Source organism: Podarcis cretensis (genome assembly GCF_951804945.1).
Source record: "Podarcis cretensis genome assembly, chromosome: 6".
Classification (NCBI taxonomy): Eukaryota; Metazoa; Chordata; class Lepidosauria; order Squamata; family Lacertidae; genus Podarcis; species Podarcis cretensis.
The window spans coordinates 16,579,002-16,651,090 of NC_137175.1; the positions used below are offsets into that span (position 1 = coordinate 16,579,002).

General features: G+C 44.5%; 1 protein-coding gene across 1 annotated transcript; it reads left to right on the forward strand.

Annotated features, from left to right (window-relative positions):
* The first annotated feature begins 5,400 nt into the window (after nucleotides 1-5,400).
* Nucleotides 5,401-29,618, forward strand: CBLN4 (cerebellin 4 precursor). The gene is made up of 3 exons (XM_079980040.1): nucleotides 5,401-6,382; nucleotides 16,438-16,554; nucleotides 28,018-29,618. The coding sequence occupies exons 1-3, from the start codon at nucleotides 6,092-6,094 to the stop codon at nucleotides 28,213-28,215; spliced, it is 606 nt and encodes a 201-aa protein (XP_079836166.1). The 5' UTR covers nucleotides 5,401-6,091; the 3' UTR covers nucleotides 28,216-29,618.
* The last annotated feature ends 42,471 nt before the right edge of the window (nucleotides 29,619-72,089 follow it).

Sequence of the window (72,089 nt, forward strand, 5' to 3'; positions counted from 1 at the left end):
GTGACTCTTATGTGGTAGGAGGCCCTTTCTGAAGTCTCTTGTTTGGGATGAATGCTGGTGAAACCAGTTTGCCCCACTTTACACACATGGCATCTTGGCACATCTCATTATCAGCTCATATTTACAAAGTAAACTACATACATAAATGTGTTCAGGATGGAGATCTAACGAGCAATATTTGCTTAGACAACATTACCATCTGTCCAGTGATATTAGCCACTAATCACTTTGGCTTGGGGAAGTAATATTCTCCTTGAAGTGCAAGCCAAACTGGGGAAAGTGCTGAATTTCACCTTTGGCAGATATACTTAACTAAAGTTGATTGTCAATCAGGGAAGATTCAGGGCGGGACATTATAAGCCAAATAGAAGAACCAGAGTCATTCTGTGCTGCTTTTTTTCTTCCTGGCAATGCTATTCCTGCTCTTTAACAGGGTTGAATTTGCTTCTTTCTCTCTCTCATAGGGAAAGGGTGTTGGGGAATCACATGGGCAGGAATGCTTAATGGGAGGGGAGCAATCTGGATGTCATGGAATCCGGCTCCACCCATCCACCTTCTTTTGCAGCCCTCAGCCTCGCTCCCTCTACAATGTGGGCTTTTCCAGGGGCTAAGAATTTTTTTTTTTTGGAGGCGGGGTGGGGTGGGGGAAGAGACCTGATTGGCTTTTGAGGTGTTCCCTTTTCACTTTCTCCACACTGTAGGATTCTTTGATTCATATGCACATCAACACCCACCGCAAAACAATTTAGGGCCCAAATCATCATCTTCATCACCATTACGGTACATCTGAAGGCAGCCCTGTTTAGGAAAGTTTTTAATGTGTGACATTTTAATGTATTTTTAATCTTTGTTGGAAGCCGCCCAGAGTGGCTGGGGAAACCCAGCCAGATGGGTGGGGTACAAATAAATAATACTACTAATAATTACATAACCTTCTGTTTCTTACAAAAATAATATACATCAACAATATTATCACTATGTTCCAGGCAATGATGGAGTTTGGAAATCTTTGGTAATATGGCACCCTGAGCAAGGTCAAAAGTTGGTGACCCCAAATGGATCTTCTCTGTTATAGGTTGTCTCAATTTTGCACCCCCTCGGCTTGGTGTGGTTGGGGGGGGGACCCACCTGCATCACCCTAAATCCACATTGTTCCAAGAGAGAAAGTGGAGGTTTAGTCAAGGGTATCTAGAACATTTTTTTGATGCATCAAGATTCGAACACACAGTTCCTACTTGTGCCACCTATTCTCACGCATGTTTATGGGAAATAAGTCCTGAGTCTAGTGGAGTTGAGTCACAAGTAAACACACACAGGAATTTATGAACTGCAACACCTATCATCTCTGACTATAGGCTATGCTGGCAAGAGATGATGGGAACTGTAGTTCAAACCACGTGGAAGGCCACAGGTTCTTCACCCTTGCCCTTCATCTTCCCATGCACAATGTGGAAAGCCAACTTCTTGAAAAACCAGGTAATTTCATCTAACTGATAGTGAATAGTCATGTAGCTAAGAAAGTTAAAAATTCAGCAAGGCTAGAAACTTGCAACTCAAGACGAGAGAAATGTGATGAGATGAAAGGAGCTGGCAGCTTGGGAACGAGAAAGGAACCAAGGTTTGTCTTACCCAAAAGTAAGCAGAATTGTTAAGGCCCTTAGGAACAAATTAGGATCATAGAACACAGAGGGTAAGTTTGGGATTGATTCCTCTTAAAAAAAGAAGCAAGCATCTTACTCAAGAGCCATCCTCTGAAGCCAATGGGATTACTTTAAAGGAAAGGTGGTGTTGGGGCTGCAACCTTTGAGGTTAATGTTTCAAAGCACTTCCCCAAGTGATTTAGAAATATCCCTGAACACTATTGATGCAAAGCTGTATTTTATTGTAAAGTTGTAAAAGGGAACAGTTGCTGGGAAAGAATTTATGGTAAATTGAAATGTGTCCTTCTACCCTTTGCTTGTTCTTTTGTTAGCTGTATACTGAAAGTTTTGAAACAGTCTGCTTGATGCAGAGAATGCATTGATCGTGTATTTATGGCACAAAATTATTTTTGCTAGACCCCAACTCAATCTAGTCCCTGATTTAGGCTGACCCAGGAAACATTTGATCCAGCTTCAATCCAGTCTAGAATCTATTTGTGGGATCAGGTTAATATTTAATTACAGGTGTTTAAACCCTAAATAAACATATGGTCGGGCGGGGGAAGAAGGATATGAAATAACTCCTTATCCCAACCACAACCCCATCATGAATGAGAGCAAGAGGATTCAATCCTGTGCTTTGAAAGCACATTTCCTGTAGTGAAGGCACTGCATGCTACATTCCCCAAGACTGAATTCTCCCCAGATCTCTCTGGGCAGAGGAACTCAACATAGGGCAATATGGATACCACCAAATTGGCCCAATTAGGCGGTGGGGCAGAGTCAGCCCAGAGATTGTACATTACATGCTTCTGAACAAGAAATAGAAACAAAGATATGTTTCTGGGAATCCATGCATTCTGATTAGAGAATGTGCATATTGCCCAGAGCATGTACAAAATGCTGTCAGAATAGGCACATTACTCAAGGACTGCTGGAGATTATGCATAATGGTCAGAGAATGTAGAAAATTCAGCTGAGATATGCACATTTCACAAAGTGTGTTGGAGCTTATGTATATTGACCAGGAAATATATATAATTCCCTCTTCATGTAAGAATTATGTGCACATTATCCAAGAGGCCTGTTGAATGTGCATAATTAGCAGTTAAGCACATAAACTGCTTAACTTTCATTGCATCTCTCTCTATCTCTCTCTCATCTATCATCCATCTATCATCTATAAACACACACACACACAAACACACACAAACGTATAGTGTATGATAACAAAAAGTTCTCTGGACTGCATACAATAAGTGAGTGTAAAAACAATTCAAATGTAAAATACAACATTAAGCCAAAACTGCAGCAAGAAAATAAAACCCACAAGAACCCAAAAGTTAAAATATAGATTTGAAAACCTATAGAACCAGACTACATGAATTATTTCATGTAGTCTGTGAAACAAAAAGGCTTCACCTGATACCAGGTGAACCTCTCTGGGAAGCTTATTCCATAACCAGAGTACCACTATTAAAAAGTCCTCTCCTCGGTGGTTACCCACCTCACTTCATTCAGCAGTAAACCTTAGAGCAGGATGCCCAAAGAAGATGTTAAGGTTCAGGTAAGCAAATGTGGGAGAAGGCATTCTTTCAGGTAGCCCAATCCCAATTCATTTGGGACTTTAGCAGTTAAAACTAACTAGCACTTTAAATCAAACCTGGAAACAGGCTAGGGGCCAGTGCAGCTGACAAAACACTCTATTCCACAGCTACAGTTTCTGAATCATTTTTAAAGGCCATGTATATTACAATAAGGGACGCGGGTGGCACTGTGGGTTAAAACCACAGAGCCAAGGACTTGCCGATCAGAAGGTCAGCGGTTTGAATCCCCACGCCATGGTGAGCTCCCGTTGCTTAGTCCCTGCTCCTGCCAACCTAGCAGTTCGAAAGCACGTCAAATGCAAGTAGATAAATAGGTACCACTCCTGTGGGAAGGTAAACGGCGTTTCCGTGTGCTGCTCTGGTTCGCCAGAAGCGACTTAGTCATGCTGGCCACATGACCCGGAAGCTGTACGCCGGCTCCCATGGGCAATAAAGCGAGATGAGAGCCGCAATCCCAGAGTCGGTCATGACTGGACCTAATTGTCAGGGGTCCCTTTACCTTTACTATATTACAATAGTCTAAATAAGTTGTTACTGAATTATGGGTAATTGTGGTCACAGCTAGCATATTAGCCTAAGCTGATAAAAGGTGCTTCAGGCCTGCAGAGGTCACTTGAACCTTTAATGGTAGTTGTAGATCAATAAGCACCTCAAGACTGTGAGCATGATCATTTAGGGGAAGTGAACCCTAGCATTTAGGGGAAGTGCTGAACATCTGTTTCCTAGCACAATTCCAAAGAACTGTCCTGTACACCCAGGCCTAGACAGCCTCTGCCTAGTACACTTGTAGGGTTATCTTCTCCAATTTGAATCTGGCTAACTACTAAGTTCCTCTTTGGAAGTCTTGCTCAGAGTACCCTCATTTTCGGAGGCACAATAGGGTCTTTTCAGATTTGGCACCTCATCTTTGGAATTCCTTCCCTTATTCATTCACCAGATGTGTTTGCTGATCGTTGCTTAGCAGACATGTAAAGATATTGGATCTATGAATTCTGTCATTCTGTGTTTTGTTTGTTTTATCTACCTGCCTGCTGCATTTGTATCCTGCTTTTCCCCTAAGTTGCTCAAAGTGTTGTACAAGGTTCTCCTCTCACCTCCATTTTTATCTTCACAACAGTCCCTTGAGGCTGAGAGATAGCCCAAGATGATTCTGTGAGTTTATGGCTGAGTGGAGTCTACTACCCTCATCTCTGCCACCTTAGTCCAATACTCTAACCATTGCATTGCACTGTTTTCAATTTCACTGTGGATCTTAGTGTGTTATTATTTTTACATAAGTATTTAACCACCTTGGGAATCTTTGAACGAGAGGTAGGCCATAAACATGTTAATAATAAATGAACACTCCCTGTTGCCTCTTTCAAAGACTTAAACAGATGTTAACCTTATTTATGTCAGTGGCTGGAAGGATGTGATACAGAAAGACTGAATAATGGTTCAGATATGGGGAGGAGGGGGGAGCTAAACTAAAAGAGCCAGCCTTGTAATAAAACTGTAAGCGCAAAGATTGCCATTGTCAGATTTCGTCAGTAGCTCTTACCGTTCTCTTACACAGCACACATTAAGGAAATAAATTCCTGCATCACCTGGTAACATTTCCAAACAAGAGCCACTAGGCAGTGCACTAAGAGTACAACCTCGCCAAGCCTGTTCCAAAAGTGGGAGAACACTGGAACTCCGTATTACTTTTGTATGACACAGGGCATTTGGGGGATGTTTTACCAAGAAGCTGAAGATTTTTAAATGTAATGTTCCTCATCTATTTTTAAATGAGATAGACGGTGTGCGTGCTTCTCTTACGCATGTTACGTATTGCAGAGCACCACAGTTTGTGTCTCATTGAGTGCAAGCTATTCTGCAGTCCTGAAAGGGTTAATTTGCCTGCCTGGCTGTTGTAGTCCTATAAAGACCTCCCTGATCATTGGGTCAATATTTTAAATGCTTGCCACAATATATATATATATATATACCTAAGGCACGTAGCCAACCTTTCATTGGGGGTTAAATCGTCCTGTTCTGCACTCTCCAAAATATTCTATTTGTTTTGTTTGGGGTGGGGGTGGGAGTTCTGTCTGGGACGACAGCCTAGGAGGGCAATCCTGGGGAAAGGCTGGTAGACGCACAAAGCTTAAAATGCAGCGGGGTGTGCGGAGGAGAGGGAGAGGGGAAGAGAGAGGGCTGGGCGTGCTTCTGTGTGCCATGACGCTGGGGGGGGGGATTGTGGTAAAGAGCGAGGGAACTCCGCTTTTTGCAAAGCATCCTGGCAAATGAGCTCAGCCAGCAGTGCCTGAGCTAGCGTAGCGGGCAAGCTCCTGCCATCGGGAGCTGGGCACGTCTGCTCAGATTCCTGCAGGACAAGAAAAGGAGACAAGCTCGCCATGCAACGAATCATGGCTACGTCAAATATTTTTATTTCTTCCTGATCTCTCCCTCTCTCTCTTTCTCTTTTCCTCTCTTTCATCAATAATTCACCTTAGGGCTCCCCCCCTCTCTGCTCCTTGTGGATAGTGGAGGGGGGGTTGGACCGGGAAGAACAGGGTTTTTGGGGAGTGCTGATTTTGTCCGGGAGGTTATTTCCAAGAGCTCTTTAAAGGACCAAAAAAAAAAAAAGGAAGAGGGAAGACTGACTTTTTTTTGCTGGAATTGCTGGAAGAGTGAAAAAGAGGGAGATTTCGCTGCTGGTGCGTCGGGTAGCGGGTGTGCTTTCTTCTCCCCCTTCCCCCCCAACTGCTGGTAGGGCTGCTACCGCTAGCTTGGTGTGTAAGCGTGGAGAGAGGAGGAACGAGAGGCGTCGCTGGGGCGCTCCGAGCAAGGCTTCGCTGTCCGCCTCTCTTGGTGCTGAACATGGGCGCTTCAAGCAGGGCGCTGTCCGTGGTGCCTACCGTCCTCCTGGCGTTGGCGCTTCCCACTTTCCCCGTCTGGGCGCAAAACGACACGGAGCCCATCGTCCTGGAAGGGAAATGCTTGGTCGTGTGCGATTCCAACCCGGCTACCGATTCTAAGGGATCGTCTTCTTCTCCTCTGGGGATCTCCGTACGGGCTGCTAATTCCAAGGTTGCTTTCTCGGCAGTCAGGAGTACCAACCACGAACCTTCCGAGATGAGCAACAAAACCAGGATAATCTACTTCGATCAGGTAATATAGGAAGTGAATGAATGCATATTCTTTCTTAAAAGGCAGGACATTCTCATCATTTCCCCCTGCCACGAGGTTAAGAAAAAGAGCGAGAGAAGAATCGGTCAAAGGATGAGTAGTTTTGATCAAGGGAAGAGCAATTTTTAAAATATATAGAGAGAAGAGTTATCATTTGGGAAAGGGATTCGATTAGAAGTGGAGTGGCGAGGCAACCGGTCATGAAGCTGAGACGAGATCAGTTCAGGGGAGGAGGTGGGGATCAACAGGTGGGAGTCGATCTGTGAACTCTTTAATGGTCCTTTACAAGCAGTGGGCTGAAACTTACCAAGTGGCATTGGAAACTCTCGGTCAATAGGCTCATTTCCTTCCAACCGACATTTCCTTGCCTTTCCAGTGAAGTTTGATGGCCATTCCACTTTACCAAGCAAGAGTGCATTTGCACATTGTAAGTCTTTGGATTGAATTAATCATAAGGCTGTAACCAGGAAGACGCAGACTGCTTTGCTCTAAGAATACAGCAGTTTGTTTTACTACTTATTGATTTAGATTCCTACCATTCCACTCTCTTATAACTCATGCAGGGTTACATAAGTTTCCAGAGTTCAGTATTCAGAAATGACAATCACCTACTACCTAAAAGTTTGCATCCTTATGAAAAAAAGGTATGATGTTTAAACAAGGTCTGTGTATCTGACATTAATGAAGGAAGACCAGACTGCTCAGGAATGCATCCAGTTTTAGATTATTTGCAGTCACTGGTGATGGTAGTCACCAATGCAGAGACCTTATTGTTTCTGCACTCTTGTAGCCCAGTCCTGAGAATATTCACCCAGAAGTAAGCCCCGCTGTGGGCATGTTAATTGTGCATAGGATTATAGCCTTCCAGCTCAGATGATTTGATACCTGAAGGAAAAGTGTGGGGATTTTTAAGATTCTAAGGAAGGGCATTATGTGCAGTTGAGGTGAATATGTCCAAATATCCTATCTAACTCTGTGGGATATTTCTGTTTGCTTTCCAGCCACCTTTTCACAGCAGTCCAAACCTTTTATCACTTTATAAAGTGTCAAAATCCGTAAGTGGAATTTAGGCACCCCTCGTAACCCAAAATCTATTTATTCTGGTGCAATCACATTGGCATGTATATAGCAATCAAACACGGTCAGGTAACAGAGGAATATGGAGGCAGTCCTTTGAAAGATCCACTGCACCTTTAGTGTATCACTGCAGAATGTTGCAATATTGGAAAGACACCCTGTTTCACTTTTCCCTGACCTACCTCTCAGAGACAAACACCAAACATACCCTCTGTCCAGGCATATGATCAATGGTTAAACAAAACAAAAAGAGTTATTCATCCCCGCTCCAAAGTAAGGTCTTGCATTGTCAATGTTAAGTCATTTATAAATAAGAATGAATCCTTTAACAAAGAAAGATTTTTTAAAACAACAACAACTCACTTTAGATTTTCAGCTGTCTATGAGATAATGCTACTACCTTTTTTTAAAGTCCATTTGTTTTAATGCAAGAGTTTAACATGTGTGTCAGTTTCTCCCATTAAAATCTATATGATATACAAGAGTGCAGTTTGGGCTGGATCAGATCCATATGTATTTTTAAAAGAAAGAAAGAAATGGTGGTGGAAGGCATTGTAATTATGTTGTGTCAGCTCCAGTTTGAAATGTCTCTGCCTTCTTGGGAATTGTTTAATACTCTACCCTCAGCTATTTCCTCTATCACCCCCTTCTGATTATGTATGATAGCAGGTGGAATAGCCTATCTTTGCAAATATTAGCGCAGTGGGTTAATTAAGCCCCAGGAAGTTACTCTTTAGTCTTTCACAGCATATTCTTCAGAGAGAATGATGGATCTTCACTCTCTCCCATGACTACAAAGAGTCCTGGGAATATTGTACCTTGCTCAAGTTGCACTGCCATTAACCTTTTCAAGATGCCAGGAGACAGGTGGATATGTAAGAGACATGGAAATGGCCAGGGCATCAGACAGCTGCCTGTATCTTTTGAAAGGGAGTGCAAGGCAAGATACAGGGCTTTTCTCCCCCTTAGGTACAGGTTATGAGCCTTGAATTTTAAAAGTGTCCGTGCCCACCCATCACTTGTGCAGAACCTAAAAGTGCCATGCAATTAATTTCTCCTCTTCCTACTATGTTCTTTGCTTCCTGCTTTCTTGTGAGAAACTACCCACTCACCTCTCATGCCTTCACACTCGTTCCAATCAAGACTGAGCAAGGAGCCAACATATGTTGTGTGATATATGTGAAGACATTGTTTTTCCTCAATTGCCACGACAACTGGAATCCATCCCCACACTAACAGATCTGAAAGCGCATTTATGTTCAGAAGAAATTCCAACCGATTTCAGCCGGCAGTGGCAAAGCTAACTAAAACTGACTTTCCATTGAACTCATGCAAATGTACTTAGGACTGAGGTGTAATGGGAGGTGGTGGAAGGGAATGACAGATCACTTTCACCAGTATAGTGTGTGGCTGACAGCAATGCATGTAAAGGGGTACGTGAGCTGCCTCCTAAGAATGACCAAGGTGCAACTCCCGTAAATATTTCCCCTGGACTTCTGCAGAGTCAGAAATGTGATGAAGCTGCTTTTGGCTGTTTCACGTCAACAGGCCATCTAGCTCAGTATGGTCTGCCCAGACTGCCAGCAGCTCTCATGGCACAATGGCCATGACTCAGTGGCAGAGCATCCTCTTTGCATGCAGGTCACGGGTTCGATCTCTAGCATCTCCAGGTAGCTCTGGAAGTGTCCCCTGTCTGAAGCCCTGGAGAGCCACTGCTAGTCAGGTCAGACAATACTTTTAAAAATCTAATATTAATTCTTGCATTTCCCAAAAATATTACAAAAGTACAAGTATATAAAATGTGTAACATGAATTCCCATCTCCTCCTAAATATGCCATGTAGACAGTTTAGAGTAGACAGTGCTGAGGTGGACCATTGGTCTGACTCTGTATATGTCAGCTTCCTATGTCCCTTCCAGTCGTCCACAAAAGATGCTGTAGATGGGGTCTCAGACTTTAGGTTTAAAACATATATTGCTACCATTTTCCCCTCCTCCTCTTCTACCTCTTCCTTTTCATCTTCTCAAGAGTATTATCAATATATTATGATGTCATCAGTGTATAACGAGAACTTCACAGGGTAGCATACACATACTGGAACTTCTCCAAGGAGCTTACAATATAAGAAGAGGAATAACTGTAATACTTCACATTGGTTGCAGTCTTCAGGGCCAGTCCTACCATTAGGTAAAATGAGGTGGCCACCTCAAGGAGCATGTGCTGGGCATGCAGCAAAAGGGGTGTGATGCAGAAACATACCATACCTCATAGCAAATATTTTATCTCTGGCCCCACCTCAGTTCTTTCAGTTTTGGAATATCTTATCCATAAATTTATGGAAAGAGGAGGCAGGCAGCATAATACAGTGGATTATGTTTACGCCATCTACTGATTTAAATGATCATGTTCTTTTATAGCTAATTATCTTTGAGTTAGTGGTATTATGCATCTTAACTTGGAGTGGAGGGCACCATTTTCTTCATTGCCTCAGGTTGCAAAATGCCTTGGGTCAGTCCTGATAATCTGTACAACAACCCTGTAGGGTAGGTAGATCAGCACAATCACCCCCATATTGCAGGTGGGAGGCTGAGTAGAAAAGTGTGCCCCCTGGCCACTGGATGAGCTTTTGGCAGAGGTGAGATTCCAACCAAGGAATGCATGAATCACTGCTCAGTTTCTTACCTTCTCACTATATTGCTATATTACACTGACAATGTGATCCGATTCATGTGTACTTAGAAGTAGTGCCTTTGAGTTCAATGCAGTTTTCTTCCAGACAGGTGGGCATAAGATTGCTGCCTCAGTTGGCGAGGGGGGGGGGGGAAGCAGCAGGGAGGGAAGAGAAGTATGGCTAACAAGTGATGAAAGTGAGCAAATACAACTAGAGAGCCAGTATAGTGTAGTGGTTAGAGAGTCAGACTAGGACCTGTGAGACCAGGGTTCAAGTCTCCACACAGACTTTGGGCCAGTCACTGTCTCCCAGACTATTCACCTCACAGGGTTGTTGTTGAGGATTAAATGCGGAAAGGGAAAACCATTATTATGCTAGAAGCCACCCAGAGTGGCTGGGGCAATCAGTCAGATGGGTGGGGTATAAGATAATAATAATAATAATAATAATAATAATAATAATAATAATAATTGCTGCTGCTACTACATTGTACTCCATGGAGAAAAAGATGGGGTATAAATGCAATAAAATGAATAAGGAAGGTAAAAGAAAGTACTTCTCTAGCCAGCTCATAGTTTGCTCCCATGAGAAGCAGTGGTGGCCATCAACTTGAGTGGCTTTAAAAGAGGATTAGACTCTTATAGCCCACCAATGGCTACTGAGCCTAATGCCCATGTTCTGCCTCTACATTTAGAGGCAGCAATGCTCCTGAATACCAGTAGCTAGAAACTGCAGTTGGGCAGAATGTTGTTGTGGCTCTGGTTGGCCACTGTGAGAATAGGATGCTGGACTTGATGAGCCCTTGGCCTGATCCAGGAGGCTCTTATTAGGTTCTTATAGGTACCTAGCCATCGTTTGAGCAGAGGCTGAGCAGTAAGGAGTTAAGACAGGGCTGAGGGACTGGGGGCTCTCCAGACATGGACTACAGCTCCCGTCATCCCCATCCTTTAGCCCTGCTCACTTGGAATGATGGGATTCAGAGTCTGGAGAACTGCACACATGAGTGCCATCCCTGAGTTAAGCTCTAGTCTTCATGGGAAGGTGGATTTTAAGGAGGGTCTTGAAGAAAAAGGGGGAGGTGACATTACTTTGAAATTCAATGAAATCATTCCAAGCAGTTTTACCACTGAATCATGGTCACTTCCTCTGTGGATAATAAGTAGCCTGCCTCCCAATTATGTGAGATCTAATTAAAAAACAACAATTGAGTCAATTTTCATCACTTCTTTAATTTTAAATTGAGACCAACATTTCATCAAGAAAGATTCCTAGTAGGTGGTGGGAGATACCCTAGAGCAAAATCCAGGGTTGTTGCTGTTGTTGCTATTTTAAGAAAATATGCTTTTATTAGAGATCAATGAAGGAGGCAGATAGAGATAGGCCTATCCTAAGTTCAGGAATTAAGTACTCAAGGGGTGGGCATGTCAGGTGCCATGTCAGTATAATTTCATTGGAGCGGGGAATGGGGAACCTGTGGCCCTCTAGATATGGTTGGACTGCCTGCTCCTCCTCAGTTCCAGCCAGCATGGCCATTGATGAGAACTATTTAGCAACATCAGGAGGACCACATGTTCCCCACCCCTGTTACAAGTGCAATAATGTACACTATTACTGAAACATTTTGGGATCTGATGCAAAAAGGACTCCTGAGACCACTCGGGTTGATAAGCTTGTGTTGATTTTACAGCGCATGTTTATTATAATGCTCCCAGATCCACTTTGAACTCAGTTGTCTTCAACTGCAGATCTGCAGACAGTCTTAACAGATTTTGGACTCACAGCTGTCCATGGAGGCACAGGTTAATTCTGTGTCCAGGGCAGCTGTCTACCAGCTCCATCTGGTATGCAGACTGTGACCTTATCTGCCCACAGACTGTCTTGCCAGAGTGGTGCATGCGCTAGTTATCTCCCGCTTGGACTACTGCAATGCGCTCTACGTAGGGCTACCTTTGAAGGTGACTCGGAAACTGCAATTAATCCAGAATGTGGCAGCTTGACTGGTGACTGGGAGAGGCCACCGAGACCATATAACACCGGTCCTGAAAGATCTTCATTGGCTCCCAGTATGTTTCTGAGCACAATTCAAAGTGTTGGTGCTGACCTTAAAGCCCTACATGGCCTCGGTCCTGTATACCTGAAGGAACGTCTCCACCCCCATCGTCCAGCCCGGACACTGAGGTCCAGCGTCGAGGGCCTTCTGGCGGTTCCCTCACTGCAAAAAGTGAGGTTACAGGGAACCAGGCAGAGGGCCTTCTCGATAGTGGCGCCTGCCCTGTAAAATGCCCTCCCAGCAGATGTCAAGGCAATAAACAACTATTTTACTTTTAAAAGACAACTGAAGGTGGCCCTGTTTAGGGAAGTTTTTAATGTTCGATGCTGTATTATTTTTAATATTTGGTTGGAAGCTGCCCAGAGTGGCTGGAGAAACCCAGTCAGATGGGCAGGGTATAAATAAATTATTATTATTATTATTATTATTATTATTATTATTATTATTACAAAACAGGATGACTTTTCTGCATGGAACAGTTTCTTTTTGAACAGCCACTGTTGTCTGGGGGGAATGTTGTCTTGGGGAAACAACCCCATCATGTGCTGGGTGCCAAATATTAATAGTTTTCATTTTATTTTTAAATCTGAAATAATATCTGAATGCAGGGATCAGTTTTGGAAGCACCGGACCATTTCACCCTGTCCAACAGCCTAGCTGTGCTAGAATTATAGGGGGCTAGAGGAGCTTAATGGCTTTATCATCTGAGCTGCCACCCCCAGGGTCTGGGGACCATAATATGGTTAAAACTGAGACAAGATAAGAGTGAAGCTTGTGGGTTTCATTAACATGCCCACCTCTTCTCTCGTAATTTGAGCACTAATATTATGAAAGAATTTACCCTCGGATCCTTTTCCTGGAGCCAGACTGAAGACCCTAGGGCTAGTCAGTGATTTCTCCAGTTTAGTTCCACAATCCTGAACACATTGACCCATGATTCAGCAAAGTAACTTTCCTAAGAAGGATGCTTTGATCGATGCCTACAGAAAGGAAAAGGACCCTGAGTGTTTATAGATCTTTGCCTGTCACCTCCATAGTCAGCTGTGGAAGCCATGCATACACACTGGGGAGGTTTTGTACTGCAATTCAGATCAAGATTTATCCCTCCCTCCCTCCCTCCCTTTTCTTAATTGCCAACCAAGAAGCGCTAAAATCAACTACGGTATGTGCATAATAATAAAACACAACAAAATCCACAATAAAAATGAAACAGAATGCTGCAAAGCAACCAACAAAGCCCCTCCCACAACCTCTTCCAAGCCCAGCTTATGCCTAAGAAAACAAATAGTTTTCTTTAGTGGTGGTTGAAATGCTTTGAGAGGGAGGGGGCATCCTAACCTCCATAGGAAGAACACCTTAAATGGTCCAGTTGTGCTCCTTTGTAGTTTAAAGCTGGGTAAAACGAGGGCTTCATTTGATGATATAAGGGCAGGGGGAGATATGTACTAGAGCAAGTGATCTCAAAGTTATGCAAGGATTTAAAGTTTAGAATCTTGAACAATATATATATATATACACACATGCCCCCATTTTGAACAATATATATACACACATACCCCATTTTGATCAATAGGTTTGCTTTTCCAGTTATAAACTGCAGCCCAAAGCCACTTATTGGGAAGTACACTTCCTTGAGAACAATGAGGCTAATTTTTAAAGGCTGTGTTTAGGACTGAGAAATAAATTCCATTAAAATCAATAGGGCTCAGACATGCCTGACTTTCTGTGGATTGGACCCATTTGTAACACAACCCAGCCATTCCCAAAGCTACCCAGAGAAAGGCCAGGATTTATGTCTGCAAGAGACATAAGGGGATCTTATCTTTCTGTAGTTGACTATACCTGCAGTCTCCTTAATGATCATTGTTCCCTATGCTCCAAAACCCGTTGCTTGCTCTGATATACCTGTGAAGTTCCTGCAGAAATGGGCTTTCCCATTCAGTTCCATGCATCATCATCATTATTATTATTATTATTATTATTATTATTATTATTATCCCTTTGGAAGCACAACTGCCCTTTCCATTCAAGCTCTTCTAAGTTGAAGCACTTCAAATAAATCCCTGAATCCCTTTGTTTATGGGAAGCCAGCTAATTGGGGCTATTCTATGAAAATAAGTGCTCCCATGGCTCAAGTGTACTATTACACAGAGTGTGGCTTGGACTTATGCATGCAGCTCACACCAGGCATATATATGATGTCACAAGTGCATCATTTGATATATGCGAACACTCTGTGTTGCAATACAGGAAAGGAATGCATGTGCAGATTTCAATAAGGGCATGGAAAGACTGTGTGAAGCAGTCAGATGTGTGTAATGCCTGGTAGACATGTGATGGATGGCACATTATGAACATACATAGCAGTGTGTGTGCATGCACACCCATACCCCCTGCAAAACAGATTTTAAAAATATGAGCCTCTCCCCTCACTATGATGAGGTGGCTTAAAACTCTGCAATACTTAAAACTCAGCAAGAGCTTTAGTGGAACTAAGGAGCTGTTCAGTTTTCAGGATACAGCCTGTGCATTATGGACCTTATCCTGGCAAACTCAAAAGCAGGCCCATCTGACCTGAACTAACAGGCCTTTCAAGGGACGCGGGTGGCGCTGTGGGTTAAACCACAGAGCCTAGGACTTGCCGATCAGAAGGTCTGCGGTTCGAATCCCCGTGACAGGGTGAGCTCCTGTTGCTCGGTCCCTGCTCCTAGAATCATAGAATCATAGAATCATAGAGTTGGAAGAGACCACAAGGGCCATCGAGTCCAACCCCCTGCCAAGCAGGAAACATCAAGTCCAACCCCCTGCCAAGAGGAAACTCCTGCCAACCTAGCAGTTCAAAAGCACATCAAAGTGCAAGTAGATAAATAGGTACTGCTCCGGCGGGAAGGTAAACGCCGTTTCCTTGTGCTGCTCTGGTTCGCCATAAGCAGCTTAGTCATGCTGGCCACATGACCCAGAAGCTGTACGCCAGCTCCCTTGGCCAATAAAGCGAGATGAGCACCGCAACTCCAGAGTCAGCCATGACTGGACCTAATGGTCAGGGGTCCTTTACCTAACAGGCCTTCTAGGAGTCCCTATTTTCTAGGGATGCCCCTGATTTAGAGATGCCGTCCCGGTTTCAGATTTGATCCCAGAATGTCCCACTTTTCCTTAGGATGTCCCTATTTTCATTGGAGAAATGCAGGGTATGGAGTTATCTTACCCCCCCGAAATATCTGAAGGCAATCCTGTATAGGGAATTTTAAAAAATGTTTAATATTTTTATATATGTTGGAACCTGCCCAGAGTGGCTGAGGCAACCCAGTAAGATGTGTGGGGTATCTATAGTAAAATTATCATTATGGAATGGCATGTCTCTATTTTCCTTGGAGAAATGTTGGAGGGTATGAACTAAGCATGCACAGAATTATAACCTTAAAGAAAGGATGTCTAGGCCAGTTTAATCTTGCTGGGGAAAATATTTCTTATGTCTGGAAATCTTAATTTTATGTACAATAAATTAGTATAAATAAATATTGGGGTTAAAATAGTGGTAATAGTGCCACTGTATTCTGCTCTGGTCAGACCTCACCTGGAGTACTGTGTCCAGTTCTGGGCACCACAGTTCAAGAAGGACACTGACAAACTGGAACGTGTCCAGAGGAGGGCAACCAAAATGGTCAAAGGCCTGGAAATGATGCCTTATGAGGAACGGCTAAGGGAGCTGGGCATGTTCAGCCTGGAGAAGAGGAGGTTAAGGGGTGATATGATAGCCATGTTCAAATATATAAAAGGATGTCACATAGAGGAGGGAGAAAGGTTGTCTTCTGCTGCTCCAGAGAAGCGGACATGGAGCAATGGCTCCGAACTACAAGAAAGAAGATTCCACCTAAACATTAGGAAGAACTTCCTCACAGTAAGAGCTGTTCAACAGTGGAATTTGCTGCCAAGGAGTGTGGTGGAATTTCCTTCTTTGGAGGTCTTTAAGCAGAGGCTTGACAACTATATGTCAGGAGTGCTCTGATGGTGTTTCCTGCTTGGCAGGGGGTTGGACTCGATGGCCCTTGTGGTCTCTTTCAACTCTATGATTCTATGATTCTATGATTCTATTCTACGATTCTATGAAAAATTAACACCTTGGCTTTAGATGTGTAGGCATGGTGAGAAATTTTGTGTCTGTTGCAAATTAATTATATTTCCCCCCAAGAACACAGAATGCTTCCATTAATTCTTATTTCCTCTCTCTTTAATTTGTAGATCCTAGTAAATGTGGGGAATTTCTTTACGCTGGAGTCTGTCTTTGTAGCACCAAGAAAAGGAATTTACAGTTTTAATTTTCATGTAATTAAAGTCTACCAGAGCCAAACAATCCAGGTATGTTGATTCAAAAAATCTGTTGGAACACATTTGTTAGCATTTCATTCCTTCCTTCTCCCCTTCCCCATTTCCCTAAAAATATATATATATAGATAAATGGATAATAGTGAAAATCCATTTTCTATTGTAAATAGAAATAGTTTAAATGCATCCATGTTGATGAGTTAGGAAACAGCAAATAGCTCAACTTGGCCAAGAACAAATGGATTTCAGTGACATTTTAAGATAACAATGTTGCTCACCAGTTCAAGATACAGCCTTGAGAGTTCAAAATAAAGAGAGTGCTTGCATTCTAATTATGTGCTACAACTTTTCTGTGAATCTCACATTGGGGACTGTTGGAAGTAATTTCATGATAATAAATGCTATGAGCACAATGAAAGGAAGCAGGCATTTGATGTAACAGCATAAGAACAGCTTTCTGGATCAAGCCAAACACACATCTAGTCCCTTGTCCAATTCAATGGCCATTCAGATGCATCTGAGAAGCCCATGAACAAGATCTGAGTGCAACAGACCTCTCCTATTGAAATCAGTAGGACTAAAAAGTGACTGGGTTTGACCCAGCCCTGCCCCTTTGTGAACAGAAGGGCTCTTTCCATTCACAGAAGGAACTGGAATATGGTGGAGTCGACATAATGGAAGAAGGATGTGGGGAAACAATTCCCCTTTGGCCCTAAAGCTTGGAGTGCTATTACAAAGGACTCCTTTCTGAGGGACACAGAGTATTGCAGGTGGCGCTGTGGTCTAAACCACTGAGCCTCTTGGGCTCCTGCCAACCTAGCGGTTCGAAAGCATACCAGTGCAAATAGATAAATAGGTACTGCTGCGGCAGGAAGGTAAACAGCACTTCTGTGTGCTCTGGCTTCTGTCATGGGGTTCTGTTGCGCCAGAAGCAGTTTAGTCATGCTGACCACGTGACCAGGAAAGCTATTTGTGGACAAACGCCAGCTCCCTCGGCCTAAAAGCGAGATGTGCGCTGCAACCCCACAGTTGCCTTTGACTGGGCTTAACTGTCCAGGGGGTCATTTACATTTTATCTTATATTGCAGAGGGGGGATGGGATTCATGAAAGCCACTTCCCTTTCCCCTCTCTCCAGTGTGAGCAGAACTGTGTTGCTTTGCCTATATACGTCTTTGCAGAAGGGCTCGTCAGCAGTAAATCAGGTCAGGCTGGCGATCACACTTCTCCTCTCAGGGTGCAGAGATGATGCAGGAATGTAGAGAGGGATGTATGGACTTGATGATGAAGAAGAAGAGTTTGGATTTGATATCCCGCTTTATCACTACCTTAAGGAGTCTCAAAGCGGCTAACAATCTCCTTTCCCTTCCTCCCCCACAACAAACACCCTGTGAGGTGAGTGGGGCTGAGAGACTTCAGAGAAGTGTGACTGGCCCAAGGTCACCCAGCAGCTGCATGTGGAGAAGCGGGGAATCGAACCCAGTTCACCAGATTATGAGTCCACCACTCTTAACCACTACACCACACTGGCTCTGATGAGGCATTAGGAGGAGGAAACCTGGGAGAATGAAGAGAGTGAGAAAGAGATGGATTGTGGAAATGCATTCCATCCCATTTGCAGAGAGAGCAGTTTGGGGGAACAGAGATAATTTATTATTATTTTGCATTTATAGCCCACCTTTTCCTCCAAGGAGCTCAGGGTGCAATCCTCCTCTTCATTTAATCCTCACAACAACGCTGTGTGGTAGGGCTAGGAGGCAGTGACTGACCCAGTGTCACCCCCTGAGATTTATGGCCAAGTGGGGATTTGAACCCTGGTCCCCCAAGGTCCTACCAGGACGCAGGTGGCGCTGTGGTCTAAACCACTGAGCTTAGGGCTTGCCGATCAGAAGGCTGGCGGTTCGAATCCCCGCGATGGGGTGAGCTCCCGTTGCTCGGTCCCTGCTCCTGCCAGCCTAGCAGTTCAAAAGCATGTCAAAGTGCAAGTAGATAAATAGGTACCACTCTGACGAGAAGGTAAACGGCATTTCTGTGTGCTGCTCTGGTTCGCCAGAAGCGGCTTTGTCATGCTGGCCATATGACCTGGAAAAACTGTCTGCGGACAAACGTCGGCTCCCTCGGCCAGTAAAGTGAGATGAGCGCCACAACCCCTGAGTCGTTCGTGACTGGGCTTAACTGTCAGGGGTCCTTTACCTTTACCCCAAGGTCCTAGTCCAACATCCTAACAAGTGCCTTCTAAAGTAGCATCCAAAGAAAGGTGAGAGGAGAAGAGCATTTTGGAATGGGGGTCCCTCACATTTCGAGCAAGTGAGAATACAACCAGAAACAGATTTGATGTCAAGGCCTGAGAGGAAGAATCCTCTTGGCAAGCCTATGGCTGGAGATTGGTGGAACATCAGGAAAGTAGGGGAAGGAAGGTCTCCTCACTTTAGCAGTCTGATGTTGGGGTGATGCTGGCCTCAGTCACATAGCCAGCCTTAGAAACCAGTCCCACCTTCTCTTGGTTTCCTGTGGGACACCCCTTTCCCCTAGGGCCTAGTATCATGTGGGAATAATCAATCACTCCAAGGGGCTGTTTAGGATTTTTTTTTGCTACCCCCACATTAACTAATTTGTATTTGTTGATTTAGAAAGATGTATAGGCCACCTGATCCCAAACTCTCAAAGCGATGTTCATAATACAATGATGGATTAAACCCCCCCCCATCTAAAATCCACAAAGCTGTTTAAAAAACCCCAGCATATGCTAGATAATTTTCAGTAAAACACAGAAAGAATCAGTTAAACCTTTAAAATGAACACGGATTACTTAATGACACATCTGAATAGGATATAAAATAAAGTTTGCAGCAATGTGCCTGGAATGTACCTTTTTTTTTTACCTACTCCAAACTGGAAAATATTAAGAAGCTGGATTATTAGTCTGACTGATCGATGCGTGCGCCTGATTGGTTGCTCGGGCTGTATCCAGTTGGCTTGGAGGCATTTCCACTTTGCCAAGCCAGTTGGGATGGCTTTGTGAATTAAGTATTTGTTGGGTCATGCTGGCATGGGGTGTAGGCACAGATTCAGATATGGTCAGCTGCACCACCAGGGGTTGGGGCTGATGGGCATGGCTTGTGAGGCATCTGCTTTGTGCCACTACCCTCTGGCCTTCCTATTTGCAAGCTCAGTTCAAAGGAGACTGCAGATTGTGCTGATGGTCCTGAGACATCTCAGCAGATTGAGATGCTGCAGCCATGGAGCTTTTCTCGGTTTGGATACAACCTGCTTGCAGAATAGAAAGGGAGACCTCACACCCACACACTGCCAACAACATGTGGCCAAAGGTGCTACGAATCAGCTGCAAAATTTAAAAAGATCAGATCAGACAGCAACTACACCACTGTAAATTGTAAGTGGAGAAAGCCCCATCCCCATGTTCTTAAAATGTCATTTTATTTCAATAGGATTTTAAACTCCATTTGAGGCAAACGTCCCAAAACATGGGTGGTGTCATGTACCTTTGAGCATTCACAGAGAGCACAGGATGAGACCAGGCACCTGCATGTGCATTTGCTTTGTTTTGACCCATGGCTATCAAGGATGATTATGAAGCTTTGCTGGTACTCTGAGTGATGGTGATATGCTAAAAGAAAATCCCAGCTGCCTGGGTTGCTGAAATTTCATTGTGTGAAATTTCATTTGGTGCAAGATTAAAAGTCCCTTTGCACTTCTCCTTTGGTGCCTTTCCAGACTATGTAATGTGCACACTGAAACCATGCTCAAAAGCATCATAAATACCAGCTATGGGAAGACCTTGTGCCCTTGCTGTATTCAGGCAATTGCCTCATTTGGAGAAAAGAGCAAGATTGCTTAAGATAAGAATGTGGAGATGTCTCTGCGAAAATGAATGGTCACGTGCAGCATATTTTCTTCTGCTCTTGCCAAGCCTATCTCTGGCTCACTGAATATATTGCCACTGCAGTATGTGATCTATTTCCACGTCATCTAGTCTCCTGCTGCTCCAGTAATGTTTAAATATGGAGGGAACACGTCAGTTGCTAGAATGGTATGGCAGTGACTCATGAAATCATAGAATTGTACAGTTGGAAGGGAACCTGGGGGCCTTCTGGTCCAACCCCCTGCCATGCAGGAATCTCAGCTAAAGCATCCGTGACAGATGGCCCTCCAACCTCTGCTTGAAAACCTCCAAGAAAGGAGAGTCCACCACCTTCCAATAGAGTCCATTTCACTGTTGAACAGCTCTCACCACCAGGAAGTTCTTCCTGGTGTTTAGTGGGAATCTCCTTTCTTGTAACTTGAAGCTATTGTTTCAGGTCTTACCCTCTGGAGCAGGAGTAAAATGCCTCCTTGCTGCTGTTTACAGCCCTGATTAGCTTGAGCGTTGTCCTAGTTTATTTGATTGTTATTCCTTGTCTTTCCTACACATCACATAGGCCAGGGTGAGCTCCAGAAGTCGCTGAACTACAACTCCCATCAGCCCCAGGGAAGAAGGCTGATGGTTTGCAATGATGGGAGGCCACAACCTTCTGGAGGGCACAACATCGGTTTATCCCCAGGTTCTGTGACCACAACACTTTAGCAAAGACCTTCCTGTCACACCTTCAGCTAGTTAACACACATTAAGCACATTGTGCCATTAAGCAATGGTTTCCACTCAAGCCTGCAGTTCTCACATGCACCCTGGCCTACTGCAATGCGCTCTACGTGGGGCTACCTTTGAAGGTGACCCGGAAACTGCAATTAATCCAGAATGCAGCAGCTAGACTGGTGACTGGGAGTGGCTGCCAAGACCACATAACACCAATCCTGAGAGATCTGCATTGGCTCCCAGTACGTTTCCGAGCACAATTCAAAGTGTTGGTGCTGACCTTTAAAGCCCTAAACAGCCTCAGTCCTGTATACCTGAAGGAGCATCTCCACCCCCATCGTTCAGCCTGGACACTGAGGTCCAGCTCCGAGGGCCTTCTGGCGGTTCCCTCATTGCGAGAAGTGAGGTTACAGGGAACCAGGCAGAGGGCCTTCTCGGTAGTGGCGCCCGCCCTGTGGAACACCCTCCCTTCAGATGTGAAGGAAATAAGCAGCTATCTTATCTTTATTTTATTTTATTTTTTAAAATGATATTTATTAAACTTTCCAATAAAAATATACAAATACAAAACAACTACAATAAAAACAAACACAAACAAACAAAAAGAAAACAACAGGTATAATTTTAAAACTTATTTTCATAACCTAATTTCCCCGACTTCCTCATACCTCACCGTCTTGTATTCTAGTTTCATTATCCCATCAGCAACTCCATTCCCTTATTTCCCCAAATTTTTTATAAATTCCATTCCATTTCTTACTCTAATGTCTCTGAAAACCACAATATTTTTAAATCCATGTCAATCTAACATTCTTTAATCTTATAATATTTGTTAAGATAGTCCTTGAATTTCTTCCAATCTTCTTCCACTGTCTCTTTCTCCTGGTCTCGGATTCTGCCCGTCATCTCTACCAGTCCCATGTAGTCTGCCATCTTCATCTGCCATTCTTCCACCGTGGGTAGATCTGATGTCTTCCAATACTTTGCAATAAGGATCCTTGCTGCTGTTGTTGCATATAAAAACAAAGTTCTATCTTTCTTTAACACCACATGGCTGACCATACCCAGGAGAAAGGCCTCTGGTTTCTTCAGGAAAGTGTATTTAAACATCTTTTTCATTTCATTATATATCATTTCTCAGAAAGCCTTTATCCTTGGGCACGTCCACCAGAGGTGAAAGAATGAACCTTCATTTTCCTTACACTTCCAACATTTGTTATCTGGCAAGTGGTAAATTTTTGCAAGCTTGACTGGGGTCATGTACCACCTATAGATCATTTTCATAATATTTTCTCTCAAGGCATTACATGCCGTAAATTTCATTCCGGTGGTCCACAACCTTTCCCAGTCAGCAAACAAAATGTTGTGACCAATGTCTTGCGCCCACTTGATCATAGCTGATTTAACTGTTTCATCCTGCGTATTCCATTTCAGCAGCAAGTTATACATTTTTGATAAATTCTTAGTATTGGGTTCTAACAATTCTGTTTCCAATTTAGATTTCTCCACCTGGAAGCCAATTTTCTTATCCATCTTATAGACCTCCATTATTTGGTAATAGTGAAGCCAATCTCTCACTTTATCCTTTAATTTCTCAAAGCTCTGCAACTTAAAATTACTACCCTCCTGTTCTAAAAGTTCCCAATATTTCGGCCAAATACGTTCCATATTAAGTTTTTTCACAGCTCAGCTATCTTATCTTTAAGAGACATCTGAAGGCAGCCCTGTTTAGAGAAGTTTTTAATATTTAATTATATTTAATATTGTTTTTAACACTTGATTGGAAGCCACCCAGAGTGGCTGGGGTAACTCAGCCCGATGGGCGGAGTATAAATAATAAATTATTATTATTTTAGGAACATATACAGAGCACTACTTGTCCCTGTCCTCTCAGCCACACCTTTTCGGTGCTGAGGGCTTAAGTCATAACCTCCCAGGTCTGAAGGCCTGAGTAGATGATGCAGGTGTGCCCCAGAGAAGTCATGCTCTCTGCCATCAAAGAACCACAGTCCTGGGTAGCAAACTTCAAGGATCCTCACACCCTTTTTAATGCATCTCAGTGCTCACTGACAACGATGCTTGGCGTACTCTTCCTTCACTGTCCCAGTGTTGTGACCCTAGGCTACTTAGAGGTCGACACAGTCTATACTACTTGCCAATTGCTTCCAGATGCCACCTCTGCCAACTTTTAGATGCCCAGCTAAGACTTTTCTGTCTACCCAGGTGGTCAGTTAATCAATGTTGTCTCCTACAGTGTGCTTATATTTTGGTGTGGTGGGTCTTTACTTTACTTGGTCTTTACTAATTTGGGCCTTTTATGTATTTTGAATGGTTAGCATTTAAATTTGCTCTGGTTTTAATTTATTTTTATATGCTGCGTTTATTTCCAACCACTTTAACTCTTTTCCAGCTGGAAAAAGTTTCAAAAAGTGGCAACCAAAATGACCAATGGGTTGTAGCAACTGTCTTATGAGAAAATGTTGTTACATCTGAGTTCTTTAAGAAATCTTGGCTGAGTGCAACCTAGCCCTATGGCTGGGGGGTTGTTTTTTTTTGTGTGTGTGTTTTTTAATTCAATTAGTTGTAAACCTTCTTTTGACACCTTATATTATCAGCTCCTGTCAGTTCAGGTTAGTGCTGAGCTAAAAGCTTTCACAAACATTTTCACCTGTACAGGTGAGTTCATCTGGCCAACATCTGCAGTGAAGGCTGAATTTGTGCATCTTCACTGAAATTGAATGCTTCTTTTAACTATTGCTAATTTTACCCTGCTAACAAGTTATGCTAACTTTATCTTGCCGGAAATCTTGCTGGTTTCCTGCTTCTGTTGTATTTAAATTCTTTTAATCTTCTTCTTCTTATTTCTATATATTTTTGGCTTTTGCTCCCTAATTTTCTTCTGGGTTTGTGTTACTGTCGGTTTACATTCAATTTGCCTGAATTTTCTCATTTTCATCAGCCTTCCATTTTGTAATGTGAGCTTTCTCACCTTTTAGAATTTACAGCTAATTTTTGTGCCTTTTCAATGTAATTCACAAAAGTATCCTTTTTAGGATTGTTTTCGAAGCTGTGCTATACATTTTATTTGAACTTCTGTTATACTGCATTAAAATAGTACCCATGCTCCCTTGAGAGATTTTACCCTTCTCACATTACCTTTCAGTTTCCTCCTAGCTAACCTTCTTACTTTTGACAATAAAAGCTCCCTTTTGGAACAAAATATGACTCTGTTGGATTTTCTGGGCAATTTTCCAGTCATATAATATGGTGAACTTGGTAGTGCTGTATTCACTGTTTCCAGGAAGTTCAACAGTGTTTATAGCTTCTTGTACTGCTCTGGGAATAATTTAGGATTAAATCAAGTGTCATTTCCTTTGTCGCTGGCTCCATGACTCAGTGTTGGTAAAGGCACACTCATTCATTATAGCTAAAACTCTTGGGCACTGTCCAATTTAGAGCTAAGCATGTTTAAACCTATTTATTTGCCAGCTTGCTGTGACACAAATTTACAATTAGCCAGTCAATCTGAGAGTAATTGAAATAATCACTTGTTGGTACATTTTCTACTTTGCCCTTCCCCACAGTTGAAGAACAGAGGAAGCATCCTTATATCAGGCCAAGCCATTGGTCCACTCATATAAGGGATAGCCAGTAACTCTGTATGTTATTGGACTCCATCTCTTATAAGTCCCAACCAGCAAAGCCAATGATCAAGAATGATGGGAGTTGTAGTCCAGCAATATCTGGAGGACACCATATTAGCTACCCTGATCTAAATCACTATTATTGACTAGGGATAGCTTTCTAAGGCAGAGTTAACCAATACTGTGTGCCTCAGATGTCAATGGACTGTGACTCCTAACACATTGGCTGGGTTTGATGAGAGTTGTAGTTTAATTATATCTGAATGGCACCACATTGGCCATCCCTGCCCTAAAATCTTGATCAGAGGTCTTTCCCATTGCCTGATCCTGCTAAGAAGATACAATATGCTTACTTACTTACTTCGCCAAACCTTTATTAGGCATTACAAGAATAAAGGTAAAGGTAAAGGTACCCCTGCCCGTACGGGCCAGTCTTGACAGACTCTGGGGTTGTGCGCCCATCTCACTTAAGAGGCCAGGGGCCAGCGCTGTCCGGAGACACTTCCGGGTCACGTGGCCAGCGTGACATCGCTGCTCTGGCCAGAGCCAGAGCCGCACACGGAAACGCCGTTTACCTTCCCGCTGGTAAGCGGTCCCTATTTATCTACTTGCACCCGGAGGTGCTTTCGAACTGCTAGGTTGACAGGCACTGGGACCGAGCAGCGGGAGCGCACCCCGCCGCAGGGATTCGAACCGCCGACCTTTCGATCGGCAAGTCCTAGGCGCTGAGGCTTTAACCCACAGCGCCACCTGCGTCCCATTACAAGAATAGGCCATCATAAAACATACATATATGACATTTTAAAATATATACAAATAAACAGCCATGTAAAATATGTACTAATGAAGATTTTCATTGTAATTTCTTCCTGCTAAATAGTTACTTCCGGGTTACTGTCAGACAGATAGAATCTTATATTTTCATTGTGCCGTGATGTTAGACTACCACCAAAAGGGGATAGCATGTGTTTGCATAGCTGGTTGTACAATGGACAGTAGAAAAGAATATGTTCTACAATGTCTGGCATGTTCAAAGAACACCCACAATGTCTATCTTTTCTGGGGATGTTTGAATATCTGCCCTTGACAAGAGCTGAGGGGGAAACGTTCAGTCGTTGGACTGGAATTGTTAATTTTGAGATGTTAGTGACCCTGTTATCTGTCATATTTAAGCCATAGAACTTGGGGGAACACATTTTATTTACAGCTGAATCGGTGTTTTGTTTTTCAATGTCCCTTAATCTGGTATGAATATTGCGATAAATATATGGCTCACTTGAATTATACAAGAGTTCCAAGTCAATGCCAATAGATCTGATTTTGCTATGTAAGAGTTAGAACCATCTGGATTTATAAGAGTCCTTAAGTAAGAACAAGATATGCTAGGAGCCGAACTTGAGATCTTCTTCATGTAAATCAGGTGATGCACTGCTGAGCTATTGTGCCAACCTTCTGCTTTTCATTTCATTCTATATCCCAAGATGCTTATTGGAGTTTTGGTTAGAGTGACTTGATTGTATGCTCCAGCACAAACTTACCTTGGCTGCTGGGATCATTCCTACCCTCATGATTCTGTAGATAAGCTTGTTTCACTAAAGATTTCTAATTGGGAAGTTTTTAATGTTTGACATTTTTGCTGTGCTTTTATTATGCTGCAAGCTGCCCAGAGTGGCTGGGGCAACCCAGTCAGATGGGTGGGGTGTAAATTAATAATAATAATTATAATCATAATCATAATTATAAATGTTTTGAACACTTTGCTCTCACCTCCAGAATAACATTGTGGGTACATGTACCTTACTTTATTTCAATGACCCACCAGGTTTCTCATTTACTATATTCTCTTTTAGGGCCCATTCACACAATACATTTAAAGCATTTTCATATCGCTTTTGGCTTCCCTTCCAAAATAAAAAGAACTGTAGTTTGTTAAGGGTGCTGAGAATTGTTAGGAGACCCCAATTCCCCTCCCAGAGCTACAATCAGCACAGCGGTTTAATAATCAACCCCTTTTCCTTGGGAGTTCTGAGAATGGCAATTCTGTGAGAGCAACAGGTGTCTCCAAACAGCTACAGTTTTTTTTTGGAAAGCTATGAATGTTTATGGGGACGCGGGTGGCGCTGTGGGTTAAACCACAGAGCCCAGGACTTGCCAATCAGAAGGTTGGCGGTTCTAATCCCCATGATGGGGTGAGCTCCCATTGCTTGGTCCCTGCTCCTGCCAACCTAGCAGTGCAAGTAGATAAATAGGTACCGCTTTGGCGGGAAGGTAAACGGCATTTCCGTGCACTGCTCTGGTTCACCAGAAGCGGCTTAGTCATGCTGGCTACTGACCCAGAAGCTGTCTGCTGGCTCCCTCAGCCAATAAAGTGAGATGAGCACTGCAACCCCAGAGTTGGCCACGACTGGACCTAATGGTCAGGGGTCCCTTTACCTTTACCTTTATGAATGTTTATAATGGTACAATATACGGTACTTTAAATTTATAGTGCAGATGAGGCCTTAGTATCAGAGACTCTACTTTTGCCATTTGGGTTTTTAGGATTTTAGCACCAGCTTATAAACACCTATATCTTTTAACATATTTTGGGTGTTTGGGGGTATGTGTGCATTTTTTCCTTGCGACTTTTTCACTGGCACCCAGTCATTTTGGTGTGCTTCCGGGGTGTGCTTAGATATCTGTACACATTTGCCTGCTTATAACAGTGAGCCATCACTGGGCTGACATTGTTCTCTCTCTGGTTAATCCACGAAGGTGGGTGACTTTGGTGAACATTTTGGCCTCCACAATACGAGGTCTACCTGGCCAGCGGCTTTTGCACACCATTTTGAAAAGATGCAAAACCGTTTACAAAGGGATTGGTGTCAGGAGGGAAATCAAAGGTGGGGAAAGTGCTATAGTATGGTCTGATTTGCAGGCTTCTGATGCGCATCTGGTAGACCAGTGTGAGAAGAAGATGCTGGACTAGATGAGCCTTTGACCTAATTCAGCAGTACACTTCCTGCATTTTTATTCCTACAGAGAGCCTGCTATAGACCCATAGTCACCAACACATTTTGCCCTGTCCCTCCCCTTCCACATATGGAATACCTTAAGTATTTGTAACTGCTATTTCCTGAAAGGATGTTTCAAGAACAGCAAACAGTCTGTGGACTCCAGGCATTTGTGGCTTCTAATGATCCTTTGCATAGGATTTGCTAATGACAGATGGGTTTCCTTGTTACCTTGAACTTTTTTTCAGCGATTTTTCTCTTTTATAGGTTAACCTGATGCTCAATGGAAAACCAGTCATTTCTGCTTTTGCTGGGGACAAGGATGTCACTCGTGAAGCTGCCACAAATGGAGTCCTACTTTATCTAGACAAGGAAGACAAGGTTTACCTGAAACTGGAGAAAGGTAATCTGGTTGGTGGATGGCAGTATTCTACATTTTCTGGCTTCCTGGTCTTTCCCCTGTAAGGTCGATTTCTCCATGACATTCACCCAGGTGTGGACCAGTCATTGCTTCTGTTCTCCGAAGATCATCTTCTCATCCTTTGGATTGATGTTTTCTTTCTTGGTTTCTCATGGATGAATATGGATTCTATTTATGGCATTTGACCCTTTCTGAACTCCTTTGAGATTTCACCGAATTTTGTGTGTTTAAAATACGGTGCATTTGGATTACGACCTAAAGCAGACAGTAAATATCTATGCTTGATGTTACCGAAAAAAGCTGCCTGCAAGATTTATTCAGAGTTCCTTTACTGGACATATGGGATTTGTGGGAGAAGTGGATCATTATTGTTGTCTCTCCCCCTTCCCCCAATTATATTTTTAAAAGACTGGCAACCAGGTCTATAATTTAAGAATCTTTGAGTTCAGTCTTCAATCAAGATTAATACATAGCTGCCAAAGAACCGTTCATTGATATATTAGTTATATCATGTCTTTGTTCCCCTCGCTCTAAAAATTAACATAAATCCATCCTGTTCAGTTGGGAAGGAATAGATAATGGTTATTGATAAGTGATTGACTTCATTACTCCTCTTTGTACAGTGTGTTGGATGATTCACTTAGATGTTTTCCTTCAGATAATGTATCTCAAAGAGGACCACCCGACTGAAAGTCTGTAGGTCACAGTTGGATGTTATTTGCACATGGATGGAGTCTATATTCTGCAGAAAGTATTTTCTAGTAACGGGAAGAGATTATCATGCTAACAAAAAATGCTTACCAGGGTTAAATGGGATCATTTTGGCAAAGCTCTGCAAAACAGCCTTGCTCTATAGGAAAATTACACTTGTTTTTCACCTTTAATTAACATGATTGATAATAACCACTTTATTAAAAAACCGAAGGGATTTGTTCCTTAGACACAGCTAATTCATTAGTTGGAGATGGAAATGCTCCCCTCTTGTTTTTAATTATGTCTGTTTCTCAAGCCTTCTGTTGTATTTTGAGGTATCATCTGGTTTTGCCTTAACTCCGCAAATGTATATATGATGATAGATATTGTGGGCATTGTCCAGGCAAAGTTAAGCATTTTTACAGCTCAATCCCAGGCACATGTACCTGGAAGTTAGTCCCACTGAGTACAATGGGACTTACTCCCAGGTTAGTGTATATAGAATTGCAGTCCTATTGATCTCAATGGGGAAGGTTAAAGTGTGCAGTTAATTCTTCCACTAACATCAATAGGTCTTAACTGTGCTTAGCTTTGACTGCACTGAGCCTCATTTGTTTAGCAAATATTCAATCCAAATAGCCGGTACCTGAACTTGGTGCAATATCTTTTCTGTCTTTTTGTAAAGGCCATATGAATTCATAAATTTATTTATTATGTTGCTGTTACATAATAAAAGTTAATATATGTTAGTGTATTTTTTTTAATCCTTGGGCTTCTTGAAAAATATTGTTTTAAAATGGTATCAATTAGCATTATTTTGTGCAAGATAAAAGAACAACTCTAGGAAACAGCTGAGATTTTCCACTCCACTCTGTCAAATTCCAGAAAGCAAATCAGCATGCAATCAAAGCAACTAAAATTTTATAGCTCACAAAGACCCACTGGCTGGTGAACTGTTTGACAGTTTTCTAATTGTACTTGCCTGTGCAGCAGTTCTGTTCATTAAAACACCATGAATCCACCAGGGGTAGGGAAATGAGGCAGAAGGATAGTAACTCAAAAAACGTGGACCACCTCCTTGGCAACAAATGACACAACAAGGGTCAGTTCCAAGTAGAGATTCTGGAGAGAAGAGCCAGAACTTCATATGTCTATGGGATGACCTACCACTTCTCCTTCCCCAAGGTAAGTGTTGTTGTATTTTGCTTTGGGGTAGAGGAAGCGGAGATGGAGGCAGTGGTGGTGGCCCCATGGCTTTGGTGCATGTTCTTCTAATATGCTTGAGAAAGCCTTTGATGTATCTGACTGGTATATACTTCAAAAATCCCAAGTGCTTTCAGAGTTAATGAGAAAGGGCAAGAACCCAAACTTCCTCACAATCTCTTAGCTTAACTGACCTCACAGTATTCTTGTGACGGAGATGGGGATCATACATACTGCTCTAAGGTCTGTAGTGGAAGGGTGAACGTGTAACAGATGGACAAGAGAAACCATGCATTCGAATTTTGCTTTCATACTTCCTGCCATTCTAAGTCTCCACCCAGCATGAGCCAAGCATAAACCAACCAGCATAAACCCATAAGCCTACCATAGCTGTCAACGTTTTCCTTTTTTTAAGGGAAATTCCCTTATTCCGAATAGGATTCCTCGCAAGAAAGGGGAAAAGTTGACAGCTATGATTAGCCTACTCAGAAGATGACAATGAGGATTTGAATTTAGATCCCACACTTCCACACTTCTACTTCTTGCAGGGAGTAGCAAGGTTGGATTTTCTGCCTCCTCAGCAGCTCCACCCAAATGCCTCCTCTACAGCAGCCTTGGTGAATATGAGGTGTTGCTGTTCTCCTCCCACCTCTAAGGAGAAAATTGTGGGGGCCACCGTCTGGGGTCTCCTGGGTTCTACACCTGCCTGGCCCCTTTCCCTGCCCCGATGGCCTTTGATTGCCACTTCAAGCATCAGGTAAGGTTGCTTTGATTCCTTTCCTCATTTCTGATGCAGATCTTCACTCATCTCTTCTTCCCTGGCCAGAGTGGGGTGCGGGCACCATTTTGTGGCTTGCCTCAGGTGGCAAAATGTTTTGGGCTGGCCCTGTTGTGTGGTGTTCACATGTCCTATGGTCAGCAGAAGATTTGCATAAGCTTGACCGTATGGACTTAAGTGGTACTGTAGCTCAGATCTTCTAAGCGTAGTGACCAGAGTGATAGACACAGAGCTGACAGGGACTATACTCCAGACGGATGACAAAGTTAGATTTGCAACAACAACAGCAAAAAAATCTTGTAGCACCTTAGAGTAAAAAATAAAAAAAGCATGTTATGTGTGACATATATAGTTTTGTGGAATAGGGTCCAACTCATTACATGTGCTAGCCCCATCTCAAAGCCAGATGCAAAGTTCAAATGTATACAAGATAAATCAGTTACCATTCATAGCAGGAAGAAATGGTGAGCCTGGGTTTTCTGTGTCTAGCTAATTATAAGCTGCTGGACATTATTGTAGCTCTGAGCTGTAGCAGCCTGAGTTCTCTACAAATGCTATGAAGCACACGAGGAACTGGTATTAGTGCAGGCGGAAGAAGGCAGCAGTGCATACACCGGCTTAGATTAATTTAAGAAGACACCTGATGGTTATAAAAATATTGACTCTTTCTGTGCACACCCAAATGCACCAGGGTTTAATTGTAGCTTGGAACTGTGGTACTATACAGATGGTGTTTCTGTAGGGGTTTGATGACAGTAATGTCTTCACATGATTAAACTGAAATGACTTGGGGTGATGACAAAATATAATGTTTATAGTGGATTAAGGGTGATTTGGTCTCACCAGATTCAATTCAAATGTACCTTTTTCTGTGCTGTTCGGCAACTTTTTCCAAATGATTAATCTGAGTGAGGGCGAGGTGCCTATGGACAGTGAATGATTTGCTGGAGCTTTTTTTTTAAAACAACAACAACTGTGTGTCATTTTAAAAAAAGTTTAGCAGACAAATGGATGAGCTGACAAATATATATGATATGCTTTAAAATAATAGAAAAAAGAAAGAAAGAAGGTTTTCAATGTGTTCCATCTAAGTTTATGGAGGTTGTTAATAGCATTTTGGTAAAAATTATCCTTCTTTTAGGGCAACGTGTCTAAAAACATATAATTATGTATTAAAAAGAATTCTATACAAAACAAAAAGCTGTTTTTTTAAAAAAGGAAAAACAGTTATCAATAGATCTACAGTGTGGTGTAGGGGTTAGAGTGTTGGACTAGGACCTGGGAGAGCAGGGTTCAAATCCCCATTTGGCCATGCAACTCACTGGGTGACCTTGGGTCTGTCACTGACTCTCAGCCTCACAAGGTTGTTGTCCTGGGGATTAAATGAGGAACTCCGTGGAGAAAAAGGTCTGGGGTGGATTTAGGGTTGTGAGAGCAGTGTACATGCACTGTGCATTTAACTTTTTGGAAAAATGAGGCCACAGAGTGAGTTGGCAACTTTGGGAGTTTGTAATCCACCTCAAGATACCTTGTTAATGGTGCAATATTACTCTGGAATGTGAGATCATGACCCAAATCATCACAATTTCACCTCATTATTCTGGGGACATGCAGAGCTGATGCACAATCCCACAAAATACTTTTTCCCCCCAGAAGCCCTGTCCATTTCATAGATTTGCCCATATGTCCAGTGATTTCAGCAGAGGAATATTGTCTAAAAATGAAAATTTAAGTTTATATGAAATGTGAAGCATTATACTCTGAATGGGAGCAATTTTATATGAATTTACAGGTTCGGGGGAAATAAAAAGTGCACCATTACTTTCAAGCAAAGTTCTGCTGCTAGAAAGGTAACACACTGGCTGAATTTTCAATGATTTACATTTTGCAAAAGAAATAAAACACTGACACATTTGTAATTACATCTCATCAAACTTCATCACCAAGTTCTAAAAGGATATATGTTAATTAAAGTAGGATTGCAACACATAATTGAATGAGGTATGAGGCATGGTAATTTTTGACTTCTTGAAGAACAGCTTTATATAACACCGAGTAAAAAAGAAAGAAAGAATACAAATGGAAATTGTAATAGAAATCTATGGAAAATAGGTAATTTTATGCTCCCCTAATTTGAGTCATTCATTTACATGTGCCCCCGAACATATGATGCCTTTTGAAGCTCAAGGAATGCATAATGATAGGTATCACATTAATTTCAAATATGGTAAGATCAGATATTTTAAGTATAAGCTCAGCATGGTGGGGATGATGTGACAATGATATCAAATACCAAGAGTTTTCTACAGAATCACATCATGAAGAGGAAGTGAACTTAACTGAAAGTGAGAACAAGTTAGAGCAATGTAAATTAACAGGGCAGCGGTAGCCAATGAAGTAGACTCCAGAGGTTATTGGACTCCAAATCCCATCATCCCCAACCAGCATTGCCAATGATTAGGGATGGTAAGATTTGAAGTCCATCTGCATCTGGAGAACACCCATGTTGGCTACTTCTGCAGCAAGAAAACTTTTCTCAAGGAGTGTAAAAAATAATTTTTTTAAAAAGCCGTTCTAAAAGGGAAGGGCTTTCAGTGCTGCAAAACATATTGATTGCGGCACATGGAGGTGCATATGTTGCACATATGCTGTGGGAACTGCATTGGCTGCTGATCAGCTACTGGGCTGTGTTCAGAACCTTATCGCTAACGTAGTAAGCCATGAACAATTTGGGACCAGGTTAGCTGAAAGACCACTTGCCCCTTGTAGAGACCTATAAGATCATGTAGACTACCTGGGGAAATTCTGCTCATGGCATCGCATCCTATTCTGCTGCTGCCTCTGTTCTTTGGATTGCCCTTTCCTCTACCTGAAGCAGCAATGATTAGTTGCTTGAAATGTTTTGCAAAGGCCTCCCCACCGCAGGCTTTCCCTTATCCATAATTTTAGACCCTGATTTATGTGATTGAACCCCCTGAATCTGTTTTATTTGCTTTTTTGTTTTTATACTGTTTGATTGAGTTTAGGCTGCCTTTGTGTTTTACTGGATATTGCTTTTATATTGTACATAGTGTATTCTACTTAGAAGATTTTAAAATATTGCTAGGGACTGCTTGTGTTGAAGAAGAAGAAGAGTTTGAATTTTATATCCCGCCTTTCACTCCCATTCAGGAGTCTCAAAGCGGCTAACATTCTCCTTTCCCTTCCTCCCCCACAACAAACACTCTGTGAGGTGAGTGGGGCTGAGAGACTTCAGAGAAGTGTGACTAGCCCAAGGTCACCCAGCAGCTGCATGTGGAGGAGCGGAGATGCGAAGCCGGTTCCCCAGATTACGAGACTATCGCTCTTAACCACTACACCACACTGGCTCTCTTGTGTTGTTTGTCAACTGCACCAAACTCCCCACCCCCTTGCCCATCCTCCCTCCTCTCGCGGTTCCTTCAACCCTTATTCCCAGAGCTTTCTGAACTTTTCATGCTTGTGACACACTTTTTAGACATGCATCATTTCGTGACACAGTAATTCAGTTTTACGAGCAAACCAGAGGCTAAACTAACCCTTTCCAGCCCCAGGAGGAGTGTGGGGAGCATTTGTGCAACACACCTACACACTGCAGCCAACACACTAATGTGTCACGACACAGTTTGGAAAGCTCTGCTCTGTCACCTCACAGCTCCTTCAACACCCCCATCCATTCACAACTCATTCAGTGCTCTCAGTTTCTTCTGCCAGCTCACATTGCTCACCAGCCCTGCCAAACTCCACACATCCTTGCCAACCCCTCAACCACTCACAGCTCCTTCAACCTCCCATCCTTGCTTATGCTCCATCCTCCCCACACCAATGAAAATCCCCACCTGCTACAGTTTGCCCCAAACTCCCTTTTCCACAAGCAGCTTAAAGGTAAAGTTAAAGGGACCCCTGACCAGTCCAGTCGTGACCGACTCTGGGGTTGCGGCACTCATCTCGCTTTACTGGCCGAGGGAGCCGGCATACAGCTTCCGAGTCATGTGCCCAGCATGACTAAGCTGCTTCTGGTGAACAGGAGCAGCGCACAGAAACACCGTTTACCTTCCCGCCAGAGCGGTACCTATTTATCTACTTGCACTTTGACGTGCTTTCGAACTGCTAGGTTAGCAGGAGCAGTGACCGAGCAACGGGAGCTCACCCCGTTGTGGGGATTCGAACCGCTGACCTTCTGATCAGCAAGTCCTAGGCTCTGTGGTTTAACCCACAGCGCCACCCGTGTCCTAAACTCCCTTTTCCACAAGCAGCTTACCTCCATCCAAATATTTCCCTGCTGCTGCCAATCACAGAGGAGAAGGAGAAATTCCTTCTCCCCTTTGCCCCTTACTGCTGCCAACAGAAGGGGTATGAATGCTGAAAAGCATGTTTCCTTCTGGTGGCACAGTGGCAGTGTACAAATGGGAGAATGACTTCAACCTGTGGCCACAACAACAGTGATGGGTGAGAGTATGAAAGTCTGCCTGTGCCACCTGCCTGCTCTCTCACTCCAGCAGACTACCCACCTGTTTGCTTGTTCCCTCAGTTGGGGCACCTGCTTGCTCATACGCTGGGCTTCCTGTACCCTGTTGTGAGCAGGCAGGTGGGTGGCAACAACCACGTCAGGGCGAATATGGAAAACCCTCCTGAGCCGCTGACCTTCTCGGTTTGTTCAGTCACTATCCGCTGTTGACATGATGCTGTTTACATAGCCAACCACTCGTGGCCACACAAACTGTGGTGAGATAACTTTTTCTTATTCTATAGTTGTTGTTGTTGTTTAGTCGTTTAGTCGTGTCCAACTCTTCATGACCCCATGTACCAGAGCACACCAGGCACACCTGTCTTCCACTGCCTCCCACAGTTTGGTCAAACTCATGCTGGTAGCTTCGAGAACACTGTCCAACCATCTCGTCCTCTGTCGTCCCCTTCTCCTTGTGTCCTCAGTCTTTCCCAGCATCAGCGTCTTTTCCAGGGAGTCTTCTCTTCTCATGAGGTGGCCAAAGTATTGGAGCCTCAGCTTCAGGATCTGTCCTTCCAGTGAGCACTCAGGGCTGATTTCCTTAAGAATGGATAGGTTTGATCTTCTTGCAGTCCATGGGACTCTCAAGAGTCTCCTCCAACACCATAATTCAAAATATTCTATAGTAAGATACGCAATTTTAGATATGGCCTTGTTTTGAGACAAGCTTTCTTTAAACCGGGGCTCTCCAGATGTTGTTGGACTACAACTCCCATCATCCCAACTGGAGCTTAACTGTAGCTCATGGGGGTGGTATTCCATCTGGAGGGCACCAGATTGGGGGATGCTGTTCTAGACTATTTCTTCTGACAAGACCTTACAGTGTGTTTCACAAACAAAAGCTTTCTCTGGTATGCAGCTTGACTAGCGATATCCCTCAAAATAAAAATCCCTACACCGTGTGTCTGGGATAACACACGTTCCCATCTTTTAGCAACAACTCTTTATCACACTCAAAATATTTGGCTTGGAAGATAAGTTTGCAACAAAAGCTGCAAACGTAAGTAAATATGATTCCTGGTAGAGATGAGACAGACTCTGTTGTTCAGCTGAAGCCGCAATAGCCTATTTCTGCAATGTTGTCCAGGCACAAAGAGCTCCTCTGAGGATACATATTGTCTCAGACAGTGAGCTAAGATGTTATTTATCTATTATCCCTTAAGCACTAAGGGAAAGGGATACAAAACTGGATGATAAAATCAGATGCTGTTATATAAGTGATGATGAGAAGAAAGGGGCAACTCGCCTGACCAGCCTGTTTAACAAAGGCTGTGATCTATGGCATTTGATGAAAGCAATCTCTATCTCCGCAATTTGGGGGAGGAAAAAGCCGGCTGCATTGTTTCCCTTTTGATTTCGTGCTCTTCCCTCTTGTGGATCCGCTGAGCTGTAAAAAAATATGGGCCCATAAATCAAACTAAGTCTTCAGAAAATGTTTTATTTCGAAAGTGCATGAAGTGAAAAGCCTGCGCTTTTTATTTGACGAGAAGAGCAATGACTTTTCTTGCAAGGGTGGGAGGAAGGGAAGCTTTGGTTGCCCCACCAAACGTATGAATGGTGGACCCATTCATACATAACATTACTGATTTGTAAATAGCATGTCTCTGTGTGGATCAGAAGCCTTTCTCCAGTTCCTTCCACACTGCTTTAGTGGCTACTTCACACATATGTGTACATCACTGACAGTACATGCCTCGGAATTCCAGTTGCTGGGGAATATAGGAATGTATTCTGCATTTATGTTGTTGTTATTATTTCAATTTTTATACTTCCCTTTATTAAAAGATCCCATTCAGAACATATTTTTCATATTCATCTGGCTGGCCACTGAACAGAATATTGGGATTTTGGTCTGATCCAGCAGAGCTCTTCTTATGCTCTCCTGAAACACAGTTACCCTGCACTTACTTACTTACCCTGCTTGGCAGGGGGTTGGACTCGATGGCCCTTGTGGTCTCTTCCAACTCTATGATTCTATGATTCTATGATTCTACTTGATGGCTGGCAGCTGAATGAGTAAATGGTTTCAGAGCCGGCCCACTGATAAGGCAAGATGAAGCATTTGTCTCAGGTGGCAGTAGCACAAGGGGAAGTGCCCCACCTGCCCCAGTGCTTCCACTGCTGCCAGAATGCCACCTCCTGTCCCTGGTGGTAGGGAGGCATTATGGAGGGCAGTGTTACTGCTCATCAGGGGCGCTGACTAGCCCTCCACGTTGAAGGGGTGTAGTCATGTGATGTGTCACGGGGTGCCTCACATGATGCCGTCAGTCTGCGCCATGTGGGGGAAGGATGCATGGGGGGCAATCTCCACACTTGCTCATCCCAGTTGGCTGCCGGGCTGTGGCTGGGATGAGTGAAGGAAAAATTGCCCATGCTTATCCTAGCTGGCCTGTTGTCTTTGTCCATGGAGTTTTCTTGGCAGGGATACTGGAGTGGCTTGCCGGTTCCTGCTCCAGGTGAATCACGTTTGGTCAAAACTCTCTACTATGACCTGTCCAGCTTGGGTGGCCCTGCACGACATAGCTCATAGCTTCTCGGAGTTATTCAAGCCCCTTCTCCACGGCAAGGCAGTAATCCATGAAGGGGATTTTTTCTTGGGAGAAAGGCAAAGACAAACTGTGGTGGGATAATGAGCAGCTTGTGCGTTAAAGCTGGATCCCTCAGAGCTCACTCTGTGTAGTGAAACCCTGCCTTGAGAAGAGCCCTTGAGCATGGCTCCCTCAGTCGCTGGTAGAATCTGACAGTGGGCGTTTGCGGAAACGTTTCCAACATAAGAGCTGTTTCACAGACATGCGCCTCCTGGATTCCCTGCGTGACAGCTTCCGGCGGGGGGTGGGAGTCCTTATGGGCTGTTCTGATACCTCCTCGCTGTTCTCACTGGAAGTATCCCAGAGCCTCCCCTCCGACTCCCTTTCCTTTGGAGCTCCCGCACTCCCCCTACTGGTTCCCTCTTCTCCTGAAGAAGAGGCTCTCCTATTCTGCTGAAGCCTTCTCACCACCTGTCCTTCCGATGGCAGTTCCCTGACATCCACCTCCCCCCCAGGGCCCCCTTCACCCCCTCCCGCCTCTTCTCTTACTGGCGGCGAGGACGGAAATCCCTGGAAGGAACTCCCCTCATCCTCCGAGGATTCAAACACTTCTAACCACGGCCTACCGCCTCTTTCCCCCTCTTCCTCTCCTTCGTCGGAATCTGTTTCCACCTCCACTTCCGACTCTGGGAACCCTTCAAATTCCCCTTCCTCATCTGTAGTCCCGAAGTGCTCCCTCCTAAACCTTGCCACTGGTTGTGGTTTACTTGGGAAACGCCGATGAAACGTTTCTATTAAAATCTCGTCCTTGACTTCCTCTGCCGGTACCCATGCGTTTTCTGACTCTTCCTCCCCCTCCCATTCTACCAAGTATTCCACCTGATTCCCCTTCCACCTGGAATCAATGATCCCTGCCACATCCATGTTGCGTTCTCTCTCTTCTATGACGGGTGTCCGGGTGACCTCCCTCTCACGTTCCCCCCACTCACACCCCTCTCTGTAGGGCGACAGTAATGACCTGTGAAATACTGGGTGCAATTTCATGTGACTGGGCAATCGGAGTTTGAATGCTACTGGGTTGACCTGCTGTATGACCTCAAAGGGTCCCAATCGTTTGGGTCTCAATTTCTTACACCCTCCCTTGAACGGCAGTCCTTGGGTGGATAGCCACACCCGGTTACCCACCCTTATGGTTTCGCCTTCCCTCCTATTTCTGTCAGCTTGCTTCTTATATTCTTCTTTGGCTTTCTCTAAGTTGAGTTGGAGCTGACGGTGGATCGCTTCCATCTCTTCAACAAAATTTTCCGCTGCAGGTACACTCCACCTTCCCCCGCCCTCTCCTGGAAACGCCCGAGGATGACACCCATAATTGGCTAGAAAGGGACTCATCCCTGTGGACGCGTTCTCCGCGTTGTTGTAGGCAAATTCTGCCAGAGGTAACCAGTCCACCCAATCAGTTTCTCTGTCCTTTACATAACACCTCAGATATTGTTGCAAAACCCCGTTTGCCCTTTCTGCTTGCCCATTTGTTTCTGGGTGCCTGGCGGTGGAAAAACTTACCTCCACATGCAACATGCTCATTAGTTTCCTCCAGAACCTAGAAGTAAATTGTTTTCCTCTGTCGCTCAAAACCCTCAAGGGGGCGCCATGCAACCTAAAAATGTGCTCCACAAACAACCTTGCGGTTTCTTCCGCTGTCACTGCATGTGAACAAGCTATAAAGTGGCACATCTTAGTTAGTAGATCTACCACCACCATGACCGCGGTTTTCCCTTTGGATCTCGGTAGATCGGTCATGAAGTCTATGGATACCATCTCCCATGGCCTTTCTGGGGTGGGTAAGGGTTCCAATAACCCCGCTGGCGCCAACCTCTCTCCCTTTGCTCTTTGGCACCTGTCGCATCCCCTGACATACTCCCGCACGTCCTCCCGCACCTTGGGCCACCAAAACTCCCTGGTAACCAACCACATGGTTTTGTGCTGCCCGAAGTGCCCGGCCGTGGGGCTGTCATGCAACTGCTTAAGCACTCGCCCTCTTAGTTCCCCACCTGGTACGTAGAGCGCCCCTTTGTAATATAGTTTTCCGTTCTTTTCCTCAAACCCCCCTGCGTTTTCACCTGTCTCCCTGAGTTCCCTAAGTTTCTCTTGGGCATATTCATCGTTTTCAATACCCTCTACCAGTTCTCTTTGCCCCACCAATGCCCCCCCACAAACCCAGTGGTCCTCTGAGATGATATGTCTTTCTTCCGCCCCTCCTTCCCCCTCCAAGTACTCAGGTTTTCTGGAGAGAGCGTCCGCCCTGACATTCTCAGCCCCTGGCACGTAGCAAATCTCAAAATTGAACTTGGAGAACTCTTGCGCCCATCTTACTTGTCTCTGGTTCAACACTCGGGCTGTTCTCCAGTATTCTAGATTTTTGTGGTCTGTCCGTACTTGAACCTTGTGTTGCGCTCCAATCAACAGGTGTCTCCATCTCTTGAACGCTTCGTGGACAGCGAGTAATTCTCTGTCGTACACTGTATAATTCCTCTCAGACTTGTTCAATTTCCTCGAGAAGAAGGCACACGGCTTCCATTCCGACGTATTCGCTCCTGGCTGCAGAAGCACGGCCCCCACCGCTCTGTCAGACGCGTCGGTTTCCACCCTCATCGGCTGCTGCAGATCCACGTGTAAAAGTTGTTCTTCCGAAGCAAACGCCCTCTTTAAACTTTCGAAAGCTCGCTGCGCTTCTTCCGTCCAGACAAATTTCTTCTTACTGCTGAGACAATCCGTGATGGGGGCTGTTAAATGGGCGAAGTTCTTGATGAACTTCCGATAGAAGTTTCCGAACCCCAAAAACCTCTGCACATCTTTCTTAGTTTTCGGTGACCTCCATTCCAGCACTGCTTGCACCTTGCTAGGATCCATGGCCAGCCCCTTGTCCGACAACCGGTACCCAAGGAATTCCACCTCCCTGGCGTGAAACTGACACTTCTCCAGTTTCACCCACAGCTGGTTTTCTTGCAGTTTGCTCAGTACTTCTCTTACATCTCGCACATGCTGCTCTTCATCCTCTGAGTACACCAGCACATCGTCCAAGAACGCAGCGCAGTTCTTGTACAGCAATGGTCCTAGTACGTGATTAATAAATGATTGAAATACTGCGGAACCCGCCTGGAGGCCGAAAGGCATAACGCAGTACTCAAATGCCCCCAAGGGGGTGAACATAGTGGTTTTCCACTCATCTCCCTTTCTCATACGTATCAGGTTATACGCCCCCCTCAGGTCCAGCTTGGTAAAAATCTTCCCTTTTCTCACCCGGGTCAGAATGTCATCGATTCTGGGCATAGGGAAGGTCACGGGTTCGGACACTGCGTTTAGGGCCCTGAAATCCACAATTAATCTCGGTTTGTCCGAGTTTTTTTTGTCTACAAAGAACACTGGGCTACCCCCCACCGCTCGTGACTCCCTGATGAACCCACGCTTGAGGTTTTTGTCAATAAACTCCCTTAGCTCCTGCATCTCTCTGTCAGACATTGCATACACCTTGCCCACTGGCAATTGCGCTCCTGGAAGTAAGTTGATTTGGCAGTCAAAGGCTCTGTGCGGGGGTAGTTTATCTGCTTCCCTTTCGCTGAAGACGTCGGCAAAATCTGCATATTGTCGTGGTACCCTACCTTGTTCCATTGCTTCTATCTTTGCTAACGTGGCCTGAGTGCCTGCTTGGCCCCCTTTTTCTGTGCAGTGTCCCATACAATGTGCTGACCCAAAGGAAACCACTCTCTGATGCCATCCCACAAGCGGATCATGCAGCGCTAGCCAGCTCATCCCCAAAATGATGGGCGCTCCTCCCAACGTGGCTATATTAAACGCTATCCGTTCCGTGTGTCTTGCCACCCTCATTGTCATGGGGACCGTCTGCTGGTCTACTTCTCCCCCCAACAGCGCCCTCCCATCAATCGTGGTCACCTGCAGGGGATTTTTTAAAGGAATGGTTTGTATCTGATGGGCGGCTGCAAACTCCTTACTCATAAAGTTGCAGGAGCTGCCTGAGTCTAATAGCGCCTTCACTTTTAGTGGGTGTCCGTTTGCCAGCTCCAGCAATACCTCTATTACAAGAGCTGGTCTTGGGGGTTCTGGCGTGGGCACATTTACTGTTCCTTGGCCTGGCTGCTGTGCCCCGTCGGTGGCAGCCAGGCGTTGGCTTTTACTTGCTCCTTAGCTCCTTCTCCCTCCTCCCCAACAGCTCCCGCCATTCCTTGCCATTCCTTTCTTTGCGGACAAACTCTGGCAAAATGACCTGGCTGTTGGCAGAGAAAACATTTCTTGGCGCCTTTCCCCTCCTTCTTCCGCCCTTCACTGGGGTTTGAAATTGCGCGCGCGCGCGCTGTTCCGATTTCCATCGGCTCTGCTGGCAGAGAAGGCTGCTCTGGCATCTCTGGAATGCGGAAATCCCTCCAACGCTCCCCTTTCCCTTCCCGCTTCTCCAAGGCTCTGGCCTCCTGGCGTGACCCTATGGCCAGCGCTGATTTAGTCAGAAGGTCCATAGACTCCGCCCTGGGCCCCCGGGAAAGTTCGTCTTTCACTGCCGAAGATAGTCCTTCTTCGAACAGCATTTGTATCGGTTCCGCTGACAAATCCCATCCTAATTTATGGATCAACATGGTGAACTCAGTCCAGTACTCACGGACAGATCGGTTCCCTTGTTTACACGCCATTAACTGCCTGCGCGCCACTCCCTGCTCAATCTCGCTGGAAAACATCAGATCCATGGCGCGAAAAAACTTCCTTGTGTCCCTTAGGGCTTCATTATTGGCTGCCATTAGTGGCCTCACCCAATCCCGGGCTGTGCCTTCGAGATGCCCAATCACAAAACCAACCCTCGAATCCTCATCAGGAAAATCATCAAACTGCAGATTGAGGGCATATTGCATCTCTGTCCTGAAGGCTTGATAATTCCTGGGATCACCCCCAAACTTCTGCACCAGTCCTGGCACTTTCCTCGAGAGCTGGGCGGCTTTCCCCTTTTCTGCATCATGAGCCCTCCTCTCCTCCAGCCTCGCCGTTTGCAGAGCTAACTGTACCTCCAACATCCTGTACCTTTCTTCCAGGCTAGGACCGGCTGCAGCTGCTCCCCCATCTCCGCCTCCGGCTGGGTTGCTCATGATGCCTCTCTTTGCACAAGCTGCTTTCAGGGACTGTCAGATTGCTGTGGTGGGATAATGAGCAGCTTGTGCGTTAAAGCTGGATCCCTCAGAGCTCACTCTGTGTAGTGAAACCCTGCCTTGAGAAGAGCCCTTGAGCATGGCTCCCTCAGTCGCTGGTAGAATCTGACAGTGGGCGTTTGCGGAAACGTTTCCAACATAAGAGCTGTTTCACAGACATGCGCCTCCTGGATTCCCTGCGTGACAGCTTCCGGCGGGGGGTGGGAGTCCTTATGGGCTGTTCTGATACCTCCTCGCTGTTCTCACTGGAAGTATCCCAGAGCCTCCCCTCCGACTCCCTTTCCTTTGGAGCTCCCGCACTCCCCCTACTGGTTCCCTCTTCTCCTGAAGAAGAGGCTCTCCTATTCTGCTGAAGCCTTCTCACCACCTGTCCTTCCGATGGCAGTTCCCTGACACAAACCTAGACAGCATCTTAAAAAGCAGAGACATCACCTTGCTAATAAAGGTCCGTATAGTTAAAGCTATGGTTTTCCCAGTAGTGATGTATGGAAGTGAGAGCTGGACCACAAAGAAGGCTGATGACCGAAGAATTGATGCTTTTGAATTATGGTGCTGGAGGAGACTCTTGAGAATCCCATGGACTGCAAGAAGATCAAACCTATCCATTCTGAAGGAAATCAGCCCTGAGTGCTCACTGGAAGGACATATTGTGAAGCTGAGGCTCCAATACTTTGGCCACCTCATGAGAAGAGAAGACTCCCTGGAAAAGACCCTGATGTTGGGAAAGATGGAGGGCACAAGGAGAAGGGGATGACAGAGGACGAGATGGTTGGACAGTGTTCTCGAAGCTATGAACATGAGTTTGACCAAACTGCGAGAGGCAGTGGAAGACAGGAGTGCCTGGCATGCTCTGGTCCATGGGGTCACGAAGAGTTGGACACGACTAAACGACTAAACAACAACAACAACCTAGCTGGCTCCTGGGTTGCTGGGTGGAGGCTGGGGCACATGGAGCGTGCCTGTTAGCAGTGGGTGGTGGGTGGCAGCCCCCTCAATATTTGGGGGGCACTGCCCGCTGCCCAAAAATATTGGGAGAGCTGAAGCCCTCTCCACTCCTTATATCCAGCACTGCTGCTACTCGTCTTCCTTGCCCTGGGACATAGAATACGAGCAGCAATGGCTTGTGGAGCACCCCAGCTGTCGCTGAGTTAGGCATTTTGGTGGCGGCAGAAGTGAGGGGGCAAGGTGCCATACATTCCCATTTCACCTCAGTTGGTGAAATGGGATGGGTTACCCCTGAATGGACTCAATTGCATTTGATGTGACGTGAGGTCATAGAAAAGCTCCTCCTGCAGTGCATACTTGTGAAATTTGCAATACATCACTCTTAAACTGTAGATATCATGCAATGGACAAGCAAGTGTGAACCAGTTCTAAAGTTTATAGAATCAAGATTAAGCTGCAGACCTCCCCTACTCGAATCCCAGTGTACTTACAGGGCACTTGTAGTGGTTACATTTTAAAATGGCACGATAATAATCTATAGATAATAATCTATAGGAACAAGCACATTTGGCCACTTGGAGAACCACAATTGGCTGGGTAAAAGCAATAATTATGATATTGACAACGACAGCAACATTTAACAGATGTATGCCAGTGCCTTTTTCTTCTTCAGAGGGTACGGGCACCTCTTTTTAATTGCTGTTAAAAAGTGTGGCACTTACTGTAACAACATCATGGTGAGTACTGGCCTAGTACTAAAGGGGGGAAATTCTGGCTGTGAAAGAATGATGCCAGTGACCCAATCCACATAGTTCCTTCTAAAAGACATGACTGCAGAGGTAGGGAATCTATTCATGCTGAAGCTGAGTTGTATGATGAAGGGATCACATTGTCTTGGAGAGTGGTGGACTTAGTTAGAGGGTTTGAGGCAGAACTGGATGGTCACCTATTAGGAAGGCTTACAGCTTATAGAGCAAGGTTGAATCCAGTCCTGCTTGGCCTCTCCAAGCAGGACTGGAGAAGACCACCTACCCGAAATCCCAGAGAACTAGATGGAGTAATGTTCTGATTCAGTACAATCTGTTTCTTACGTTCCTCCTTGTAAGCATGCAGTAAAAAGGAGATGCCCTGGGGAAAGACAGTAGTCTGGTTGTAGAATGCAGATTTTGCATGCTTAAAGTCCTAGGTTCACTTCCAAGCATCACCAAGGAGAGGTTCTTCCATGAATCCCTGGAGAGTTGTTGCAGCGAAGACAATACAGAGCTTGATGGATCCTTGGTACAACTGAGTACAAAGCAGCTTCCTATATTACTTATTCTGCTGCACTGGACTACAGCCCATTCCAACTCTACAATTCTACATATACAAAGAGTTCGGGGTCTAATTCTGAAGGTTTTGAAAATATTGACTTGGCAAACATTGTTTGGATTCTACCCATTTATATGATAATATTCTAGCATTATGCTTAAAATAATGGTTATGGCTTTGTTTTAGACACGTGTGTGTGTGTAAATGGTCATCTATTTATAATAAGGCTATAGGACTTTAAAGCCAAGGTGCTACATACATTATACATCTGTATTATGTATATATAATGAGCAATTTCTTAAAATAAATTGTGGAGAGCAGTATTTTCTGTAAACAGCGAGGCAGAATTTTTTCATCATAGGAATGAGCAATTAAACAGCAAGTGGGCTGTAAGAAAGAAAGAAAAAAGAATCGCATGAATGAAAAAATGCACCTGTATTTTCCTGCAGAGTTAAACACGAAGCAGTTGAATTGATCCTGGCAGGCTTCCCGCACCACTCTGAATGTCAGTGTCAAAGATTCAACTACTCATCACAAACTATTTTTTCCCTTCTCCTATGGTGCAATCACAATCTTAACTTTCCCATTTTGAATGCCCTGTTAAATCAATTTATGCTGATTTTAAAAAAGAGAAGGACTAACCAGTGGCGTAGCGTGGGTTGTCAGCACCCGGGGCAAGGCAAGTAATTTGCGCCCCCTAACCCGTGGATTTGCGCCCCCTAACCCGTGGATTTGCCCTAACCCCAGATGTTGCGCCCGGTGCGGCCGGCCCCCCCTGCACCCCCCACGCTACGCCACTGGGACTAACTATGGTAGTTAGAAGTTTGATCTGACCTGAATGGTAGGGCCTTCACAGCTTCAGCTCCTAGGGTTGTATACAACAAACTTAGGGTTGCCATATTTCAAAAAGTAAAATTCCTGTCACCCAGAATTATTTTGGGAACAAACCCACATTGTTGAGCTTTTTTGGGGAAACTACCCCCACAGAATAGTAATTTTAAGCTTTTGGAGCTGTTTCTGCTGCTTTTTTCCATCGCGTTGCCATACACCCGAGTTCTCCCTGACATTTTGCCAATTTGGCAAAATTCCCCCGACGACCATTTTTACATCCAAAAGCCAAGACATGTCAGGAATTTTTCAGACGTATGGCAAACCTAAACAAAATCATTGTGCAAGTGGAATGTTCCCTCGCACTCCTCCTCCCACGCCAATCTGCTTTGGGTTTCCCTCTAACCATCTATAGAAACTCTGAGGGGATGCATGGGGCGCTTGGTGGGGGGAAGGAAGCAAAGTTCTGCTGTGCAATGAGTTTGTTGGATCGAGCCCATAAGGTTGCATTCCATGTAGTGCTAAGGAGATAGTTCTGTCAGTGCAAACCTTTCTGCTTGCCTGATGGAATGGTTTCTCCTTTCCCTCCCCATGTGCTGTTCTGGGGGTACTCCTGATCCTCTGGAGTAGAATTGGGGAGAATGCAAGGGACACATGGTGGGAGGAGAGGTGGGGAAGGCTAGCTGTGCCAGCAGGAAGAGTTGTGCAAGTTTCTGCTAGTGCAACAATTTAGTTGAATACAGCCCAGTGGGTGCAATCCAGAAGCTGAGAGTCAACTCCCCTCCACTGAGGCAGGGCCTTTCTAGAGGTGAGCAGAAATTTATTAGAATACGTTTCCCCAGAAGATATTATTGAATCCTCCCTATCCCTGCACTCCTGGGGCAAGGGAAGTCACTTTGTAAAATTCCTCTGAATATTTTCCACCATTTAATTTTTTTTTTTCATTTTTTAAAAAATGCTTTCATATGTAATTTACAGAGAAAAATAGGTAAGCAGGCTGGAGAATTTTAGAGGCCGTCAAGCAAGCAGCCCAAGGGTTTGGGACAGCTGTTAATCTCCAAAGAGCCTCCTCTGTTGTATTTAGCCTGACATTGCAGGTGTGCAGGTGTGTGTCTGTCTGTCTGTGTGTGTGTGTGTGTGTGTGTGAGAGAGAGAGAGAGACAGACAGACAGACAGACAGACAGAAAGGGGGGGGGGGGAGGAAAGTGCCACTCAATGAGGCATCAGGCTAGGAGGGGAAGGGAAGGCTGCAAGCATTCCTAGGCAAACTGTTCCATTGCTGCAGCTCTTGGCAGGTGTTTATGTTGACTGTGAATGCTAGCAGTTGCTGCAATGTTGTTTCAATCAACCTGGGCTAAAAGATTGTTCATCTTCCAAGTATTCCCTGATGAATCTTAGGTAAGGAGTTAGAAACACCAACATATCCTCTTCTGTCGTCTCGTTCTAAGTTTACCTCAGCTATAAGCATCAAAACATTGAGGTTTCTGTATAGACTTAAGCAGACTTGTTTGCTAAGGTTTCCTGAATTCATTTTCAGAGTAAATTAAAGTAATGGTTTAAAAACAAACAAAAAAATCACACAGGAAGGTAGGGAACCATCCTTCTTGTGGGTCAGCCTTGTGTTTCAAATGCACTGCTTAACTGCCTGTTTTGTTTGCGAAAGAAATATACTTTTGTTTGTGAAAAAATTTTAGCTTTCTGCCTTCAGGTCAGAACAAAATCCCCTCCCATCTTAGGGACAGGAGCTCAAAGTAGGAGTTGAAAACAGTGTGTGTATGGAGAAGTGATACCAGCTTTCCTGGGGCAGTTGGCACATTTAGATTTTAAGGAAGTGCCATGGGCACCCGTCACAAAATGGCTGCCATGGCATAATGCAAAATGGCTTCTGTGAGGGTGTGGCATAACATGAAATGTCTGCCATAGCTAAAAGAACTGGAAAAAGGTATAGAACCACAAATCATTGTGGACATGCTCCTTTTCAGCTCCCTTCCACTCAAGGTAAATAAAAAACCATCAGTTCACTCACAGAAAGAATCTCTTTCCAACTCTTCTGCCTTCAGAATGGAAGGGAGGGTGGCTATACCATCCTTGCATCCACTGTAACGTGGGCATGTCTGAGAGGGGTTTGTTCAATGAAGCAGAGGCCTAGCCAGAGGATCTGAGCAGGAAGAGCAATGGTCTCTTGTGCATTGTGGGAATATTTACTGAGACTTTTTTTAGGGTGTCACAGGAGGTACTGGCAGTCACACTGGTACCTGTGGGTGATACGTTGGCAAGCCCTGACCTAGAACATAAGGAACCCCATACTGGTGTGACAGCATATCAAGCAGCACTTGGGCTAGTTTGATTTTGGGACCCATGCCCAATACCTATGCCAAACATATACCCTGTAATCAATCAATAAAGTTGTGACCTTATTTTGCTCCAGAAATGTCTCATGTTTGTTTTGTTCCATGTCTTTCCCCAACATCACTACACATATGCCCACAAGTCCTCTCCTGGGCCTCTATTTTTAAAAATAGAGGATGGTGGAATAACCAAGAGAGCCCCCTCTGCCAATCTGAACACCTGAGAAGATCTGTAGGGATGGAGGCAGTCTTTTAGATATTTGGGACTCAAGACATTACTTTTTGCACAGCAGCTGCTGTTATTGCTGTGATGACCAGAATAGCTCCTAGAAAAGAAGTGGGCCTTTACTGCCATCCAGTAACATGCAGTTCTGTGGCATGAGCATGCTAGTCATAAAGAGCTCAGCAGTTTAAAAAGTCAGATCCGTTTGCAGAACAGATATTTATAGCTAGTGAGGGAAGGAGTGCTGCTCTCTAAATTCTGTTAAACTGCTTTGAAGAGTGACCTGTAACACACAATGCATTTTGTAGGACCAAAAGTAACCCTTGTTCTGAGAAAGCAAAAAACAACAACCCTATAAACCAAGAAAGCAAGCTCTGTAAAACATAGGAGGATGAGGGGGGCTTACAGCTATAGAAAGGAAATAAACACAATGCTGTGATCTGCACTTTCCCCTGCTTTTCTTGGATGTCCTGTTGAAATAGATTTCTTTAAAATCATCATCATCACCATCAAAAGAGTTTCCAAAGAAGATAACTCACAGATCATCTATCTTTCTTGTCTTGAATTCAATACAGCTTAAGGAAGATAGCCAGAGTGTACATTCTCGTAAACAATGATTCATCAAGCTTGATTTGGCCATCAATTTTGAGTGTCTATATGAATTATTTTTACTGAATGATATAGAAAATGAGTTTCTTTTCAGGTCAGTGGATGATTGCTGTAGTCATTTAATCATGCCATTCCGGCAGTGTGAAGCAAGAATTGAAATCTCAGACGCGTAGGCTACCTTGGATTCAAGTTCTTAACTCACTGGGTTATCCTAACCAGAGGTGGGGAAATTCTGACCCTCTAGGTGTCGATGGACTATAAACAAGGCTGGCCCACCCACAAGACAAGGTGAGGCAACTGCTTCTGGTAGTAGAATCCACAGAGGCAGCAGATCCAGCCTACAATGAATGCATTGCCCCTCTTTCTGCCACTGCTACAGTGGCAGTGGAAACTCCAGCATGCTCTTTAGAGACCAGAACTGCCACCTCCTTGGCACAAGAGTTTGACTCCCCCCATGAGGCACATGTCATTGTCTCCTGAGACAGACAGATGCCATCAAGAGACTGAAGACCTGCTTCACCATAGTCAGTGCAGTGTCTATTGGCTTGTCAGATTAGGCTAACCATAGCAAATGAGCATTATTATTATTAATTATTATTATTCTAACTTATTACCTATTCTTCACCCTAAGGTCTCAGGATGGGGATACAGCAATTATAACACAAATTTAAAAACAGTAAACCATTTAAAGCAGTTATGGGCGCATGAGCTGGCAATAGAATTAAGAGTTTTATTGGACATCCTTATGGAACAAAGCACCATTTCAGCAAAGAATAGGAAGCTCGCATTAAAATTACTACATCAATGGAATCTCACACTGCTTGGGTTGTCATATATGAACTTGTTGAAATGTTGGCAGGGTTGCCAGGCCATAGGGGAATGTCCAAACACCAAAGTCTTTCAAGAGATTGGATCTGTTGTAAAGTGTCAAATTTATCTTTCCCACCATAACCAGCACTCCTTCATCTTTTTACAGACGATTATTATTTTTTACTCATGATTGCAAGGTTTTGGAGGAATATGACTGGAGCTGCTTTGGTACAACTGAAGGTGCCAGATGCACAGCTGACGTTGCCTAACGTCCTCACAAATTTTGTGCAAAACGAATGAGGATGCTCCATAAGCAGGTTGTCTTGAAGTGAGAAGGTGACCTTAAGAAGGCGAGAAGAAGAGGACATCACTATTTCTGCAGAGTGAGATAGAACCACCAAGGTTCTGAGGAAGTGGCGTGAATCACAATCAAAAAGTAAAGTGAATGTTTCTGCTAGTGCACATACACAAAAATGTCCTAGATCCCTCAGAGAGAGCCCTAGTTAGCTCAGAACAAAATGAAATCATTGCCTAATTTTTGAAAAGCTGCTCCCAGTCCAGTGCTTTTGGGTGGCTTGGAAGTAAACTGATGTGTATTTTCGGTTAACTGCAGGTCTTCGGGGGGGGGGGGGATGCTGGCTACTTTCCAGCTTAGAGGAGTTACTTAACATTGAGATGCCTGCCCCTAATGCATTGTTAGAAGCTAACAGCATCAAGATGGTTGAAAAAAAACCACTCAGGAACTGCTGAAATAGTGGTGGCTACATTTCTCTTTGGCTCATGCAGTGGACTCCCATGAGTGCTCTCAATAGCGGGTTGCATTCAATGTGGTGTTAAGGTTTAGGGAAGCTTTAATGTTTGATATATTATAGTATTTTAATATTTTTTTGGAAGCCACCCAGAGTGGCTGGGGAAGCCCAGCCAGATGGGTGGGGTACAAATAATAAATTATTATTAATTATTATATTATTATAAGGTTAAGGTTCCATCAGTGGAATGATTTCTCCTTGTGCAATGGAACGTTCTCCATCTTGTCCCCTACCCCACCCCTCTAAATATGCTTGGAGTTTCCCTGCACAGCAGATCTGGGGACAGCCCAGGGGAAGGAGAAGAGGGAAAGTCCCATTGTGCTAGTGGTAATCCTTCTGTGCAGACAACTGTTTCCTTCGCTACCCATATTACATCCCAGTCTACCATCCCACTGACACCTTGTTCTGGTGTTCTGGCACACATAAATGCAACCATGTGAGGAGGGAGAGGGGAGGGAGTGCACCCCACATAAGCCCCTCCCCTAATGCTCTCAACACACTGGGGGCTGTCTGCTCAGCCTTGGACAACTGATGTACTTTGGGCAGTTTGCCACACTGCAGACATCCCTCCAGGGCATAAATAGCACTGAGGAAGAGCCAGTGCAACTCTCAGAAGTGTGTACACAGTGCTGAGAGTTGTAATTTGATTTCCTATGGGATAGCTTAGTTGGTAGAGCATGAGACTTTTAATTTCAGGGTTGTGGGTTCGAGCCCCACATTGGGCAAAAGGCTCCTGCATTGCAGGGGGGTTGACTAAGTGACTGTTGTGGTCCCTTTCAAATCTACAATTCTGTGATTCTGTTCCCCTCACAAAGCTACAATTCCCAGAGTTCTCTGAGAAGAGGGATTGACCATTAAACCACTCTGAGAATTGTACCTCTGTAAGGGGAACAGGAGGGACGCAGGTGGCGCTGTGGGTTAAAGCCTCAGCGCCTAGGGCTTGCCGATCGAAAGGTCGGCGGTTCGAATCCCTGCGGCGGGGTGCGCTCCCGCTGCTCGGTCCCAGTGCTAGAAGAGATAAGAGTCCAGGAATCCAGCCATATTTACAGGATTTATTGGTTTCTTTCTGCTATTTACACGGAGCTCTGAGAGTACATCTGCATCATGGAGTGTCAGTTGCAGAGACTGGCGATGCTTTCACTTTCTTCCAGCATAACCACTTCCGGAACCCTCCCCCTTTCCTTCCTCTGTTACGAGAGTGGCTGGGCCCCGGAAGCTGCCCCCCCCTCTCTGAGTCATTGCTTTCTGACAGCCCTTCATCACCCTCCTCCTCCAAGGAAGTACAACTGCTAAGTATCGGAGGCTTATCTCTATAGGTCCCCATTCTCTCCCCCTTCTCTGCCTCCAATTCCCCCCACACTAACAAATATCAGCACCCTTCACAAATACAATAATACCCCCCTCACAAAACAATACCTGCCGGGGGGGGGGGCAGATGGTCATGAGTGCCAAACTTCCCAATGCCTTGTTCTACTTCTACTTTGCCACATGCTAACATAATAAAAAGATAGGAAGCTGAGTTTTTCTGAATTAGACCAGTGCCTCATGTAACTTAGTATTGTCTACACCACGGTTTTCCAAACTCGAGTCTCCAGCTGTTGTTGGACTACAGTTCCCATCATCCCTGACCACTGGTCTTGCTAGCTAAGGATGATGGGAGTTGTAATCCAACAACAGCTGGAGACCCAAGTTTGGGAAACACTGGTCTACACTGACTGGCAGAAGCTCTTCAGGCTTTCATACAGGAGTCCTTTCTCAACCCAACCTGGAGATGTTGGCAGTTGAGAAAAGCAGATGATCCACCACTGACCTATTGCTCTTCTTCAACATCAAGACCCACCAGCTTCTATTTTAAGCAGAAAGTGGTTGCACAGTGGGGGATTAGAAGCTGTCGGTTTATATACAGTATGTATGCACACACACACACACACACACACACACACACTCCCCCCTCAAGAAGACCCAGTGATCAAATTTCTTTTTCATGGTGCCCCCGAAGGCCATCACAAAGTAATAAGTCAGCATCATTTTCTAGCTCTGGTTGATAACATTTATTGCTAATTCTTTAAATGTTTCTTAAAAAGAAAACAAGCCAGGAACCCTCACAATAGCCTCAGGAATAATCATTCATTCCTTCAGTTTGGTAATTCAATTGTGATTTGTAAACTTGTGCAGTTGTAGCAATAATGAAAATAAAAATAAAAATAGAGCATGCAGTCAACTCTAATCTGTTTTGAGGGAAGTGAAAAGTGCTTACTGTTACAGGTAAGGTAAATAATGGCTGTTTTTTTATGAAATAAATGTAATATTGAGCCCAGAGGTCCTGGAAAACTGGGGGTTTAAATAACTGAACAATTTAGCCCATTTGAAAGGAGAATGATGATGGATTCAATTTGGGTGTGAGGTTGATATTCAGACAACGTCCAGGTTAAATTGACTTGAAAAGAAGAAAGCTTATTTCTGTTTTCTGATGGTCGTTTGGCACTGAAAATGAATGGGATGGAATTCAGCTCTGAATCCTTGTGCAGCTGAGAAATATCAGTGTTTGCTTGGAAATTGATGCCACTGATTTCAGTGTGGCTTAGGGTAGGCCTGCACATGTGGCAGAATAAGGTATCAGAATGGAATAAACTCCTTTGGACTACATGTGAAGGATACCCTTTGGGACACTTCCCCAGGTAGGAAAAATGAAATAATCTGTGCACATAGAAGCCTAGCACATCAGACAGAGATGTTTTTGGCCAACCTGCTCTGCTGGTTTTCTATCAGCAGGTGAGTTTCTAATGTCACAGGAGTATCCAAAAAATGTTATTTCACAGCTGTAGTGCAAATTAACTGTTAAGTTGTAGGTGAACATATCAGATGACACAGCGATTCTTCAAACAGCTCTTGTTTATTCACAGGCCCAGAACAGAACAGAACTGAAGGGTTTAGCCAGCCTGCTTATATAGAGCTCCACTACAAGGCAACAGTAACAACTTTCTGTAACTATCCAATCACTGAACGTCTCTTTCAATTCCTTATTTGCATATGTGGACCTGAGTGAAAACTACAGTATCCCCCTGCTGGCCCAGGGTGAGAACTTCAGTACATAACATTAACATAGCCCATGCTACAAAATACTACATAAAACGAGGTATTGGCAAGCACGTTGGCACCTATGGGGGACATGTTAGTGACCCCTCTTAGTCCCCCAGGTGGCTAATGTGTGAAAAGGCTTCTGTTCTTCAACTTCACTTCTTGATGTTTTGCAACCAGAAATGTTTTGGGGGAAGAGTTTCTGCCAGGAGGCAAGTTTCCAGTGGAGGCACCCCAAGTAGTTAAATGGAGAGAAAAACATCTTAGAATTATCAGTTCTGATATGAGAAAGCGTGTTCTCCTTCATGGAGTGTAAGTGTTGTGGTGGGGGCCATCAAGACATTCCCCTGTTGCTGGGCGGGTAAAGATAGCTGGCCACCTTAGTGATTGGGCTCCCCTGCTTTTGGGGCAGGGGCCTGGTAGGAATTTTGTCCATTTGGCTGATTGGCTGGTGCTATTTGGTTTTTGCCTACTGCATAGCAAATTGTCACAACTTGTAAGGTTGTGGTTAGGCATTGGTTTTTTTGAATTGGTTGGTGGAGGGGCATGGATTGGCTGTGCCTGCCCCTCTAATGCTGCTGCTGCAAGGGTATTCCGTTAAAGGAATCCAGGAGCTCACCATGTTTTTGTCCGAACCCCTGTCAAGGGGCTAGGGTTCTGCAAGAGCCCCTGTGAGCATTTGGGGAGAGGTGAGGGCATGGTACCCAGCTCCATCTTTCTCCCCAAAATGTTTTCCCTTTCTGACTTTCGCGGGCGTGTGAATGTCCCCATGCAGGGTCAGATAGTCGCAACCAATGCCTAAGCAACCACTCACATATTTTGTGTTTTAATAAAGTTGTGGCCAAAATTATGCCAAAAACCTTAAACAAAAATTATGTGTGATTTGTGTTTTATTAGGGTGGCTTGGGGACCTCAACACGCAAGCAGTTTTCTTCACAATATGAAGCATGGACCTTGAAGTGTGAAATGCAGCAAGCAATGCAATCCAATGTCTGTATTGAAAGCACGTTCACTTTTTGATTAATTTTTTTTTGGAAAATACTCAGGATTCCAGATTTTATTTTAAAGACTAAAATAACCATTTAATTCCCCACCAGCACTGTGTCTCAGTGACAGAGCATGTGCATTGTAGGCAGAAGATTCCAGGTTCAATCCCTAGAATTTTCCTGGCCCGATGGGAAAAAACTCATTTTTGAAACCCCAGCAAGCCACTGGGTGGACCTGGGTGGACCAATATTCTGACTTAACAACAGTTTCCTTTGTTCCTAATGCACCTCTCCAATGCATACTTGCACTCAAGTGATTTCATGCCCCATTTTCTTCAACTCTTTCTCCTTGTGCAAGCAATTTACTTCAGGTTCTCATGCATTAATTGCACCAAATTCTTCCTGCATAATTTGTCTGTTTAGCTGGGCAATTCTTGCAGATGAACATATGATGCTGCCTTAGATTGAATTGGATCATTGGTCCAGTGTTTTCTACTCTTAACTGGCTTCCCAGGGTACCAGTCTGAGGAATCCCATCTCGGCTTTTGAGTTACTTGAATGGGAGAGGCTGGTGATTGAAACTAGGACTTTAAGCATATTGTCAGGGAACTGCCATCAGGGCCAGAGGGAGAGAGCAGGCTCCAGAGGGATTCCAGAGAGCGTCCCGGGATGGGGAGAGGCAGCCCATCTTCTGGGGAAGGGAATCAGCGTAGCACCAGTGGAGAAGGGGGGCAGATGGGGGGAATCGGTGAGGCAGTCCCATGACTCCTCGCCGGGGACCAGCGGGGAGAGTAAGGGTCCTCCGCTGCCCACACCCTCCTTGCGCAGAAGGCTTCCGCGCAGGGAGAGTAGGCGGAGACTAGGCGTCAAAGAGCTTCTTTGCTGGAAGAAGTTCAAGAAACGCCCACTGACGGATTCTGCCAGCGATTGAGACAGCCACGGGCAAGTGGCTGTCCGGACAGAAAAGGTTCACTCAGGCAACCCAGCCAGGTGTGGCGCCGGTTTACACACGAGCAACCCCTAGAACCATTACACATATAAATGGTGTTCCCTGACACTGTGTTATGGGCCTTCTTTTGATAGAGGGTGGTGAGATAATAATAATAATAATAATAATAATAATAATAATAATAATAATAATAATAATAAATAAAATAAAATAAAATAAAATAAAATAAAATAAAATAAAATAAAATAAAATATATTTATACCCCACCCTCCCCGGGCAGAGCCGGGCTCAGGGTGGCTAACACCAGTAAAATTGCCGTAAAAACATAAAAGGCAGTGGGGTAGGCAAGGACTAGTGGAGAAAGATCTTGGGCCATTTACAGGGAAGAAACGAATGAATGTGAAAATGCTAAAGACAAATACAGGAGTTCAAAATGACCTATGGAATTTTGGATATCTGGGTAAAAATGCCTAACTTTGTAGGCATGGTTGTGGCCTGAAGCTCTTTATTTCACAGGTGCAAGCTATTAATTCTGCTTGGCTGCAGTTGTCCAGTTTTTTCTATAAGCTGAATTTGTAAACCTTAAAAAAGTGCTGCTTTTCTCATGCCCAGAGGTTAAACAAAACACACTACAGCTCAGAAGGTCCTAGCTAGGAACATCAGTAACATGAATCATTTTATGCAACATTTGACATTTAAAAATAGAGCATATGGATGAGCATGTGCATTTCATAATAACAAGGAAACTACTTGGGCACTTACGGAAGTTGAGGTCAATGACAAATGAAGTAAGTACGTATAGTACAGCAGCACTAGTAAGGAACTGATTTTTTAGTGCATCAGTTCCTACACTCTGGAACTCCCTGCTCATTGATGTTAGGCAGGTGCCATCAGAATATTTTCTTTCAGTGCCTGCTAAAAATGTTTCCCTTGGAAGGTGGTAGAAGCTCCTTCATTGGTGGCTTTTAAGCAGAGGTTGGATAACCATCTGCCATGGATGTTTTAATTGAGATTCCTGTATTGCAGGGGGCTTGATTAGATGACCCTTGGGATCCCTTGCAACTCTACAATTCTATGATTCTATGGCCTCTATGGATGTGGGTGGCGCTGTGGGTTAAACCACAGAGCCTAGGACTTGCCGATCAGAAGGTTGGTGGTTCAAATCCCCGCGACGGGGTGAGCTCCCGTTGCTTGGTCCCTGCTCCTGCCAACCTAGCAGTTTGAAAGCATCTCAAAGTGCAGGTAGATAAATAGGTACCGCTCCGGCGGGAAGGTAAACGGCGTTTCCGTGCGCTGCTCTGGTGCGCCAGAAGTGGCTTAGTCATGCTGGCTGCATGACCCGGAAGCTGTACGCCGGCTCCCTCGGCCAATAAAGCAAGATGAGTACCGCAACCCCAGAGTCGGTCATGACTGGACCTAATGGTCAGGGGGTCCCTTTACCTTTATGGCCTCTATAATTTGGGGTGGGGAACCAGTGGTCCTCATGAAGTTGCTGTACTACAACTCCCTTTGTCCCTGACCAGTGGTCATGCTGGAATATTAGATGGAATGTTGCTTGTTGTCATAGGTTCCCCATTTCTGCTCTGGGAGCTAGAGTTGGAGAGAGCTGATTCACCTTACAGCCTTCTCCAAGAGTGAAACAAATTCCCATATGGATTTCCCTAGGGATGTTTCCTTCCTTCTCTAGTCCACCTTCCCACCTCTCTCCTGTCACCAGTGGATAGTGATCTTGCTTTAAAGTATCCCTGCTTTCTGCTGGCTAGAGCCAGCAGACATAACCTTCAAAATGCTGGTTGCTGGCAGGTTCACTGAATGAGTCACATTCTCCTGGAAACTTTTCTTGACAGTTTCTCCTTGGCACGCATTCAGGATTTTCTTAGGGCATCTCCAAAACTGGTGACTTGCACTTTGCTTTGGCAAAGGTATGTAGGACTCAAATTGGCCGTTTTTACTCTTTATGTCATTGTAGTTTGCCGACCCAACACTGGGCCAGCATTGTCTATTGCTCTCCTCTTTGGGAGAGCAAATGGAAGTTTCTCAATCAGGTGAACCTAACTAGCTGGGCAGGATGCCACGTGAAGCAAATGATGTTTTCAACCACAGAAGTATCAGCTGCAGGAATTAGATGAAACGAAGTCTTTTGCTAAGCACACCTGTTTCAAACTCATTCTCTGTGCCTCTCCTGACCTCTGTTTGTATTGTAGTGCTGCGTTATTTCCTGGTTAGTATTCCATCTATCTGTGTCTTCCCTCTCTGTCACTGAGTCATTCCCTTTTTCTGCTTTCTTAAATCTCTCTGACTCTGCTCTGCAGACATTGGCACACAAGAGTTTCTCATTCCATAATATGGAATCAAGCCGGTAGGGTGGGATGCATAGCTGTCAATTTACAGATTTGAAAATAAGGGAGACCAGCAGCCTCGAAAATAAGGGATCAGCAGCCAAAATAAGGGATTTTGCTTACCTTATACATAAATCCGCCACTGATGGAGCCATGCTGCTTTTGCTGTGACTGACTGTGTTTTGCAGGGGGTTGGACTAAATGATCCTAAGGGTCTACAACGCCCACCAAAGAAGAGTGGCAGACAAAACTGATGAACGACGTCGAGATGGCAAAGCTTATGGGCAGAATTAGAAGCCAGGAAGAGGACCTCTTTAATAAAGAATGGGGAAAGTTTATAATTTATTTGAAAAGCTTTTGTCAAGAGTTACATACATTGGTAGGATTGACAGAAAACTTGTAGTAAAAATTTGAACTATGGATGGACAAATGATTTATAAAAATTGAGTTATGAAAGGGATGCAGAGGCGAAAATCACTACATTAAGATGCTGCACTGGTTGGGGGGTATTCTAAGCACGTCGGGGCTGCCGTCGTCCTGGCACAAGGAGTTCCATCGGCCCTTCCCCACCTGAGAGAGGGGGGGGGAGGGAGAGAAACTCTCACCCACACCACCCACAAGCCCGGCATGAGGAGGTTGTGGTGTGGTGGCGGCCCTGAAGTGCTACCCTTCTGCGTCCCTCCCCATCTCCTCCTCTTCCTCCTCCCTCAGGCCGCCTCCTCAGCTGCTGCTGCTGTTGCTGCCTCCGGCTTCCCCTGGGAGTGCGGTGGAAGTCTCACAAGAGAGGGGCTGCCTGCCGCCCGCTGCCACCCGTCTTCTCACAACGCACCCCTGAGGGGGAAAAGGGAGAGATGGAGACGCGGCAGCTCGTGCACATGCTCTCTCTCACGGCAAAGGACCCCAAGCCGCTGCTTCCCACCTGAGCTGGGCGAACATGAAACCCGGGAAATTTAAGGGACATGGCGCTGGGTTAAGGGAGTTTCCCGCCAAATAAGGGACGGTTGACAGCTATGTTGGGATGTAAGAAGGCATTGTTTTCTGTTCCGCACTGTTTTAATCACAGGCAGCACTGTTTCCATGCCACCACTGTTCATCTTCTGCTGGATTCATGTAATCATTTAAATTATGTTAGTTTCATTGTGATTGCAATATAAAGGAAATGCAGTGCAAATGGAGGGAAATATAAATGATTACTTATTGTTTGCGGATTGAAAGCAATGACAACAGTGAACACTGATTGTATTTGCTGAAAATAAGGGAACACCTGCAATTTCAGCTCCCATTTCTGCCAGAATAGTCCTATATCCGTACCAGTAGGATAAACAAAGGGTTGGACTAGCTAGAAGGGTAAGGACCATGTGGCATTGAAGGGTAAGGGTAGGACATCTGCCCAGCAAAATGGCAGGCCTGTGCAGAGGGAAAAGACATCTGGGTAGACTTGCCCCAGGCCTTGGAGAGCTAACCTGGCCAGTGGGGTGGGCCAGCACACCAGGGACCATCTGCTTTTTTGTTTGAGTTTACTTATAACTTTATTCTAATGAGACTCCTCCTCCAGGCCTCAGACAAGCTCTGCATGGGCTTGGGTACTGGGGTGGTCGTGTGTCCTGCTTTAATAACCTCTGGCCATCAAAACTGAGGAGATATCCTGTGGAAGATCCCTTTCCCACACACTTAGAAAAATAACATAGGACACCTTTAAAAGACTGGACAAACAAGCATCAACCAGAGGGTTGAATTCCCCTCTGAAACATCAAAATAGTTCCAGATGTGGGGATGCCGTCAGAGACCAACTTATAATGCACAGTGTAGTTCAGTTTGTTAAAGATGTTTTGTCAAAATTCATACTAGCTTCAGGAAAACTCATATTCCCTTTAGCATTCCATCTGATGTTGTCTCAGTGAATTGAGGTTAGCAGCTGATATTTATCTTTGAAATAGTTAGGGGATGGATTATTTATGTATTTATGCACCATGTTTTCGAGAAGCTCATTTCCCCCCAGAAGATAAGGGAAACCAGTTTAGCCTCCTAAAAGTATCTGTAAGTGAAACAGAATTATTTCAGTTTTGCAATGATACTGGGGGAATTGTTTTATAGACAAGGTGCAATTTATGTGCCTATAGCTTGCTGGTGTACTCACCCAACTGCAAACACCAGAATAAAAATAAAGCCAATCCAGTATATATCAGAAAGAGAAAAGGATTATGGTTTCAGAGAGAGAGAGAAAAGGCTACAGTTTCATTTAAGTGTGGCTGGCCATGACATTTGAGCGGTGCTCAGGAATTTGTCTTGTACATTAATTCAATATGTGCAGGGGGGTGGATAACAGTGATGACTGTAACAGCTCTATCCATTCCTTGTTGTCCCCTATAACTTAAAGGGCATCCATCTGTACTGGGGAACAGGGAAGAGTTAATCTGCCAATTTTGATTTCTCAAATGAGTTTCTCATTTCCCCCCAATATTAGGTTCAGTTCTCCACATTTCTACATCAACTTGAAGTTGTTGTTGTTGTTTATTTGTTTTAAAAAGACCCTTGAAAATTCATTAACTTTTTGGTGCAAAGTTCTTCTAATATACACATTTTTGCAAAGCAATCTTGCATGCTATGTGCACTAATATATGGCTTTTCATGCCTAGTCTTTGCTTGTACGTATTATTTGGCGTTGTGAAATTTGGAAATTCAGAAAAGTATGAATTACGAAAGAGGGCTGTGTTTCGGTTCACATATTGTTTCAGAAGGTGAAAATTAAATAAGTTCACCTTTATATGTGAACTGAATCAAGGGAACCTCATGTATTAATGGAAGCTGCCCATGCAATGTGGAACATTGGGAGAGTGCTATTGCAAACGGTCACCTTCCAACTCATGGAGGGCAGCAGAGATGGCACCAGGGGAAGTGCAGCTGACACAGTTGTCACCAATCTCCTCTTCATGAGTTGAATTAAGGCATGAGGCAAATGCAGGAGTGGCTGGCTCAGTAGGGTGGTGATACACTGCTGCCCTTCTGGCAAAATCATGGCTGGCTACCAGAATTGGGCAGGGTGAGGTTGGGGCTTTGCAAAACCCAATCAGGCACTCCCATTGGTGCAGTTGTGCACCCTGCCCTTGTCACTGCTCTGCTCTGCCACTTTCCTGTCCTGGCAGCACCCCACTATGTTGGCTGTTCCCAGTGGCAGAGCAACCCAATCGGGCACCTGGGGTGGTGTGTGTGCCCTGTGCCCCGGGATGGGGCCAGCCAGGCCAGGATGCTCTGTGAGGCCTCCAAGGAGTCTCCCTGCCTCCTCCCACTCAGCCGCCCTCCCACTCAGCTGAGGGGGAGGCAGCAGGCAAACTGTTTGGGGGCAGCTCAGAGCCTGTGGATACCCAAGCCACCATGTAACTCCCAGGAGAGATGCGTGGCTCAGGCACGCTGCAGGTCCTGTGGTGAGTGCTGCCCGGCATTTTGTCACCCTCCTCAGTGGTGACACCTGGGGCAACCCGCCCCCACCGCACCCTCCTTCTTCTGCCCCTGGCTGTTCCTGCTTTAGTGCCTGCACAAATTTGGGGGGACAGGAGTGGACACTTCTGGCCTTCACTTAAAGAATCTGTGGTGCATCCACTTTTGGAATATTGTCTTCCCATCTCTAAAGGATGTCACAGAACTGTAAAAGCCATATACAGTGGTACCTCGGTTTAAGAACAGCCCTGTTTACAAACTATTCGGTATAAGAACTCTGCAAAACCAGAAGTAGTGTTCCGGTTAGCAAACTTTACCTTGGTCTGTGAACGGAAGCCGAATGGTGGAAGGGCACCGGTGGCTGAAGGCCTCATTAGGGAACATGTGCCTTTATTTAATAACAGCTTTGGTTTAAGAACAGACCTCCAGAACGAATTAAATTCATAAACTGAGGTACCACTGTATTGTATTCTCTATATGCTTTAATCTAGATCTATATTACTCTTTACTTGCTCTTTAATTATGTTCTTTTTCTTTGTTTTTAGCTGTTTCTATTATTTTGCTGTAAGCTGCATTGAGTCTCTGGAAAAAATGTGGAATATAAATAAGTAGAATAACAATAATTATAATAATATAGGAGGGCTTAAATTATTACTGGGAGGAGCGCAGATATAAGAAATCTTATGGTGCATTTGCAGCAGCACAATCGGATGCCTTCATCTGCCCTAGCTGCAACAACAACAAAATTTTTCTCCTGTATCTCCAGCCACAGCAGACATTGCAACCTTCCAATACTTTGACTTCACCCACAAAGGCCCACACTTCCATTGTCTCCCGATACAGATAGGTGCCAACAAAAGCATATGGTCAAATAAATGAAGAAATTTTCTGTGAGGAAAGACGAAACTGTGTATGGCTTTGGGGTTACCGTATTTTTCGCTCTATAAGACGCACCAGACCACAGGACGCACCTAGTTTTTGGAGGAGGAAAACAAGAAAAATAATATTCTGAATCTCGAAAGCCAGAACAGCCAGAACTTGCTGCGCAGTGAAAGCAGCAATCCCTCTTGCTGTTCTGGCTTCTGGGATAGCTGCGCAGCCTGCATTCACGCCATAAGACGCACACACATTTCCCCTCACTTTTTAGGAGTGAAAAAATGAGTCTTATAGAGCAAAAAATACGGTAATTAAAAAGACAGCTAAGTTAGAACACTCTACCAGCCACTGGGAGAAAGGTGATACCTTTGTCTTGATGGAGATATGTTCTTCTTATCCGTAACGTGACAAAGGTTTACGGAATTGCGACTGATGTGAAGAGCTGTGTGGAGAGAATTCCACCCCCTCCTTTTCTCATAAAACAAAAACTGGGCAGTCTCCCAATAAAGTTGATTGACAGTAGGTTCAAGTCAAAGGAAGGAATTTCACACAGCTTATGATTCATTAATGATTCACTTTCAAAAATATTAGGTATTTAGATTAAATGTTAGGAAGAATGTCCTGACAGTATGAGCTGTCTGACGGGGGAACAGATGTCTTTCATTTTAAGCAGAGGCTGGATGTTGACCTCTCAGGATGCTGAAGTGTTGGGTTTCCTGCATCAACAGTGGGTTGGACCAGAAAGGTTTTGAGGACCTTTACAATGCTATGATTTCTATGGTGCTAATTCCTATAAAAGACTACTTGTTAAAACAAATAGCTGGAATTTTTGTAACTTCCATAAGAAGAGCCCTGCTGGATCAGGCCAGAGACCCATCTAATCCAGCATATTCTTCTCACAATGGCCAATCAGATACGTCTGGGAAGCAAACAAACAGGACCTGAACACAATAGTGTCTATTCTGCATAAAGGAAGAGGGGAATCCACATGCAGCTTTTTATTTCAGGTTACTGGTTGACGATTGTTATTTTAACTGGGATGGGGTTTTTTATTTGGGTAGGTGCTGTTTTATTTGGAGGGTGGGGTTATCTTAAATGGTTGTTAAAATGTTATATGTTAATTTGATGTTTCTATTTATGGGCTGCAGTTGCTTAGGGGCTTTTGTTGGGGGTGTATTGTTTATTATCATATATACATTAGCATTGTTAATTGTTTTGATTATGCTATTATTATTATTATTATTATTATTAATTTTGTGCTTTGTATATTGTAAATTTGTGTTGTGAACAACTCTGAGACCTATGGGTATAAAGGGGTATACAAATTTAACCACCACCACCACCAACAAGGTCCTATATAACTTTCTAAATTTTTCCAAGTCCTTTTAAAAGCACAATTTGTGAGATAATAGAAATAGCTATAAATAAAAGAAACCCATTGATTTAGGCTGCAATCCCACTCCTTGATACGCATGCATAAGTCTTGTTGAAGATTTAGCCATGTATACCTGGTGACGGGAATGAACTCTGGATCCATTTTCACTCATTTTTTGAATAATTTGCAGAGATATTTTAAGGCTAGCATACAATAGCCTGCTTCACAGCAAAACCCATATATCAGCATATTGATGAATCAAGCAATATACCTTCAAAGGGTACCAGCGCAAGGGCTACAGAGATTCGGTTACTGGGCTTAGGATAAAGCAGGTGTTTGCCTTCATTAGAGAATTTACAAATATCAAGGGAGAAACAGGATTCACTTCTTCAAATGGCTCCAGCAACTGGAGACGGGAAAAGGATGACTAAAGAAATAACTGTGATTTCCATTCTCGAGAGTGGAGCCATTGGCTTTAGATGTTTCAGTTAATTATTTCCTTCAAAGGATAAACAACTGATGTGAAACATCGTCTGATGTGGGGGATGCACAGACACTCTACCAGCCACCAGGAGAAAGGTGATATCTGCTATGTACTGACTTGGACTGAGGCTATCACACAGACTCCTTGGACAAATTCCAGAGTCCAGGGCTCTGGCAGGGCCCACAACTGCTGCAACCACCACTACTGATGTGGCTCAGCTGGAAGATGTTGGGGAAATGTTCAGCCTTGCACTGTAGTTGCTATCTGACTGATGGCTGCTCCACCCCTGCTGCCTCATTCAGGTGACAGCCCTGGCAAGTACAGACACGCTGGGTGGTCAAGGACTTGGGGTCTCCACCATGGCTGGACAGGAAGGGAGCAAGTGGCAGTTACCACTGGGTAACCATCTTGCCTAGCTTTCCCTCTGCGCACAAAAAAGAACCCATGGAAGTGAGACACCTCTTGATGACCATATCAGTGCTTCTATTTGGGTTGTAAACAAACCTCTCCTCAATGCCATTGGGATCATAGTATGTGGAAAACGCTAAGTTCCTCTCCACCATAATCCCAGTCCTCCACCATCAGCCCCCACCCCACTCCAGGCAGTTATTTGTATATTTTAAAGGAACCCATGTATATTAAATTCAACAACGCATTCAGTGTCGTGTCCAGTTTAGCCCTGAGACAGAGAGACTTAATGACTTCTGACATGGTGCAATGAATGAAATGTCTAAGTGTCATTTTAAGGACTAATCTGGCATTTAACGCACACAAGCAATTATCCTCACATTAGCATGGGCAATCATTATTTTAAAAAACTTTAAAATCACTTTGTAAGGTTTCTGAGGAGTCAGCCTCAGAAGCTTCCTGGCTACAAACCAACACAAAGTTAAGCATGATTAAGCACATTGATTGAGGGACTTTTCAAAACAGACTTTCCAAATGGCACAATAAATGCAAATTAGCCATCCCCCCTGCATTTGTGGTGGCTTTGGGTCAAAACTGAACAAAGGAGAACATACTCCAGTAAATCCTGCATTTCAGTTTACATCTCCTAATCCACTTTTGCAATGTGTTCTTGGACAGGCCCATGCCAATCCCACACCCATTAAACTCTTACAGGACTTCCTACTGAGTAGACACATATGAGATTGCACTGTTGGTGGCCTTCTGGGATGTTACCAGCAACTTGGGAGCAAAAAGAGGCTCTGAAATTTCAGCACAGAAGGACATACATTGGCAATTTGTCAGAACAAGCAATTGTCTGGTTTAGATCACCACTTTCATCTAATCAATCAGTTCAAAAGCCCTGGAACAAAGTATACGTTAGGAATAACATTCTGACAATAAGAGCTGTTTCACGGTGGAATGGGCTTCAGTGGAGGTTTCTAAACGGAGATTGGGTGACCACCCATCAGGGAGTCATTAGTCATGATTCCTGCATTGCATGGTTTGGGCTAGACGATCCGACAATTCTATGAGTTTAGACCAGGAAAGAAGACCCTTTTCAGACTATGGGCCACATTCTCCCATGGTCAACCTTCTGGGGCCAGATGCAACAGTGAGCAGCAAGCAATGGATGTCACATCCAACATCTTGGCTGTCACATTCCAGCCACACAAAAGTCAGGGGTTCCCTCATAAAGCTCATAACTCCATCCTCTTTCCAGACAGGTAAGAGGCAGCATCATGGTTAAGCATCATGGTTAATAGACCTGCCTCATCACAGGCCTAGGACCCTCGTATGGCCTAGGGCCCTCGTACCTACAGGACCGCCTCTTCTGGTATGCCCCACAGAGGAACTTATGGTCTGCTAACAAGAACACATTGAAGATCCTGGGCCCCAGGGAAATTAGACTGGCCTCGACTAGAGCCAGAGCCTTTTCCGCCATGGCCCCGGCCCAGGGAAATTAGACTGGCCTCGACTAGAGCCAGGACCTTTTCTGCTGTGGCCCCAGCCTGGTGGAATGCTCTCCCACAAGAGACCAGGGCCCTGTAGGATTTGACATCTTTCCGCAGGGCCTGCAAGACGGAGCTGTTCCACCAGACCTTTGGGCAGGATGCAGTTTGACTTACTTTTCTTTGTACAAAACAAGCCCGAAGGAGGCCCCAAGCCCGAAGGAGGCCCCAACCCGCTCATGATCAGTGGAAACAGTTGGTCTTGGCAAGTATTAAAGGTAAAGGTAAAGGTACCCCTGCCCGTACGGGCCAGTCTTGACAGACTCTGGGGTTGTGCGCCCATCTCACTTAAGAGGCCAGGGGCCAGCGCTGTCCGGAGACACTTCCGGGTCACGTGGCCAGCGTGACAAAGCTGCATCTGGCGAGCCAGAGCTGCACACGGAAACGCTGTTTACCTTCCCGCTGGTAAGCGGTCCCTATTTATCTACTTGCACCCGGAGGTGCTTTCGAACTGCTAGGTTGGCAGGCGCTGGGACCGAGCAGCGGGAGCGCACCCCGCCGCAGGGATTCGAACTGCCGACCTTTCAATCGGCAAGTCCTAGGTGCTGAGGCTTTAACCCACAGCGCCACCTGCGTCCCATTGGCAAGTATTAACCACTCTCAATTCCAAGCTGATAATTGCCACCTGCCCAGATTTTAACTTGTCTGAATTAATTTTAAGATGTATTGTAATTAATTGATGTCTGTTTTTATGCGTATTGTGTTGTTTTTATGATGTTAGCCACTTTAAGCCTGGCCTCGGCCGGGGAGGGCAGGATACAAATAAAAATTATTATTATTATTATTATTATTATTATTATTATTATTATTTTCCCATCTAATAATAATAATAATATAATACCTTTATTGTCAATGTACAACCTGTGTACAATGAAATTAACCGAGCCTCCGCCCCCGCAAAACACTCAATCTCATTGCACTCTGTGAAAGTCAGTTGCACTATATTATTTTCCGATCACCAGCCTAACAGCCCACGGATAGAAACTGTTTTTTAGCCTGTTGGTACAACTGATTATACTTCCGTATCTCCTGCTGGAGGGTAGAAGATTAAAGAGGTGCTGGCCGGGGTGTGAATTGTCCCTGAGAATTTTTCTCACTCTCCTAAGGCACTGATCCCTTGCGATACCATCTAGTGGGCTCAGGGGACAGCCCATGATATCATGTGCTGTGTTCACTACCCTCTGTAAAGACTTTCTGTCTGTGGCTGTCAAGCTAACGTACCACACTGTGATACAATATGAGAGGACACTTTCTATTGTGGACCGGTAAAAGGAGGTCATCAATTGTTGTTTAACATTGTTCTTTCTCAAGACCCTGAGGAAATGGAGTCTCTGTTGGGCCTTCCTAACCACCTGAGTTATATATCTAGTCTTGCAGGGGACAAAGACACATTCCAGCCAGATAAAAAACACTCAAGAAAGGTAAGACCTATGGGAGTGGGCATGATCCAGGAAGTGTTCCAAAGGCCAAAGAGAGAGGTTTGGAGGGCCACATGTGGCCCCTGGGTCTGAGGTTCTCCACTCCTCCTTAGACAACTGAGAAAACAATTCTCAACATGATGACTTTACATGTATTACCAAGTTAATTAATCTGTACATCACACTAATGAATCAATGGATTTTAATAGTTCAATGAGATTTTGCTTCTACCCAGAAATGACTGCGGAAATGAATGATAGAAATCAAAAGCAGAGCATATTGAAAAGTTTTCTGGTAATTAAACACATAATAAAAGTCGCAGATAGTATTGTGATAAATAAGGAAGTGTTTAACAGCCATCAAAGTCAATTGGATGTATGAGATTTCATGGTCTGTTGAGTCAGAACTGAAGAGATAAATTAGTACCTAGCTACCTAATAGAAAAGTGTGAATTAGCTAGACTGCAAAATGAAAATTCCACAGTAAGCAGTAGCAGGATTTTAATATTTATTATTAAATTATTATATTTCTATCCTTCTAATCCCTTAGGCTCCAGGGAGGCTTATATCCTGAACTTTATATATGAAATGTAACAGATGCATAATGGAAAACATATCTAACACAAAATGTATAACACAACATTATAAAGAGAAGCAAGGAATGTATGTTCACAGGAGATTTCTAAAAGTAAGCATGAATCACACTGCTAATTTATTGAAAACCAGCAAGCTTGGGTTACAGGGTGTGGGGGAAAGTGTTCCAAGAAAATGAAGCTACTATTCCCGCCTCTACAGAACACCAAAGAATGTTGAGGAACTTGTCCTGTTTGCTGGCTACTCTCATGTTTTGGAAGTCTTCCTGAACTTATATTTCTGCAATATAAATCCAGAAACACTAGATTTAGGACCCAACATGGAGCCCAAGTCCAGCAACCAGGAACTATTGGAGTCTGGGACTCCCAAACCTGAAATTCCTGAGCCAGAATCCTCAGGGGCTCCAGCCTATGATCCAGAGCACCCTCCTGCTCAAGGGCTCCACGTGGCAAAACTGCTCATCACCTCAAACAATCTGCCCACCAGTGATGGAGAGATGATTGATGGCCTCACTGCAGACCATAGGGCTGCCTCTTTAAATCTACCCATTCTGTTACACACAGGCCTGGTCTGTGATGGGTAGACAGGCTCTGGAAGTATACCAGAAGGGATGGGGAACTTGTGGTCTCCAAATATTGATGCACTCTCATTGCCACCAGCCTCAGCCACCAGGTGCTACGGTCATGGATGGTGGGAGTTGCACTCCAACAAGATATGGAGAGGCACAGTTTTCCCAGCCCTGATATAAAGGCCCAGTCAGCATCCAGCACCAGCACTTAGTGGGGTCTGTCCACTCTTGCTTTCCTACTTCAGCTTCTTGACTTTCAAAGTAGACTGTCAACTCTCTCTGCCTTTCAGTCTCATTGTTTCATCTATCTGCTGTAGGCCAGTGCTTGACATGCTTTCTCCAAAATCCATGGTAGGCTCATCCTTTCCAGGACACAAGCACATCAACAACACTGTGTGTGTGTGTGCATGTCCATGTGTGTGTTTGCTTAGGAGCTGAAAGTCATAGCAAATTGCACACTCTGGATGGAATCTAATGTTGCTCAATGGGACTTCAGTTTCCTCTTCACTGCTGCCCACTCCAGCTCCCCACACTTCTTCAAAATCTGCTCTGGGATATTGGGGCACCCTCTGGGGAAGATTTCAGGGGCAATTGAGGAGCTGTGGGGAGGAGAGAAAGGTAAAATCCTGTCACAGTAGTGGAAGTTCATTACGATTGTGCACAGAAGGCTTTGGATAAAGGTAAAGGGACCCCTGACTGTTAGGTCCAGTCGCGGACGACTCTGAGGTTGCTGCGCTCATCTTGCTTTACTGGCTGAGGGAGCCGGTGTACAGCTTCCGGGTAATAATAATAATAATAATAATAATAATAATAATAATAATATATTATTTATACCCCGCCCATCTGGCTGGGTTTCCCCAGCCACTCTGGGTGGCTTCCAAAAGAATATTAAAATACTGTGATACATTAAACATTAAAAGCTTCTCTAAACATGGCTGCCTTCAGATGTCTTCTAAAAGTCTGGTAGTTGTTGTTCTCTTTGACATCTGGTGGGAGGGCGTTCCACAGGGAGGGTGCCACTACCGAGAAGGCCCTCTGCCTGGTTCCCTGTAACTTGGCTTCTCGCAGTGAGGGAACCGCCAGAAGGCCCTCGGTGCTAGACCTCAGTGTCCGGGTAGAACGATGGGGGTGGAGACGCTCCTTCAGGTATACTGGACCGCTTCTGGCGAACCAGAGCAGCACACAGAAACGCCATTTACCTTCCCGCCAGAGCGATACCTATTTATCTACTTGCACTTTGACGTGCTTTCGAACCGCTAGGTTGGCAGGAGCAGGGACTGAGAAATGGGAGCTCACCCCGTCACGGGGATTGGAACCACCAACCTTCTGATTGGCAAACCCTAGGCTCTGTGGTTTAGACCACAGCACCAGGAGAGAAAGGTAAAATCCTGTTGCAGTAGTGGAAGTTCATTACAATTCTGCACAGAAGGCTTTGGATACAACCCTCCAATTCCAGAATTAATTTTAGAAATTCTCCTAGTTTAACTAAAACTCAAATTAAACAGAAGAACATTAAAGGAACAAAGACAATCCTAATCACTAGTGCTGATCACATGTTATAGGGGAGGGGGAATCTGGTGTCAGAACGATTGCAGATGCCTCCAGTGGCAATGTCTGTTTCAGTACCTATGACCATTAGAAACAAGCTTTGTCTCAATACTTAATATCTTAAGTATCTGGATATGGAGATTCCACCTTGTTTTATTTTCTCTTTCTTAAAGTTAAGTAAAAGCTGTAAGATTTCTTATACTATCGTCATTTTAATATCCTGAAGCTCTGCCTTGTACCTGAAGAGCCAGTGTGGTGTAGTGGTTAAGAGCGGTAGTCTCGTAATCTGGGGAACCGGGTTCGCGTCTCCGCTCCTCCACATGCAGCTGCTGGGTGACCTTGGGCTAGTCACACTTCTTTGAAGTCTCTCAGCCCCACTCACCTCACAGAGTGTTTGTTGTGGGGGAGGAAGGGAAAGGAGAATGTTAGCCGCTTTGAGACTCCTTAAAGGGAGTGAAAGGCGGGATATCAAATCCAAACTCTTCTTCTACTGAAGTCCAATGAATAGCATTTCAGTCATCTGAAGTATAGAAGAGTTTAGCCTTCCTCCCCTCGCCTGTTGCTGTGGAAAACTGAATAGAAATTGCCAGCACTGAAGTTTTGCAGCCAGAATTCAACGCTGCAAAATTTCAAGTCTTGTGGAAATATTCCAAGTTTGAAAGAGAAGATTTTGAAGCCAACCTAGAGAATCTTGCAAATTTTAAAGTGGGCAAACTTTTGTTCAGCACCAGTGGATAGGATTAGGAGAATGAACCTGGGGTTGGGGTAATGTGAGGCTTTTACCCTGTAAAAACATCAAGCAGTTTGTTCTTATCATTCTAATTACAACAAAATGCATCTTCTGCATCTTGTGGAACAGCATCATGAGCAGCTGATGAAGAAGAATCAGGGCAATGCAATACAACAGCTTATTCATGTGATGCTGTTTTTATTCTTCTTTGAAATCTTGAGGGAATGGCTCATTAACAAGGGTGTGGTCACCTGACAATTGGGCAAGATCATTCCGTACCTAGTCTGCCACAGCAGAAGCACCTCTAGTGTTGCCTATCTTTCGTCAAGAAGCGAAGAAGTGGGAGATGTGGAGCCACATGTCCTCTAGAGATAAGGTCCCCTGCATCCCCATGTGAATCATAATATATCGAGGCTAGAACATCCCTTTGAAGACCTCACAAGACAAAGCCATGGGGAGATGACCCCAGGAACTGTTGATTTGTAGCATCCAAGTGCACAGCGGAATGATGAGGAATACGTGCCAACATGCTCTGTATTGCTTTATTTACATTTCATAGCTGGTAGATTACAGAAAACCATCTTGTCTCTGCCGAAGCAGAAAAATGCATCCTCTCTCCTCTGAAGCACAGAGAGAATCACACACTGTGTGAGAACAGTGAAAAACAGGAAACCAGTGTACGTCACATCCAGTTTCCCTTTCCCGTGGGAAAACTCCAACAGTAACTCTGTGGAATGTAAACATTGTCCTGTGACAAGCCTTTCGCTGCA

What these genes read in the sequence shown, in the direction of transcription:
- CBLN4 (XM_079980040.1), top strand. Translation starts at nt 6,092, where the DNA reads ATGGGCGCTTCAAGCAGGGCGCTGTCCGTGGTGCCTACCGTCCTCCTG. An exon ending in GGATAATCTACTTCGATCAG is followed by an intron (nt 6,383 to 16,437) that starts GTAATATAGGAA and finishes TTTAATTTGTAG; the next exon opens with ATCCTAGTAAATGTGGGGAA. An exon ending in ACCAGAGCCAAACAATCCAG is followed by an intron (nt 16,555 to 28,017) that starts GTATGTTGATTC and finishes TCTCTTTTATAG; the next exon opens with GTTAACCTGATGCTCAATGG.